Raw genomic sequence first — 60,948 nt, forward strand, 5'->3', positions numbered from 1 at the left:
TCGCAGCCGTAAAGTAGAACAGTAGGAACTGCCGTGCAGAACACTAGTCCATTAATTGGTAGATGGATAACTCGCCTTCGCCATAGGTGACGTAATTTGGAAAGAGCCAAACGATCATTTCGAATCCGTACAGAGCTTCTGTCACACTTCAACGCATCAGAGCTGATCAGACTTCCAAGATAAGTGAAGCTGTCCACGAGCTCGATTTCTTCACTCCCTATCTACAGTTCAGGTGCCGATGCAAGATAATTTTAAAGCAACAACTTGCATCTAGATGCGGACAAACGCATCCGAAATATCCTGACATTGTGGCTCAGTCCTAACAAAAGACACTGCATTTTATCAGGGTCTTCACCAAACAGGACTATAGCATCCGCATCTTCTAAGTCCATAAGTGGACCCTTTTGGAAGGAGGTCAATTTCTGAAAATTCAGACGACGAGAGCACTATCTCCATCAGCATGTCTATGACGAAGTTCAACAAAAATGGAAATAGTGGACAGTCTTGTCAGACATCACTAGAGGTTGCGAAATCAGACGACAGTTCGTCGTAAGCTCAGACGGAACTAGCCTTCACATTGTTTATGTACTTCTGAGGTACACCTTTCAATGACAGACACTGCCACAGAACATCTCGCTCAATAGGGCCAAATGCTTGGTTTCAGATCATGAACGGCCACCATTGTCGGACGCCAATAAGCATGCCCGTGTTCCCAAATCTGACGTATGGTGAATATATGTTTGCTGCAACCACCATCAGGTCTGAAGCCATTCAGATTTTCTCGTGTTTGCAGTTCACGAATATTTGTTAGCGCCCTATAATTATTGTGGCTAATGTTTTAGACTCTGTGTTAGCCGCTCTAATCCTTCTGTGGTTATCACAGCATGATCACCCCTTTTCATATATTGAGGCGATCAATGATTGCAGCTAGTCAGAAGGGATTACGTCCAACTCCCAGATTGAGCTAAAATATTAGCCAAAATAATCGCTAAAATTAGATCACCATCCCTAAATACCTGTGGAGCTAATCCTTCTGGACCAGCTGCTCTTCCTCGTTTCAGATAATCTATAGCCTTATGAACCTCAACCAGATTTGTGCGACCTGTTTGGAATGGTGGGTAATTGTAGAGTAGCTGAAATGAAGAAACTAGTGAATTAATAATGACTGCAATGGTCCTGAAATTAAGTTTCGTTCATCAGGGTTGCAGATGTGTGTTTCTGTGTGTGTGATGTCCATTGTGAGAAGTTAGGTTTCTATAAATAGAATGAGCATGGTGATTAACAGATCAAGTCTCCAATTTTGATTGTTTACGCTAATTTAATCAAGAGTGTCTTGCTGAAAACCTGGAACTTATCAAACTTATTCTTCTCTGAATTTGATTGAATAGGAATATTGTCACAAATCATCATCGTCCACAACAAAACTACACATTAATCACAGTAGACTAATAGTTGAACACTACAAGTCTTAAAGGAGAGCCTATGCAAATGCGGAGTTCTTCCCACCAAGACGCTAGAACCACATGCAGTAATTCTGAGGTAATGTGTGAGACTGAGCCACCATCCATGAGATACAAGTGCTTAATAACAGCTGCCTTCGGGTCCGTTGACAAGACATTATCAGCAACAACCTACTGTAGGAGAAAACAAACCAGATTCTAGTGAAGGAAGAAATCAAGAAAAGGCGCTGAAAGTAGACAGGACAAACATTGAGGAAAGCACCCAACTGCAACACAGTGCAAACCCACACCTGGAATCATCAAGGTCAAGGAAGAAGTGAAAGACCAAAGAACACATTAAGCCGGGAATCGGAGACAGATATGAAAATACCGAACAGCGATTGGATAGATTTAGAAAGGAAGGCCCAAAATAGAGTGAGTTGGAAAATGCTGGTTGGAGGCCTATGCTCACTGGAAGTAACACGCGTAAGCAAGTAAGTGTGAGACTGAATCCCATAATATTGAAAATTTCACCACATAAATTGGATGTACTTATCCGATTCGTACCCAAGGTCGTGTGAACAAACGTTCAGTTAACGATGATCCTCATTTCGTGAAAACATTGAGAATAACTCCATAAGGAATAAAAAAACTGTGAACAAACAAGAGTAACATTTTGGGAAATATTGGTCAATCAGTCTACCACACTCACGTAATTTTAATCTTAACAATCAGTTTATTTAAATTAAGTGGGGAACGAGAGTCATGCCTACGAAATCTACTCAAGTTCCTTCAAAGTGATGCTGATCTCCGAAATTACCCTCCTAGTGTACAATCCGGAATTATGGCTGATGCATTGCCTATAGGTATTGCAGCAGTCTTGAATGTGTAGGCAGATTAGTAATCTGTTTTTCACACAAAATGGCCGTTGCTGAACAAGGTTATTCTCAAGATCTGAGACAAGAATCAGCTGAGTTTTGGGCTGTTAAGCGACTTCATAAATATTTATTCGGAAAGAAATTACCATGACTACAGAACATCAGGCTTTGAAATTTATTGATCACCCTGAAAAATTCTTAGCACGTTCCTCAGATGACATGGTCCAACAATTGGAAATCGTCCCGAGTGAACTTGAACAAACGACTTATCACAGACGTGCTAGACATATTTTGCATTTTGGTTACATATCTCAACAGTTTTACAAGATAACTCTGTTAATACTGCAGGCTGTCTATTGGTGCAGCCTCCAACGGTTAGCTACCCGTTGGAGTAACTCATTGATACTTTGAATGTGTGCTCAGTGCTATACAAAAGTGTTTCGATGCCAATATGAAAAGAAGATTTTCTGTCCATTTCGCTAGAGGAATACATTATCCTTGGAAGTTGTTTACGGAATTCTTATGAAGAAAGGCATCCGCAACCACATTGTTTGCCCCAGAAAGATATCTAGATCTGAGGCGAACTGCGACTTACTACCTTGTTGTCGAGACTTTTCTAAAGAGCTAAGAGAAGAAATAAGACATCCGTAGGTGGGGAACAAAGTGTTAACGGGACTGTACGGCCCGGTAAATCGCTAGGAGTTGCTCGTCGAAATTGCTGTACCTCGATACAATGTCTTGCGACTGTCCTGAGAAGAATGCCAAAGGTTTCTAGTCATCGTTTACCTACTGACGTAGAACTCCTCTGATCGCCGAATCAGGTGCGTCCACTGAGATAACAATTGTTACTTTCGTATCGAGTTTTGCCAGTATGGTTGGCTAGGTGATACCGCCTCCCACTGTGGAAAATACTTCCTTTGCAGCGTGGTCTAAGTTGATCTTTAAATCTTCAACTGGCCGCCCTGTTGAGTTCCTTATGAGAGACTCACATTTATGTGGGAACTTTCGATAAAAATTAATCAGTCCGTCAAACATGCTCAACTTCATGTCTGTGGTTGGTTCTGAGTAATCTAGAATGACAGCATTTCGTCTCGTGGAGGGTAAATGATTTGAGCGTTTATGGTATTCCGGAAAAATCGGGGGATATGGTCCATGCTTCACATTCCAGAATGCATACAGCAGTGTCATGTTTTCAGAATACTTACTCAGTCTTGTTCACTGAAGGTACAAACGCCATACGTTTTAAACACCACCGAAAATATAAGACACATATGTGCGAATTTACCCAGTGCTCTATTATGCAAATCGTTCGAAATAACTGGTCAAAATTGTCGGACTTTATAGGGATGAAATAGCGTTTGCAATCACGACTCTATTGAATATGCGGGAACTGTTAATACCTTCCATTTGGAAAGAAATGAACTGATAGCTATTTCAGATATTTATTTATTATTTAGTAGTAGTCTTGTGAATCTCACAACATAAAGAGTTTGAAAATAAAACTATCTAGTCATTTGATGACTGACAGTAAAAATGTGAATAATAATTCTCCTTCAAGTAGTTGCAGGGGTTAAATCATACTCATTGCTTGCTCTGTTAAATACTTCAATCAAAAGGCCATTAGAAACCACTAGGATTGTTCTGAGAGTCGGAGACGTCTTGCTATATTTTTACCACCTTGGTTCGATCCTTTGCGATGGATGAGATCCAACTATGCGTTTTACCTCAATATTAAAATCGCCACCCATTAACATAGCTCTAGGTTGTGACGATGAGTATTTGAATACCTAATATAAATGTGTATCTATTACACGAACAGCATTTGGTGGTCTATAGTTGCAACGTATCATAAAATGCTGATCGCACAATTACCCACAGTGATGAATATATTGTCATCTAGAAGCCCGTAACACACTGGAAACAATATCAAATCGTACATATATTATACAGCCTTCACCTTTATCCGTATTTCACTCTTTACGGTACATTTTGTAAAAATCTACTGTGTTAAATCAGAACTATTATGTGTGTACCAGATTTCAGTAATTAGAATGCAGCATGGATTGGTCGGGTAAGCCAGAGATCTAGGATTAGATATCTTATTGTGGAGAGAGTATAAATTAAATAGGATAATGTAAAGATGTCAAGGGACAACGAAATCGGATAAATCACCAACTAACTTGGTGAGTGAAGAGTTGATCTGTTCAACGTTACTGCAATCAATTCATAAAATCTTTGAAACTGTTTAAATACCCGGTCGATAAATTGGCTTATAATCATCATTAAACAATTTTTTCTCATGATTGTCTTTATCCACTATAGATGATTTCGGTATGTTTCTCTATAACTTGATCATTTGGTAAGCATTCTAGGACCTCTTCAGTCACCCCACGTTGATTCTGTCAGTAAATTTGTGTAGCGGTATTGGTCCTAATCACATATTCCTCGGAGCTGGACATGAAAAAAATGGGAAAATAGATATTCAAAATATAACATGAGGGCAAGACCAACAAGGGTGAATGCTGGAACATTTAATAACATGGCATGTAGCGGCATTGAAGGCGAGGTCATTCTTATGTAACTTATCTCCTTTATTCATATTAAATATATTGTTCTATCTCCAGCCTAAATGCGTTCTTTAGAAACGCTCAACATCACATTGCTGATTGTTACGTTACGACGAGTCAGAATAGACGATGATGTGACTTCCACGTAAGATCTCATAGATAAGAATTTCACATCATCACATATCTACAATTTTGGGATTAGGTCTATTAATATAGCAGTACTAATGATGGATGCACCGGTCAATCATGAAGTGAGGTAACGTGTGCAAAAAGTAACGTCCACCATTAAAACAAACACGGATCCACTAAATGAAGGTTATGTACGTACAATGTTTTTTTATCATTGACCAGGTAGGAAACGTTCTATGACCACAGGATATGTGTCCATATAATAGTTTTCCACTTCGAGCAAGTTTTTAACACCAGACGCACTCATTCTTGATGGTGAAGATCAAGACCATGGGTTACATTGACCCACTTCCACCCTAGATGTAGAATTATCTGTGAAACCAATTGTTTCACAATGACAGAGTGAACATAGTATATCGAGTCAACACAAAGCGTCCAAACGGAAACCATTTAAGTTCCGCTCATCCTGGTTTATATTCACGACGTCTTAGACAGAACTAGGTCAAGACCACCATTTGCGTTGATACGGCGTTGCGGTTGAATTCTATCCCTGTAGTTTCACCAAGAAAGTTGATTTTTCGTGCCTATAGGTAACCGTCGTGCTATTCATAGAAAAACCCAGACTAGTAGTGAATAGGTCTTTATATAGATCTTCGCGCATTCACAGTGGAGCGTGGGATTATCTGTTCAGACAAACAACGCTTTACAGCATTGAATATGAGATAACTGGAAATATAATGCCTATAAAAATTAAGGAAGTGAATAAATACTTGAACTCTATTGTTTCGACATGTACCTAGTTGACTGAGGTCAACTATTAACCAATCAACCTAAGCTGTTACATATGCATCTGCCACGTTCAACTAAAAAAAACAACTATTGTATTAAACTTTTATGCGTAAACTGCGAGTTACCAACTCAAATATGTTATTCTAATAATAATTGCGATTACAGTTTTAAAAGAATTTAGTTTTTGAAGTTCCAGAGCAATGTGTAAACCATCCAAACGATGCATGATGGAACCAAAAGACAAAATCTTAGATTATGGAAAAACGAAAATACTTTCTACCTCGCTTTTTATCACCTTCATTTCCCACATAATTCCTACATTTCACTTTACTTGCACGTTTTGCATTAAAAATGATGCATTTGTTTAATAATTGAATTCATAAGTCGATTAAGCTAAAACAAAATGGAAAATCTGAAGGCACTCTTCGTTTGCTAAATCGCAAAAGGCACTGTTGAGTGGAATAGAAATGAAATGATAACTGTTAATTGGTTTACTCACTTCATACCTAAATATTCGACAATTTATTGTCAGAGTTAACCTCGCTTTCTCTCAGGCTATGGAATGTCCTGGTGTAGTCCTCCAGGGTTCAGTGCTAGGACGTCTTCCTTTCTTGATTTATATAGGCAACCTTCCACAATAGATATCGCCAGACTCATTATTTTTCGCTGATGATGTGAAACTTTGGATAGAGGTACGCATCCAAGCGGATATACTGGCATTTCAGGAGGACCTGACTCGACTTCAAAGTTGAGCAGACTTTTAACACTTCGAAGTGTAAAGTGGCCCATCTGAGACATTATACAGACTACAGTTACAACTTCGGTGACTCCCCTCTTGAGGTATCCCAAGTCGAAAAAGATTTAGGAGTGCTGGTGCCCTACGATTTGAAGTCTCACGCTGTGACAAAAATGCCTTTCAAGCAAACCTCACACTGGTGACATTGATGAGCATTTTTGGCCGGTTTGACGGAAGAACTTCCGACACATTCTCCAAGTTTCATTCGTCCCAATTTACAGTACGGAAAGAGTGTTTCCTCTCTCACTCAAAAGAAAAAGGACACTCTGGAATATATCCAACGGCGAGCCACGAAATCAGCTCTTGGACTGAAATTAAAGTCTTGTGTTGAGAGCCTTAAACAACTCGACCTTTACCCACTGAAGTACAGGCGTCCTAGAGGTGACTCTCTGATGGCTCACAATGTCCTCAACACCTCTAGACATTCCGTTAAACACATACTTACATTTAGCCCCGACACAATCCTAAGAGGTAACAACCAGAAAATGGAGAAACAACACAGCAGAACGGACTGTAAACACAACTTCTACTCCTGAAGAGAAGTAAAATTCTGGAATTTCCTGTCAGCTGAATTAGTCAAAACGACGTCCCAGGAGTCGTTTAAGAGACAACTCGACAGATGCTTAAGGAATAAGGACAGTGTAGCGGTAAATAAATCCCTAAAATAAATAGCTCTGTAAGTTTTCGACATTGGATGCTGACCACATGTTTTAGTGGACTCATCTAGCTGAAGGCGCTCGGTCAGGCATCCGTACCAGATCACGTGTGGTAACGCTGTGCTCAACATCTACCGCAATCGCTAGCCAGATTAGATCAGAGAATTCCGATATATTGGTAATCGCCAAATACACTCTCCCGATCTCCTCGACTCTGTCTTTTGATTTCTCTCGGTGGATACAAATCATATTAGAAGGTGCTTCTGGTAAAAGCGTTGTCAAACACTGAATACCTGCGTCATCTTCAATAGTATCTTATTACGATTTACTAACTTCCTTTTTCTCTTCTATCGTTAATATAGCTGGATTACTGCCTGTAGGTATTGGTGATCCACTACGATTATACACGGAAGCCCGTTAAGAGAAAGCTTTTTCTATTCCGTCCACAACCATCTGAACAACCATTTGAATCAATGGACATCACTAGACGTTGAACTATAGAGAAATAACAAGAAACGCGAGAAGAGAAACAATTGGTTTATATAGGCTTGTTGCAAGGATTTAGAATATTAGATCTGCAAATGTTCAAAGAACTAATTTGAAGTTGGTTCATGACATTGGCTGCATATCCAACACAGCGCCGAACACAAACTCTGACCTTGTCATGTTTGGATTCTCAGCTGCTGTGAGTGCTAAGTGCTGAATGGTAGTACAACCCGACTACGTATATTTAAAAGGTCTCTTGGTTGTGTGAATAGGTTTTCAGTTATATCTGTTGTCACGTCATCAAAAGTTTAAAATAGTTTGGTTTGACCAACATTTACATCCACCGTCTTAAAATGATTTGAGACGAAATATATATTGCGTTACGCTTCCAGAAACCATACATCTTCAGTTATCGGAACCAAGTTTTTAACTGGAGTTCCACCATGCATCTTTTCACGCAGAGTTCGAAAAATGGAATAAGCGTTTTGATCATTATCAGGTCACACTCATTCCCATCTTTTAGGTGGGTTCATAGTAGGTTGTTTCAAGAAAATCAGACTATCCCATCCTCCTGCGTCCATAAGCCTTCTCAGTACATCTGAAAACAAGTGTGTTATTGCACTGACTTATTCTATCCAGTCGAATTTTACTCCGGTTTACATCCGCCCCAATGAGTTCGATGCTTCACTTAGTTCAATTAGTCATTAATATATTTTGTTTTCGAAAAACCCTTCGTATATTTGCTCTTGCGATTAGTAACAAATAGAAGCGTCTGACGTATTCCAGTCAAACATGTGTATCTAACTAGTTATATTAAATAGGGTGGCGAAATTAACTCCAATAACTACCATTTCTCGACGGCTATTGGTAGTCGCAATTTGGTAAGCACAATCAGATAGCATGTAAATGCGTGTCCACACAGTAAGTTACTGACTAATTGGTTGGTTCGATTTATGCAAATTTAAATATTAAGCCTGACTTTAGGCGAATCATTTAAAAAGTATTCATGTATCATTCTGATGTATTTTGAAGCTTAGATAAATCCTTATCTATCATCTTATTCTTAATTGCGTCGTCCGATCCACGGTTTCCCGATAGCAAGTACCAAGTCCGTTAAATATTTCGTAAACACAAAAATCTGACTACGGATTAGTCCTATATGTCATGTAAATCTATCAGTCAAAAACAGAAAAGGTAGGAAATTGTTATATTAGTCAGTAGTCTAGATACGTTTATGTTGTCCTCAATTGTATTCTCGTTCAATGAACCTACACAATATCTGAGGTCGCCTGGGCTGTATTCTGAATACTAACCTAAGTCTAGCTGCATGGCTTGACATCGAAGCGAAACTTTCGCGAATACCTAACTATCTTGGCATTGATTGGGGTTTCTGCAACATAAAATTTCTTTTTTCATACAGCTCTTTCGCGCCTAAATGGAAATTTGAAGAACTCTGTTTATGATTTTGTTCACCGAAACGTTTTTCAAGTACCTGTTCTTTTGAACATTTATGTTTGATTAAGTTCTAGTTTGTTAAATAAAACAGGCAATTAATAACTTTTTCGGCCCAGAGGTTTGATGAATGAGACTGAAGCGGACACTGGAGACAGATTTTACTTCACCCACTGGTATTTAAGTAACTGCCGCATATCAATTGCAGCCCATAACACTGCACTTAGAATCGATTAACATAAGGATGAAATGCGATTCCATCAGCTGAGCTTTATAGTTATGGTCATTCCAAAAAGTGGTCCTCGTTAAGGAAATTACTTTGTTAAAAGTCTTCTAATTAAATTTATTCAGTAGTGCGAGAAATTGTAGGTCTGGTCTCTGATGGGACTGTTGACTACTGATCATCATTTTCATTTGCCTTCCTTAGAAACTACCCGAACGTTTTATCACTCATCATATCGAACACCTGTCTCTTTGCTTCTTTTAGATAGTGGATCTGCATATCACTATAAGTTGAGACACTGAAATTTCAATTGCTTTCCATGCCATGGTCAAGTTATTAAGTCTTGAGTAACTTTAGCTAAATTTCATACTTCCTATGTATTAAGGACATTTGAACTATTGATTTTTTCCTCAACATGCTGGGAATATTTTAGAATTGTCTTAGCAGTTGTCTGATTGCATAGTGAAAGCTTATGTCGGATTGTCGTATCTTCAATAACGGCTTTTAATGTTGGTGTCATTTATTCCTCCTATACAGTACTGATCACTTCTGAAATCACCTCCAGAGTTCACAATCACAGTCAACACATCTACGTCTGAAAACATCTATCGTGTTTAACTGTGTTAGCATTGTATAGGCTGTAGGACATGTACTTGTTTTCAAATAATTATAAACGTCTTTTAGTGATCACTGTTTGGAATGTCATTCAAATGAGCTGAACTTGGGTCAAAATTCCGGAATCACGTCACTTTAAATATCTTCTAGTTCATACACTTGGTCAGTAAGGACTCAACTTATTATGTATTTGGCTGAAAGCATATTGTGTTAGCGACACATCGCGATCTGCTACCGCTGGCATGGTTGTGTACAAGACTGCCGCTCCTTTTGGAGTACCTATCTGGACTCTGATCATGCCTTGGTGTGCGCCAATCTTACCTTACTTTTCAGTGGCCAACGAAGTGACCGCCACCAAAGGATTGATGTCAGCAAGTTGGTTGCAACTCCTGTTGCAAGTAAGTATCGAATCGAGCTAGCTTCTAGGCTAGTTACCATACCACCGAAAAGTATAGATGAGCGTTGGTTGCAATTGCATGACGCCATGAAAATGGCAGGTACAGTCAGTTGTGGGTTTGCGAAACGTCCCGCTTTTAAGCACTGAGTTTCTTCTGGTTCCTTACAACTCATTGAAGCCCGTCGGTCTACTCCGGGTGACCGTGAGTTTGACCATAATCGAAGGATGTTACGTAAGGAAATCGGGCAAAGCTTGCGTAAGGACCGAGAAGCCTGGTGGTCGATGCGTGCTAATGAGCTGGAAGCAGCAGCTGCATCTGGTAACTACCGGAAGATCTTCCAACTCATCCGAGTTACTGGCAGCAAGAAGTCTGGTATGAGTGAAACAATCTGCGAGGATGATGGGATGCCAATCACTAACATCCATCAACGTTTTGGACGATGGGCAGAACTTTTCGAAGGGCAGTTCAACTGACCTGCTGCTCCGGCAACATCGGTCAGACTGTCCTGCCCTCCATGGCCGGTAACGACTGATCCACCAAACGAGGCGGAAGTCCGCAAGGAACTCCAACTCTTGAAGCGCTACAAATCACCTGGCCCAGATGACTTACCTCCGGCCCTTCTTAAAGATGGTGGTGACTTTCTGACTAAGGGAGTGACGACGTTGTTTACAAAAGTCTGGGAACTAGAGAGTGTACCAACGTCATGGAATGAGTCGATTGTTGTCCCTATCTTTAAAAAGGGTTCACGTCATTCCTGTAACAACTATCGGGGGATAAGCCTACTTCCGATTGCGTCCAAGCTATTGGCTTCCGTCATACTTCATAGGTTGTTCAAAACCCGAGAAAGATTGACTCGCGAGGAGCAGACTGGGTTTCGTTCTGGTCGAGGATGTATTGATCATATCTTCACCCTCCGCCAAATGTTAGAACACCGCCATACTTATCAAAGGCCAACAATCGTAGTGTTTCTTGACATCAGGGCTGCCTTCAATTCTTTGGATAGGACTGTTCTCTGGGATTGTCTATTGAAGAAGGGTGTGCCTGAGAAGTTTATTAACATCCTGAAAGCCCTATATACAAACACCTCAGGCAGAGTGAGGGCATACAACTATCTTTCTCCATTGTTCTATTCGAGCAGTGGGGTTAGGCAGGGTTGCCCAATCTCTTCATTCCTATCCAACTTTGCCATCGATGACATTCTGGAAACAGCTCTGATGGATGTAAGTAATGGCGGTGTGAATCTGTTGCCTGGAGAAAGACTTCTCGACCTTGAGTATGCGGACGATATTGTCTTGCTGTGCGATAATGCCCAAGCCATGCAATCCGCACTTACTCAGTTGGCAATCAGTGTCCGTAGGTATGGTGTGTGCTTTGCACCTTCGAAATGCAAAGTACTTCTACAAGACTGGCAAGATCCTAATCCTGTACTCACCCTGGATGGTGAGCAGATAGAAATAGTCGAGAAGTTCGTGTATCTAGGTAGCTGCATAAGTGCTAGTGGGGGTGTGAGTGATGAGATCAATGCACGAATAGTGAAATCCAGAGCGGCTTATGCCAATCTGGGCCATCTTTGGCGCCTTCGTGATGTTAGTCTGGCTGTAAAAGGTCGGATTTACAACGCGTCGGTGAGAGCAGTTTTGCTCTATGCTTGTGAAACCTGGTCTCTCCGAGTTGAGGAAGTTAGACAACTCTCTGTGTTCGATCATCACTGTCTCCGAAGGATTGCTGACATCCAATGGCAACACCATGTTAGTAATGCAGAGGTTCGGCATCGTGTGTTCGGGCACAGAGATGATAATTCAATTGGTGTCACCATCTTGAAACACCGACTTCGGTGGCTTGGACATGTTCTACAAATGTCGTCCCAGAGAATTCCACGTCGTGCATTATTTGCCGACTCTGGGACTGGTTGGAAAAAGTGGAAAGGTGGTCAGTATATGACATGGTATCGTGTTATGAAAGAAAGCTGCATAGGGCTGGCTTATGTTGGTCCTTCACGACTCCCTGACTGGGGTCCGAGAGATGCTGCAACACAGTGGCTAGAGACGTTATCAGATATGGCTCAGAATAGAAGCCAGTGGCGATCATGCTGTAACCTTCTTTTACTTTCTTCGTAAAACGTGGTTGTATCTTCCTTAACTGAAAGATTTCTTCTGATTGTACCCTTCTGTTCCCATACTATTACTATTATTATTACACTACCTTACACCAATCTCTTCGTTATTGTTTTTTTAGTATTTTTCTTTACGTTCCCCACTTTTTTTCTTTTTCTTAAATTCTCATTGTTTTGTGTGGCGCATATATATTTGGCGCATTCCTGTACCAATATATATGTGTTCAAAATAAATAAATAATAAATAGCGACACTTCCAGCTTCGGACAGAAAAACACCGAGCACGAGATAATAGATTTTTAAAAGTTTAATATACTTAGTAACATAAAGTGCATTTTATGATGAACGATGTGGTGTAACTAATAAATCCAGTGCTAGTACTTTTGGTCACAAGTGTGCGAAATGTCTCGAAGATATATTTAGGAAATGTATTTGGCTATTTTATTTTTTCCATCTTGTTAGTGTGATGACTTGCTACGGTTCCTGTCGGGGTATTTAAAAACGGAGTGGCTTGTCAGTTTTCTGTGATAATGTTATAGCATTACTACAATTTCATTCAAATAACTCCTCTACGGTCTTGTAAAGGAATTAGTTTGTGCCTAGAAAACCAAAGCCGTTTTGTTTATTTTCACTTGTAAGCAAGTGCGGATGACCACGATCAACATTGTTACAATTCTGCACTCCTGTATTCTTGATTTGGTTATCTTTGAAATTCTTCATTCCTCGTTTTTTTCTCTCCTCAAACGTCACTTGTGTCAGTTGCTGATCTGCTTAATCTGAGTAGATTCTACTTCCTATTAAGAGAATCGTTTGGTCTTTCGCAAATTCGAAATAATCAAGTAATTCCCAAATCATGACAACAAGTTTTAACACACAAAGACTGAGTCTTGTCACAAGCTATTAGACTTTTCTTTAAGGCTGAAGAATTCTCACTCAGTCACCAATGATTATAATATTCAATAGAAAATTGTAATCGAACACAGTATTTGAATACTTCAACAAACTTTAACATCAAGTCAAAACGTACGCTTAGCTACCTTTAACACGAAACCAACAGTGGCAAAAGTAAAACTTTTTACCATTCATCTTTGTTGAATATAGTTATTTTGTGGGTTAGTAGTCTTCATAAACCACGTATGACTTATAAAGATCGCATTCGGAATGTAATTACGTCTTACGGCATTTGACAACAATGAATGAAGTTATGATGATCAATTGCCACATTAAGATACAAGTCATTTACATGATGTTTTACATCTGACATGCATTTTGAGACAGATCCAGAACAAATAATAATATTCCTATGTTTGCATAACTCCTTTATCAATCTACGTTACTTTATGAACAGATTTAGGGTTGGCATAATAATGTCTATTTTCAAGTTTTGATAAAGCGAAATTCATTTCGCCACATTATTTTATTGTATTCAGTTTACTGTTTAATTATTTGTTGGTTGCTCCTGTCATAAAACTATCTTCAATATTGAGATAAGATGCAGTTTCGATTTTGTTTCTTCATTTCCGTATTACTTGTCGTCTACTTCAACGGGTAATGTTATCAGGTGAAGGAATAAGTTTAGAAGAATCTATGGGGCAAGCAAAATGTGCCACCAGTCTACGAAGTTATTGATCCCGGAGCTGAGTCATGTTGGTATGTACAGACAATGTGGTTGAGGTTCGCACAATAACCTTAGTCAGTAGTTGGAGAGGTTGGTTAACCTGACTCAAAATCAACCACAATGACGTACATGGATCTATTTCATGTTTCTCTAAATCTTGACTTTCAACATTCCTTGTCTTTCCGAACTATATTCCCTTTATTTAGTCTTTCCTATTATCACCACTACTATATTATATTCAATTCATTTACTACTTATATTGTTATCTATATATGATCTTTCTAATGTGTTTATTCATTTTAATGCATGAACATTGGTACTATCAAGTACCAAATATATATGCGCCACACTTCGTCATTCGATTTGTGTGAGGGCTAGGATACTGCCCATACGCCCAGATCGAAACAGGTGGTTTTCTTAGGGGACCAATTTCCGAGCCTTCGACCTAAAAGTCTGATCCATAAGGCAGTGGAGCAACATCAGGAGATGCAGTCCCATGGTTCCTTGTGACCAACAATTGGTTCATACGTCATTCGTTTCATCAGGATCCTAGAGCCCATGTGCACCATTAGTTTGGAATAAGGGTTTTTCAACTTCCCCAGATGGACCCTCCGTGTCCACCAACCCGGTTAAGGCGCCGGACATCCGCTTATCGTCCTCCCAATTTCGTGAACAACAGTAATGCTGCGAGAAGACAGTGAGTAGGACTTTCTTGTCAATGGTTGTATACGCGTGGCCATGTGAGGGCTATTCGTGGAGAGCGATATCTCCCCACGAGGATATTTGAGGGCTTTGTTAATGTAGTTTGGCGACTTGAATTGATGCGCATTTGTTCCATGTTCTATGTTGATTATAATGGACTAACTGACTACCTGTCAAAGTAATCTTTTGTACAGAGCTACATTTCGGTAGGGACTTCTTTATCACTTAACATTGGACGAATCTACCTTTAGAATGCATCATCCCCATTACTTTGGATAATCTTGTCTTAAAAGTCAAACTCATAATCATTTTAATGCTTCTTAATGAACTTGACATTTTCATATTTAGTGTTGAAATGTCCCAGCCGAAGTTTTGTGTCCAATAAGAAAACGTGTTCTTTTCTAATTTCACGTTTAATATCTACCTTCATATTAAAACTGTAAATACACATAAGTGTTAATTGCATGTTACTGACACTTCTGAATTACTTTTTGTGTTTGAAAAAATAAACATCAAAAAGAAGATTCTCTTCACAGGATTGTTGTTATGTAGGTTTATAACAAAAGAGTTAAATGAGCTAATTTTTCAACATCTTCAAATAAATGTGTTTGTAAATATAAAGTGCTTGAAACATGTGCTATGCATGTTCAATCATTTTTCTTCAGTAGGTGGTAGCTGGATTTAAAGGTAAGTTTGGAAATGTTTTCTAAGGGGTGAAGGTAAAACAAGGCATTTAAAAAACCAATAGTATTTGTCAAATTATTATTAATAGCATAACTAGATTCAGGTTAGAATCCATCGTCTCATACTGTCGCTTTTGCCAATGGTACTTCAGATAAGCTCTGTGTGGGGAGTTTGTTTATGCTACAGAAGCCCTGTACTCACGGAATTACATCCCTCGATCATTTTTGTCATATTTCTTTTACCAATTTGATGATTTTTTTACCGCGAAATTTAGTACCTGAACACATTCTTCCCGACCATGGGCCGCAAATATCCTTCGGAAACGCCTCGTAGTGCCATGCGTGGCCAGTGTAATGGATCTAGTGTCTTGGTACAACGCACACATAAATCACCTTCCTTAGAGTGCAGTGCAGATTGGTTTAAACAAGAAATCAAATGTCAAATGGAACGAGGTGGTTTATTTGAGGATCCATTTATGCCTGCTACCGACTCAACTATCAAATCAGGATCTGGATCGAGTAAACAAAGTTACAGATGGCTAAGACCTGTTGTAAGTCATCTTTATGTTGATTTTATTATTCATTAACTGTATGTTTTCTATTATTAACTCTTGTCCTTCATATATTACGAAGTAACCTGATCGATGTTAGTATTTTTAATAAACTTATAGTGAATATCGATTAGACGGCTAATGAGACAGAACGAACAAAGTGTTATCTCCATAAATTCCAATTCTGTGGTTCGTGAATATGTGTTCGGACGTAACAATGTTAATTCTATTGGTGTTGTCACCTTGAAACACGAACTTCAGTCCCTTGAACTTTTGCTACGAATGTCATTCCAGCGACTTTCATATCGTTCACACACTACTGTTGCTGGGATGTGGTGGAAAAAGTAGAGAGGTGGTCTGTTAATGACATGATACTGTGGTATAAAAGAAAGTTGTATAGGACTGGTTTCTGTCGGTCCATCACGACTCCCTGGTTGGGATTTTACTTTGTTGCTTGAGATGTTACCAGACATACATCAGGACAAGAAACAATGAAAATCCTGCTGTAGTCTTCTTATTACTTACTGTACTTAAGCCTTTTACCCGTCTGGACGCACAGGCCACTGACCAGATATCTCCAAGAACAACTGTCTTGGTCGCTCCCGTTCCCAGTTCGCGCTTATCATAAATTTCTTTTCGTAAAAAGTTGGAAAGAACTCACTTAACTAAGAAGTTTGTGGTCGTAGTTTTAACGGAACTGTCAATCCCACCTTATGTTACTTTCGTTCATTTAGAACTGCCGCACAAAATTTTATAAATTGGACAATTAGTGCACAGTATTTCTAAAATTCATATTAATAGAAAGAGATTTCATAAAGCATTATGTAACTTTATAGTGTGTATCTGAGTTACATGTGCTTAAACGTTGACTGAAACATTTCTATTTAGCTTGTATACTCCAATAAGGTTCATTCAAAACTACAGTGGGATCCAGAATGCGAGTTTTGTCTTATTTGAGACTCGTCAGCTAGATAGACCTGCATTCCAGAGTTGATGTTCATTCTGAGATTCGAACCCAGTACCATTCGCTTCAAAAGCCATCGAGTTATCCACTTAGCTACTGATTCGCGATAGCCATTTTCTTTTTCAATGGGGTGAAGTTTAAATTCATTTTGTATTGTTTATTTGAGTCTTGCCATTGATGTTCAGGACTCCCAATGAAAGAGTGATCATTTACAGTTGTGAATAGTTTCACTGATTTCACACACTAAATATCGTTCAGAAATCAAAGAAAAAATCTAATTTTCATTTATTCTAGTTATTTTTATGGGTTCTTTTAGTATTCTTAAGTTGTTTCTTTTTAATATCAAAATCATGGGTAAGAAAACTTCTTTTGCGTATTAATAATGCATGTGTCTTTTTTTTAAAACAAAAAAATTATTGTTCATATGTGTTACATGTGCATGAATCATGCAATAGATGAACCTTGATTATTCACTATTCAGGAACTTAGCAGGTGCCCACGTTTTGTTGCAGATGGAGTTAGTCGCTTCGATATTAAACAAGGTGAACTTGGTAAGTTTACATTATTATAAATATGGTCGATTTTTTTATAAATCAATACCTTATTAATATATGCTTCTGAATAATTTCTAAAGAAATATTACTAGATCCTGCCAATATAGAAACATTAAAATTGACAATCAAATGGTTACCAATCAATTTTCGGTGATAAGATTAAATACTGTGGTACTGTGGGTTAATCAGATTCTGGCCAAGATGAACCTTCCTTTTCCAGGAAACATGGCACACCATTGGTTTAACATGTGGCTTAAACGAAAAAAAAAGTGATTTTAGAAACCTAATTACTTACTTACGCCTGTTACTCCTCGTGGAGGAGCATAGACCGCTCACCAACATTCTCCATCCAACCCTGTCCTGGGCAATCCTTTCCAGCTCCTTCCAGGTGTAATTCATCTTTTTCATATCTGCTTCTATTTCCCGACGTAATGTGTTCTTCGGCCTCCCTCTTTTCCGCTTCCCTTCAGGATTCCAAGTTAGGGTTTTCCTCGTGATGCAGTTTGACGATTTGCGTAATGTATGTTCTATCCATTTCCATCGTCTTTTCCTAGTTTCTTCTTCAGCTGAAAGCTGGTTTGTTCTCTCCCAGAGAAGGCTGTTGCTGATGGCATCCGGCCAATGGATATTGATTATCCTGCGTAGACAACTATTTATAAATACTTGTACATGTTTGATGATGGTTGTATTAGTTCTCCAAGTTTCAGCTCCGTACAGTAGAACTGCCTTGACGTTCGTACTGAAGATTCTGACTTTGATATTGGTTGAACGTTGTTTTGAGTTCCATATGTTCTTCAATTGTAGGAATGCGGCCCTTGCTTCAGACCCGGCCTATTCAGGAGTTCCTCGAAGTATTCTACCCATCTGTTCCGCTGCTGTTGAATTTCAGTGATTGGCTTGCCTTCTTTGTCCTTGACCGGTCTCTCCGGTTTACTGTATTTTCCTGCTAGTTTCTTCGTTGTATCGTCAAGCTATTTCATATTTCCTCTTGCAGCTTTTTCCGCTGTCGTTGCTAGTTCTTCCACGTACTTCTTCACTTGCTTGTTTGCTTCTATGTATTCAGCATGTGCTCGGACTTTCTCTGCTCGTGTTCGGCTGTTGTTAATTGCTGTCTTCTTGTTCTTCCTTTCTTTGATCTTGTCCAGTGTTTCTATAGAGATCCATTCCTTATGATGGTGCTTCTTGTGACCCAGAACCTCTTGACACGTTGAAGTTAATGCTTCTTTGATACTTTTTCAGTTGTCCTCCATAGTAGTTTCTTCTTCCTTCAGTAGATCCTGTAAGGCTTGGAACCTGTTGTTGAGAGCTATCTTGAATTCGTTGAGTTTGTCAGTATCTCGAAGGAAGGCTATATTGAACCTTTGTAGTGCTGTTTGTCCAGTTGTCCAGTTTTTCTTTAGCTTCAGTTTTAAATTGGCCACAACTAGGTGGTGATGTGAATCTATGTCAACTCCTCTCCTGGTTCTCACATCTTCCATTGTCCTTCGGAATTTTTGTTGATGCAGATATGATCTATCTGGTTCTCTGTAGTGTGGTCCGGTGAGATCCATGTAGCTTTGTGTATACGTTTGTGTGGAAATATTGTGCCTCCTATGACCAATTTATTGAATGCACACAGATTTGCAAATCTTTTTCCATTTTCGTTTCTCTCACTCATTCCATGTCGTCCCATGATATCTTCATATCTCTCATCAGATTGGTGAGGTCGTTTCTTGGGCACTTCTCTATGATTGACTGCAGCCGCTCGTAGAACTGATCTTTAATGTCGTCGTTGCTATCATTGGTGGGTGCATAACATTGGATAATATTCATTGTGATCCCCTCCTTTGTTTTGAATGATGTTTTGATGATTCTGAATCCATGAGATTCCCATCCTACAAGTGCATTTCGTGCTACTTTGGACAGGATTAGAGCAACTCCCTGAATGTGTGGAGCATTTTACTCTTCGTGACCGGAGTATTGTAGCATCTCTCCCGTATTTAACTTTTGTTGTCCAGCTTGGGTCAAATGGGTTTCTTTGATTCCCAGTACTGCCAAGTTGTATCTCCTCATTTCCGTTGCTATTTGACTGGTCTTCCCGGTCTCCCACATTGTTCGGACGTTCCATGTATCTATAAAAATTGTTGCTCTGGTTGTTAGAAGGGGCATCGGCCTCAAGGCTTCCGAAGGAACTCGGCTTTCAGCATGAAGCGTAATAATTCTTCTAAATGAAGACCTTCTAACTTTCAGGGCAGAGTTTAAATAGTTTGAAGTATTATTTCTGGCAAGCGTCTTTTTGACGAGTTAGTTTTCTACGGGGCGGGATCGCTAACCCCATGCCCAGATTGGTGAAATTCCGATTGTTTTACACCCACTAAAATTAACATTGTAGAAGTGGTTCAGTAGACAAATTGGTAACTTCTTAGTTGGTTAAAGAACGCAAAATATCACCTCACTATTATGAATAAGACAATAGTTTTGAAAACCCTAAACAAATTGAGTTAAATAGTTCCAATATTACCCTGGAGAAGCTCTAACCAATGTTTTCTTATGTCGTTAACATTCCTGTTGTACGAAACTGTTCAATCAAACTTCGACTGTATTCAATGTTCTTCTTAAAGAAAACTGTTGTGTTGTTACTTCATCATTAAACCATCACCCCTAAATTTCTCTGAAAAAATTAGTTTTATTTAATTGCCAGTCGTTTAACCTTAATTTTGTTTCAGTCATATCTTTTACCGGTTAGTTTGGTAATTACTCAATTGTATCCGATAGTTTATGGCGAAAACAATCAAACCAGGAGATTCACCGTTATCTACTGGTTCGTTCAGATTCAAATGACAGAGCATTAATATTAGTGCGATCATCAGTAATAATAGTAGTGTTCATCATGTGATATCATTGTGTATTATTGTTTTGTTTTTGTAGGAAACTGTTGGGTTATAGCTGCCTTGGCCTCATTATCAATGTATCCAGAATTATTTAATCAAGTAAATAAGAATTTACTTGAACTCAATCCTTTTTTATTGTGTGGGTTATCTTGTTTTTTAAATTTTATTTAACGTATTAATAGTCAAGATCCTCAAATACAACACGGAGGGCACCAACCTAATCACACTTGATGGAGAAGCTCTGAAAGATATAGAATCATTCACGTACCTGGACAGCATCATCAATAAATAAGAAGGATCCGATGTAGACGTAAAGGCGAGGATTGGCAAAGCAAGGGTCACATTCCTACAACAGAAGAACATATGGAACTCAAAACAACTGTTAACCAATATTAAAGTGAGGATCTTCAATACGAACGTCAAGACAGTCCTACTGTATGGAGCTGAAACTTGGAGAACTACTACAGCCATCATCAAAAAGGTGCAAGTATTTATAAACAGTGGTCTACGTAAGATACTCAATATCCGTTGGTCGGATACCATCAGCAACAACCTACTGTGGGAAAGGACAAACCAGGTTCCAGCTGACGAGGAAATTAAGAAAAGACGATGGAAGTGGATAGGACATACATTACGGAAATCACCAAGCCGTATCACCAGGCAAGCCCTAACTTGGAATCCTGAAGGGAAGCGGAAAAGAGGGAGGCCGAAGAACACACTACGTGGGAAATTGGAAACATATATGAAAAGGATCAATAGTAACTGAAAAGAACTGGAATAGATTGCCCTGTACGGGGTTGGACGGAAAATGCTGGTGAGCGGCCTATGCTCCTCCACGAGGGTTAACAAGCGTAAGTGAATAAGTAAGTAAATAATACTAGTCAAAGATACACTCAGTGAAACAGATTTCGATTTGCTTAACCACGGTTAATTTACCCAGCGAGAATAATTTTAATACTATATTGTATAATGTTATACAGTGGAGTTCAATCACTTGTTTTCGGCTTGTACACAAGTATCAAATGGACTGGTGGGAAACATATGAAATAGAGACATATCCAGTCATAGAGTAGTATTTAGGATTTGGTATTATAATATTGAAAGTCTAAGAGTTTTACTCTCCATGACGGTCACTATTCAAAGAACTATAATTATTGTTTGTTATTGTATTAGATCTTCCTAAAGCTATTTGTGCAGATATTGAAACTATTTCAAAACGTTATGTACATTTTACACTAGTACACCGATACATGCTTTATGCCTAGAAGCCAATTTCTAGATGTAAATAACTTCAATCTTTCATTTCTAAAGCAAGATGATCATAATAATTGTAATAGCATATATTCCTCTATTGAATAATTCCAGTCAAGGAGAAAACACAAAATCCCAAAATAGTTCTATATTTAAAATGATATCATTATCGTAATTATAATTTCAAGAGCCAATCAAATATGATGTTCAATCTTTCTTGATTTTTTGCAATACATACATCTCAAAATTTCCAAAATGCTTTAACTATATTCATTTCAATAATTTTTTTTTATATAATTACACACTAATAATCAACTTTCTTGAAATAATGAAATATCCATAATCAAATTATGCAAGTCTTTTGTTTTGATTATTTTTAAAGGTTCAGTCAAATAGTTACATTGAAAGTGATCAGTTTTATTAAATAGAAACATCTAAGTTATAATTATCCAATTGATTTGACAAAAAAATAATTGAAATGGCTAGACTGGTCGAATCAACAATTTATTGATAGGATTAATGGTTACCAAATACATTTTAAAAGATGTAGACACCCTGATCAGTTGACTTTTTTTCTAAATATACTTTAAAATCAGAAGGGAGTTTTGTAGAAATTTTAGTAATTTCATAGCTGAATTCATGAGTCAATTAGAGCTAGATCATCATGGAAAACCTGGAAGCACTGGACGGTCGTTTCGTCGTAGTATGGGACTCTTCAGTAGTGCGCATCCACGATCCCGCTCGTGAAAGTTCTGTTGTAAGATAATAATTCATTGGAGAAAATGGTGGACGGTGGCGCAATTTCGTGGATTGATTGAAGCTAGACATTAACACAGTTGGATTCCAGCTTAGTGATCTAGAGGTTAAGCGTTCTCGCGCGAGACCGATAGGTCCCGTGTTCGACTCATGATCTCAACCAATGAAAAAATTTCTTGACAATAATATAACAAAGGTACCAATAAATGCGCTAAACACACATACATAAAGGAAAATAAGAATATTGTCAAGAATGAGAAGTGAGAAAGTCATTCAATGAAAATAAAAGAATAGACATTTAGTAAACATTACAGCATACAGTTTCATTAAGAATAAAATTAACACTCATTCCATTCATTTGCAACGTCCATTTTATTATTTTTGTAAAATGGCAATAGAAACCTTAAAGCCGGATCATTATCGGGTCTTATTCTGAACTACATCGGATAAGACTGCATGACACTAGATTGTACCATCCAATTAGTTGTGACAATAAAACCAATCATAATCCAACTCAATTATCGTATAGTCGACTACTCCACATAACAAGCTAATCTTATCTGTCCTTTTTCCATCCAGTCTCAACATGCATATTAGATGTTAGACAGTTATTCACTACAAGTAATGGAAGATGGTTACTCATTCTGAATTGATTAAAGTTAAACATTTACACCATTAGATGCTAGTTCAGTGACCCAGAAACTACTCGTTTGCTCTGGAAATCAGTCTTGGATTCGACCCCTTGCGATGGGGTCAGGGTTGGACACTACTGAGCAATCCCATATCAGTTTTTGATTTGAAAATCCTTCAACCTCTAAAAATCTCCCTATACCAAAAATAATCCATAGTTTGGGAATTGCTATATGGCATAAATAAAATATATCCAAAAGCAATTGTAAATCATCAATTTCACACACGTAGCCAGACTTTATTATTCCTTAAATGTCCTCACTGAATCTAGGTAATCCTCTGAAAACGACAATAATGAAATGGTCAATGGATATTGTCAACTCAAACAGTATGCATTTTGAGGATTGTGACGTAGAAATACTCACTTAAAAATATACACATGATAACACCGTTTTTTATTCAGACAAAGCGATAGTCAGATAAATGACAAAAAGATGACGCTATTTGGTTGTTTTCCTAATTTCTGAGTTGTTTTAATCAATTATTGAGTTATTTGTTTATAAACTGTGGTTGTGATGTACAGATTTATACATCTGACTTAAAGTCTGTCAGACATGAACACGTCAGGATTTCGTACACGTACCTCAATTTATGAAACTAATTCACATATTCAATACCACAAATATTTTTACATTACATTAAATTGAATTATTCTTTTAAAACAATAAAAATGTTTATTTTTCCTCTCCATAAAATAAAAAATGCACTTGAAGGTTGTACCACCTGATCAATCATTTGAAAAATCATCAAAATATCCATATGTTGGAATGTTTTGGTTTCGATTCTGGCAATTCGGTGATTGGTACGATGTTGTTGTAGATGATCGTTTACCAACTCGTAATGGACATTTAGTATTTATGCATTCCGCAGATCCTAATGAATTTTGGTCAGCTTTATTAGAGAAAGCCTATGCTAAGTCAGTCATTATAATAATGACATTACTATTATATTGATTGTTCTTTATAATGATTAGTCCGGAAAGGTTTTTGCAGATTTCATTTTTTAAGTTTTATTTGAATGGTACTCAGTGGAAACATGTAGATAAAGGCTATCAAAAGATAGTAGTGTATGTCCTCCTACTTTTCTGAGTCCTTCACAATTCAGTTCAATCGATTAACTTACAAGTGACTATCTACTTGAGCTCAGTACAAAAAGCACATGTATGAAATTGATGTTATATTTATACCTATAAAACTATGAAGTTTTAAGATGCCATATAACTGGAAGCTGAATCGATTTGGCACTTCACACTAAATAAATAAGTTCAAGTAGGATGATCACGTTTTAGGTTTCGTATACATGTTTCATAGACTGCATAAACCCACTCATTCCACTGGGTTCTGAAATCTTGATAAATGACATTTGTATCCCATTTAAATATGTGGTTCGAATAGTATGTACTCCCTCGTATAGTTAGATTTGTAGACCAGACATAGGACTTTATAGGCTCGGATCGTCAGCACTATTTGCAAATGTGATGTGAAAAATAGAAGTTACTAACAGGAACGGAGATAACAAAAAGGGTAACAAATCGGTTTGTAAGGTAGTGAATTTCTATCGATTTAGGTGGTTAGAACATGCATTGTCTGCCTAACCACCGCTTACCTCAGTGAACAATGCTCGCCAGTTCACAAGTAGGTTGGAAGAAAGCTGGGGACAGCCGAATCAAAATTTGACATCATCCCGTAAAGTCATTTACTCTTGGTCTGAGCCGTGTAGATAGACTTAAACTACCTGGTTAAGGTCTGCTTGATAACCATTGTCAATGATTAGGTGATATAGGTAATAATCGTACTCAATGGCGCAGATACACTAACTCTTTATCTTCCCCTCAATCTGAACTTCCAGTTTCCTTTCATCCATACCTTTCCATATTCCCAATGATTAGTCTGTCTTCTCACTAATGCGGCTTTTTTATTTCCATTGCTTGTTGTTTTCATCTTGCCGTATTAATGTGGTATGGCAACTTGGGTGAAACATTTGTGCCAGGCTCTATGTTGATATTATCTATCTGACGAGGAAGAGATTCAAATAAGAAAACTCCATTTAATCTGTTACTAACTACCTTTTTCGATTGGCAAACTGTTTACGGATGAGTCCTCCAATTCTACTGACTATGATTTGGTAGATTTTACATTAATAAAGGATTCACATGATTTTATACTTATTCCTTAACTTTCTGATATGATACTGAGCTTTCGTTGCTTTTTATCCTGTTAAGACTTGTGTCGTCTTATGATGCGCTTCGTGGTGGGTGTACAGCAGAAGCAATGGAAGATTTCACTGGTGGTCTTACAGAACTTCTTGATTTAGGTGCGAAAGCTCCTACTAATATATTCGGCATTATGGAACATGCATTGAATCGTGCCTCTTTAATGGCTTGTAGTATTGATGCTGATCCACATGAGATTGAAGCGAATGGTCCGTTAGGATTAATTCTTGGTCATGCCTATTCTGTAACCGATATACGACAGGTAAATTTCTTTTGTAATAAATGTGTAATTGGTATTTCTCAATATATCTACATCCTTATTGATGCTTATCAATTTATGTACATAAAAATGTTTAGGTCAATGAAGGATCTTGAATTCACTACTAATTCATATTCATACCGGCGCATCGCAGTCATGATTTCCACAAACTTCTCAAGTTTCACGTTCAGAATACTCACTTGTATATTCCGAACATTCAGACGTGTTTACAACACGTCTGGCTATTCAGCCCGCGTATATCACCCATTTAATAACTTCATGAGAACTGGTAACGTTTTTGCCTCAAGCACAAGAAATTTGGCTACTTATATCGCTGCACATCAAGTTATGTGGAAAATGTTCAACCTGAGTTGAAGAAAGGAAGTATAATTAGTAATTTATTCTATCTTGGTAGTTAGGAAGTGATGGTGTGTTTTGCAATATATAGACGAAAGAAAGAGTTACAAAAAACACTGACAATTGAATATGTGTTACTGTTTAATATGCTGTTTTGTTAAATGAAACTATGATTCATATTGAAAAGTTATAAAATCTTTAAGAAACATTTAGTAATAAGTAAACATAATCTTCTGGTTTATGTATGTTGATCTATCAGACATCTAATAATTTTTAAATGTTTTTATCATTAAGTTCCAGTTTTTTATAGTTTCATTTGTGCTCATTTGTTGCGTAAACTCCAACTTGTTTGGTTGAACCTATTAATTGATATTACTGAACGTACCTCTTTAATGACTGACATAATTTGAATAGATTTTGTATGGTTAAAGTTGTACGCTGCTATTTTGAACGGACAATCATCAATGTTGGATTAATACTTTAGGGACTGTACACTTCCTAACGTTTGGATTATTTATACATATTTAGTTTATCAAATAATGATTATGGTAATAAAACACCTGACCAGTTTCTTCATAGAGTTTTAGACATATCAACTGTGTGCGTGTTGTCCCGACCGTTGCTGCTACCTTGACGTGGTAGTCAGACTGCCTATCGCGATGAACCAATCGGGCTATAATGGCTGGAACAATCGTTCCCCAAGGTCCTACAATGTCGGACAGATCTGTTGAAGAGCGGTAAGACTAAAAGCAGCAAACCCAAGGTTCGAGGGTAAAGTCGTACTGCTGACTGTACAGAGGTGTGACGGCAGTAAGGCGTTTCCCTTAGACAGCCAGCGTAACAGCAATGCTGCCTCCCCACAGGAAAGAGTGGGGTTACGAAGGGTCGACCCTAGGAATGCACCCCTCGCCTTATCCCACGAGTGTCCGTCTCCGGAGGCAAGATTTGGACAATTACGGAGCTAACACACAAATTACCCACAAGAAGGTCGTGTGTGATGGGCCTCAAGCAGTTATCCCTTGGACACTGAGGATACGCTCCCAGGTCACTAAGACCAATTCCAGTTCGATTCCCTTTTCAGATACTTCTAGGAAGACCCTTCCACGGTGTAGACAACCGGGAACTGATAACCTCACTCATACATGTAACAGCACTCAAGACCACTGTATTGTCTGTGTGTATTGTATTCTTTATTATCTATAACTTGTTAACCAATCAAATTGAAAACAAGAATATATTGAGTTACAATTTGTATCCCGGGACAGAAATTAGAGCAATTGTATACGAACTTAAATCCAAGCGTTGTATGTAATATAACCAATACTGAAAAATCCAAATATATGTACAACGTCATAATTTCATCATTTTTGTCAAAGTCTAAGTCCTTGGATTACTTCAGAAAGAACTAATCGAATTACATAAATCATTTTCTTACCGTGTAATCTCTAAAGCTAAATCCTTAAGGTTTGTTCCTTCCTATATCATTGTGTGTGTGTGTGTGTGTAAGTTAGGCTACATGCGAAATGAACGAAGGTAACTGGCTCGAATTTTCCTACTACATCTCTTCTATTTTACCGTAGAAGACCTATTTCTATTTCATTATTACTATAAATGGATGAATATTTTGAAACTTGGCCTACTTTTACGGTGTATATTCTTATGTACCCCGTGTATATTTCGATTTTATTTTTTTGCTAAAGCTGAGCTTAAAATGCTTGTTACCTATCAAAATTCAGTCATGTACTGTTTTCATTTTGTTTCTTAAAGCTAGACTGATTTTCCCTTGAACTACATAGGTGGGTGGTAATGCATACGCACATTTATGTACGCTTGCATGCTTACACATAGAAATATATATATATGTGTGTGTGTTTATGAGTGTTTATTGCCAGATTTAAAAGATGGTTTCATTTAATTGTATCGAAATATGTATTGTAATAATTAACCTTTTATTGCGCACACTATTCGACAATTACCTTACATTGAATAATTAATTACCTGACCAATTCAAAGTTTTGTTATGAACATATTGGTTAGATATGTTGCGTGAAGTATTTGAAAATGTGAACAAATGAAATAATACATTGTATATAACTAAATGACTTCATATCAGATATATTATCCTGACTTTCATATTAATAAAGCTAAATCATTAATCGAATTGGTGTATTAGCTGTTTGAACATAAGATTTCCAAACATTTCGTCTTGGTTTCGAACCCCGTTTGATTTACTTAGGTTAAGGCTGACGGACAGGTGTCATCATATGCATATAAAATATCTCTCAAAACCAGTTTTATGTACAGTGTTGTACTTTTTCTTCCATATACACTTTCATTTGTATTTATATTCATTCACTGCTTATTTATTCTTCATTTGCATGTCTTTCTAAATATTTACAACACAATATCATATCATGTCATCGTTCCTACCTTACTACATGTTTATTGATAGCTAGTTTTTTGTTTATCAGTTTATATTGTTTCTGTTGTGATGTTTGCTTAGATTAAATGTATTTAGCAAATTTTATTTCACTTCTCCAATACTTATTTATACTTTTCCTCACTCACTCTCTTCCTAATAGCTTATATATGAAAATTTAGAGTCTTCCAAATGATCTTAAGTATTTTATGCGGAATTGGATGGGGCTTAGAAATGAAATTCGAGACATGCGTTTCATCGTATTTGGGACTTGTCAGCTGAATGTACATGCAGTCACCCAAACGCTCTGATACGGCCGAAGGTGCGGAGAGTCATCTCTCCCTCTCGAAATGCTCTCACATGGCCACGCGTATATAGCCTCTGCCAGGGAAGTCCTACTCACTGCCTTCTCGTGGTGGGAGTGTTGTTTACCGAAATTGAGAGGACGAAAAGCACTTTAACTGGGTTGGTGGACATGGAGAGTCCACCTAGGGGAGTTGGAAAACCCTGATTCCAAACCATTGGTGCACATGGGCCCCACGATCCTGGTGGAACAAATGGCGTATGAACCAATTATTGGTCACCAGCAACCATAGGACTGCATCTCTTGATGTTGTTCCACTACCTTGTGGATCAGACCTTTAGGTCGAAGGCTCGGGGTGTGGCCCCCTGAGAAAACTATCCGTGTCGGTCTGGGCACCCGTGCAATATCACAGCCCACACACAAATCAAGTGGCTTGTGTGGTGCATATGTATTCGGTGCCCCTTTGTACCAATATTTATGTGTTGAAATAAATAAATAGATAACTCCAGACACCATTGTGTCATCCCCATAGTTGCTGAGTCCAGTTAGCCACTGGTCCGCTAGCTGCTATAAGATGCAGGTACATATAGCTGATGAGCCTCAAATGGGGGAAAAACGTGCATCCTTGATTCCACTACTAGCTAATATTCAACTCTACTTAATATGCTTGTGACCTAATGGCAATATCAAAATAATCCACTCAGAATCCACATATCCAAAAATATGATCAACTGCAGTCCTAAACAGCAATGGTAGGGTTAAACGACCAATAAAAATGGACCTTAGATGTGATAATATATGTTATTTTAGTTGATTAGAAATATATAATTTATCTAATAAAACTACAAACTGAGGTCATGTGAATGCTAGTTTATAAAATATTTTGATTTGCATCAACCTAAACACTCCTTCAAAATATTTCCTTTCTGTTGCAAATGAACGTTTGTTCCGTCTTTATCTCCATTATGCCGAAACACACCTTAAAAGTTATACCATTTAATTTCTTTAACTTTCCAAACAATTTTCTCAACTTAAAATTTGTAGATAGAATACTTCATGTTAACAATTTTAATAATTCCGTTCATCACTAAGCATCTGAACATTAAATTGGCGTTTGGAAAGCACAGTCGGTCAGTCGCAATGCCGAACCTGTTACTTATGTACTTCGATCCAAGTTGTTGTACCCCGCTAGCACAGCGAGATGAAATTATGGAACCAAAATCCTAGATTAGTAGAAGTATTAATAATATTAGTGGTAATAGAAAAGATCAGGCATCGAAGATAAGATTCTGGAAAAGATAAGTTAGCGAAATACAAACAAAAAGAAATGTGAGGAATTTAGATGCTTAGAATTTGGAGCGAAGACAATGAATGGATGCATCTGAGCCACTACAAACGATTTGAGTCATGTCACTCAAAGTCTGTAACCACTGATTACGATAATCACTCTGACTCCCAATCATATAATCTACACCTATTATTTTGGAAAGCACAGAAGACAGTAAATGTTCAATGTTTTTATCAACATAGAAAGTCGATGACGGTCTTAAACTTGTATCATCCTTACAAATTACTATTTACTTTAAAATTCCTTCTTATTCACATGACTATTACTATTACTATAGAAAATTCCTCGTGTTTGGACAAATATAATTACTATTATTATAACACCACAACTATTTAATCCACACATAAAGATATGCTCTAATTAAATCAGTCTATCATTGGAAAAAAACTAAACACTGTTTATTGCGTTTCGTAGTTGATTATGATATCAAATCCATGTGTACACTTTAGATTGACTTTCATTTATTTGCATTGCATATATATGATCTGAAACAAATTATATTAATGGTAATTTAGTGTTTTATCTTGACTAAAAATAATAATATAATATGTTTATGTTGCTTAATAAATTTAAAATATTTACAATATCATTTTTATTGAGTAAGAATGTTGAGATGTTCCAAAGTATTCTTCGGAAATGTTCATAGAGAAACTAGGAAACTTTGGAATGCATTCCATCAAATCAACGTTGAATAGAAGCTTCTCAGAAACATCTAGAAAGTGAACAGTCGAGTTTCTGATTGGTTATTTATCTGTCCTGCTACTATATTTAATATGATCCCAGAGGCCTAAGGTTGTTTATAATATTATAAATATCTTAGCTTTTCTGTACAATAACTAGTCTTGGAGTAAGCTATTCTTTCCTCAATTCGCGCGTTTTTTCTTGTGTTCAAGTTGCCGTGTAGATTAACCTCAGGGTTATTAGAAAACGTATTAAAAAGAAGGAAACTGATAAAAACAAATATATTTTTATGTCTGAAAAAGTGTTGTTTTTATTTTCTTATTTTTTTCATCATTTTTAAAATAGTTAGGTAGTTTACTAAGAAAACAAAATAATTGATTTTATTGTTCCCAAGTTCTCTAGTAAAATATTATCCTAGAGAGTAAACATGATCAACTCTAGCACAATTGAACTGTTTTATCATGATCATAAAGTTTTTTTAGAGTCATTACCATAACTGTCTTATTCACGTTGTAAGCGAAATAGTGTATGTCGAAAATTCATCTGGGTATTTTTAAACATTACTTCATATGGATCGTACGATCTTCAAGAATAAACAGTATATTTTCGTACTTTTATCATCATCTACCATAATAATACGACTAGTTAATTTGTTCGATTATTATCTGTATACAAATTTTGTGATATGTCTGGTACTTGAACGGTTGACATTGATTTTGTAATCGCTTCCTATGCCACCGAACAGGTTAGAAGATTGTAAATAAACTTTATGTTTAAGAAACAATGATATTTATTGGCCAACGTGTGATCTTGATATTCTAAAAGCTTCTAAAATTAGTTTAAAAAAGTCAGTAATTGTCCTATCAGAAAATGACACATAATCCATCATTCTTCTAGAATTCTCTGGGATGTTTCTGTTAAACATTGGTTGAATAATGTATTTTCCTCAAAGGACACTTTCGGTCAAAGTTTTGCTAAAGAACTTATTTCTGTCTAAATGAACGCCCAATACCACAAGATCCAGTACATATAATGTTACAATGTACAAAAAATGTGATAGTATAGTTGTAGACAATTTTTTGGCACAGTACTATTCACTATTGTTTTTATTTAATGAAACATTGAGTAAGAAATTATTGAAACAGACGAAATTCAATGTCAATAAAATTATGTTTTACCGACTCATTTTATTCTGAAAAACATTGCTTGTTGATTCACATGACTGTTTTAAAAGACTTCAGGAAAACTATTACTGAATGAAAAACATTTTAAGCTTAATATTGTTATTGATCAGATTGTGTATAGAGGTTTGTTTTTCTTAAACGAAAGATTCAATGTTTGATGTATCATGGTTACCTGATGTACATCTTTTCTTATTTCGTTAACCGATAGGTGGTTGGTTCACTTATGCTTTTGTTATTAGAAGAAAAAAACAACTTTTTATGTTCCAAATTATTAATTATATTGACGTTGGTTATTGAGATCTTTGTATTCCAACCCTTTCAATATACGTTAGAAATAATCTGATTGTAATAGAGAGTAATTATTAGTAAGTATTTTGTAAAACTTCTTTAAATAAAACTTTGTAACAAGTGTTCTATTGGATCTTGCCAAAACTAGTAACCTTGAAACTTTTATGACATCCGACTGACGAGTTAGTATGTATTTACTATGTTAAATTAGGAACCTACCATTAAAGATTATAATGAATTGTGAATATATACAATGTGTTTTTATTGTTTATTCATTTGTCAGTGTCTATGATTAGTTTTGCGAATCACGTATTCATCTATATGGAGATTTATCAGTCTCTTTCAAGACCCCTTATAACGCTGTAATGACAAACAATGCGAGATAACCTCAAAAGATTAAGCATCGATGTTATAGGACAATGATTTGAGCACTATATTTGTATACATTATTAAGTGAATGAGTGAATATATTATCTCTCATTGTATTCATAGAGGGTCAGTTTCACTTTGTTCTCACCAACCTGTAGCTTATTAAACACACTATAGAGGTATTGTTTTGAATATGACACATTGACTAATAGTCAGTTGTAATTAGGGGAATTGTTCATTTGGTCAAGGTCACCGCTCATATATTCCTACCTGAATCAGTTTAGTAGTATAAATATAGATGACTTATGTGCATATTCATTTACTCGCTGACATTACAACTTTTTACAAACTCTTACCCTCCTACTTTGCCTAATTAGTTGAGTATTGTGACTAAATTAGACTGCAGATTTTAACGCATTTGACAATACACTTCAAATTCTACACATATCTTGACAGGTCTGCTACTGGAATGCTTAATACTGGCTTCCTATTACTTCTGACTACTACACTTCAACTCGAACAATAGAGAAAAGGCATGAAATAGGACCAATAGTTTTACTTATGTATAGGAAATCGTGTATATTTGTAGAGTTCCATGTGACCTTCGTTTTGTAGAAATTGTCTTGATTTTCCCGATGTTTCTGAGGAGCTTTTATTTAGTGCTGGTTGGGTAAAGTATTTCTTGGCTTTTTCCGCGTTTCTAGGGACGATGAAAAGGTATTTTTGGACTCCTAAAAATTTCTGACTGTCGCTTTCTCGAATTTCATTAGTATGAAATTATTGTATAGACTGATCGATTGTCCTTGTGAAATAATTTACAGTCATTACTCGATATATTTCCCTTGATTCTTCCAACTTTATCATCCATATATCGAAATATAATCTAATTTTGTTAAGCATCTCTTGGATCGGTTTTATTTCTGGTATTACTATCTCAGGGTTTGGCATGTTAACATGCCAGTAGGAACTTATATAAAATAATAGTAAAATAGAAAAATCTGTCGAAAAGTACACAGTCTTTAACATTTTGTACTGAATCAAAACGTTACTACAGCGATGAGACTAACATTTATCGTGAGCTACACATTCATTGAATTTACCCGCCTGTTTAAATATTTCACTTAATTAACCTATCTCGTTTAACTTATGTTACTTAGAATTACAATTTCCCATATATTTCGCAAAAATTATACGGCAACTCATTGAAAACCTACCAAAGAGATGTCATGTATCCATGTAATCTAAGAAACGTGGTAATGAAAGTCTCTGTTCTCCCACCATTTTAACAGTGAAATGGTCCTGATTATTCATTCCAGTCAGTAATGGCATGATTTATTCTAAGTGTTCACCTTGAACAAATAAGATCAAACAGACTAATCCTTTATGAAATCTATTTCATATAGAGTTTACATCCTTAAGAAGTATATATTTTGTGTAATTTCCATGTCATTCCCGCTGTATAATAATAGCGGAATAAGTTGTTTTTTCATTGACCTTGAAAAACACCGACATCGTTAGTAAACTTTTCAAAATAAACTAGAAGAAATCACCTCGATCGTGTTTTATTTATCTATATGATGAAGGTTGGAAACATTCGATAACATAATAAGCAAAGATGGATAGTGGCTAGCAGTGGGATCCAGGACGCGCGTTTTTTCCTATTTTGGACTCGTCAGCTGGATGTCCCAAATAGGACAAAACGCGCGCCCTGGATTCCGCTGCTATCTACTATCCATCTTTGCTTATAATGCTTGTAAATTAAGGCAATACACACAGTATGCACATATTCTAATAAGAGACTGATCAATTACAGTCCTAAACATCAATGAGAAGATTCAAGTAAAACAATACCAAGTGAATTCGATAACATAGTTGAGAATCAGTTGCAATATCTCAAATGCATCCAATATTTTTGTCTTCTTTGAGATTCTAACATTATTATCTATAACCTAATCTTTCACACTACCATCAGTATTGTTACTTCTAATACGGCTCCGACATTTCTCTTGATAATTTCATCTAACTATATTGATATGATATGACAACTTGAAATGATGCATCTATATCTTATTTTCTTTTACTCTTTTTATGATTCATATAATAGGTTCGCTATAAATACTTCTATTTATAATTTCTTACAGTAGAAATCAGTTATTTAAGAATCAATTCTTATTATCATTCATTTTCTTAATTAATTATATTCTTTTTATATGTTTTTTGAGGCCATTATTAAAACATATGATTTCATTCAATGTACCACATTGTTCTATAGTACTATTATTTATTGTAAAGTACATACTACTTAGAATCAATCTCTGTATTCATTCTATTTAACTTTACAATAAAGAATTGTTCAGATTTATTGAATTTGTAAAAGAAATTTTACTGTATTAATGAGTTTAAATAAACTCTTAAGGTTAAAATTCACTTATATTGTGCTGTTTCATGTAAGATTTCATATACTATTTCCGTTATAATTATTATTATCGTTATGATTAACTATAACACTACTTGTGTGGTGTGGATTACTTATATCCACGTAAGTAGTATGTAACATTGGTCAAACGTAGAATATATTTCAGTAGAAGATCGATAAGAAAAGGACGGAAACGAAACGCAGTTGGTTAGAAAATGCGTGGACTGATATTTCCAAAAAGAACAGTCAAGTTTGAGATGATGGATTGATATTTTACAAATTAACTATTTACTATATGGTTCTCAGATTTTAGTGAGATAGATGCTCTGTAATTTCATGTCAAATATATTCGATTGTTCTCACTAGTGTTTTTGTTCACTACACTTGTGCTAATCATTAATTAGCAGTATTATATTATGACAAAAGTATGATATCATTAAGTTGAAAGAATTCTCATGAATTAGGAATTGTGTCAAATTACAGAAAACTATAGTTTAAGCATTAATTCTGTTAGTTAATATTTACGAAATTTTATATATAAAATGTTGAATACTTTTTGATAGTCTGAATCAAATTGCCCTGTGTATTGGTTAATGACTGAAAATGGATAGTCCAAGCAAGACTAAATATAAACAACTACCTCATATAATAACATTGATTTCATTTACTAACTTGTCTATATTGTGTTAGTAAACTTTTAATTTGTATTTGGTTCTTGATTAAATTGCCAGATAATTGAGTAGTAGTGTATCTATCGTGTGATCAAGTACCGTGGTATAATTTGTAGTGTTAGTAATGCGTACAGCTTTTCCTCGTTATCACATCTCTAAAAGATTACTCTGTTCATAATTTGACCTCAGGACTAGGATTTGCTGTATAAGAACTGTGTCCAAGTTTCTAATTGCTGTATTGCCTTTATTTACGACTCACTATCAGAAGATTGAAAGCCACTTGGGTAATCTGACAAGAGATAAAAATCTAGTTTAACCTATAATGTGAAGACAAACATTTTTTATTTTCAATGTTTTTGTTTTTCATTGAAAAACTCGTACCAAGGAAGTGTACATCAGTTCACTTCAGTCGCCTTACTCGACTAATATCGGTCAAGCCTAAGAGCTGATGATGAGCAGTCATCTGGTCAGGTTACGTCACACGTTTTAAGGGTTATTTTTATATGTTTTCTTAGATATATGTTCCTAGAGGTAGTTCATTTCTATAATTGACTTTCCAAGAATTATGTCTATCCATTAAACTGGCTTTTTCATTGATCACTTATCCATTAAAAAAACTACTAATGTATACAAGTTTCGCATTTTGAAGAGAAACATACACTTACAGTATTGGACTGATAGCTCTAATACACAAAGCACTAAACCAAAATCAAATAACTAATAGCTAATGGAGGTTTATGCTCTATTCACTTCATAAAACTAAGAAAATCAGCTTAAACTGTTTTGTTTCATAGTGCGTTGTTTCATGAATTTATTTAATCTACAATCGTGACTGTGTATTTTTTAAAACAACCTTTAATCGTTGCTTCATTGTTATTCTACTTTTATTAACAGAACTAATTAATTTCAGGTGTTTGTTCGAACCTTAAAGTATAAATGTATATTTGTACTTAGCTCCTTTAATATTAGCGTTGATAACTCACTAACTACTGTGTCATATACATCTATGTGAATCGAATTAGTTTGCATGTTAGTGTCATATAAACGATGTGTATATGAATTAGATTAGATGAGTTATACCACGATCATAAGTAATTATCTACTCTTTAATGAGAAAATGCTCATCACTTTATTATTTCATTTTTAACAAACATAATTAAAATGTCAAGTTTCCTCCGACATGATTGAACTTTATTAATTCTTAATGAATTTTCATTTAAGGTTCATACTAATTATCAATCTCAAAGTATTCGTCTAATCCGTCTACGTAATCCATGGGGTAACGATCGTGAATGGTCAGGTCCTTGGAGTGATCAATCTAGAGAATGGAGAAATATTCCACCTGATGAACGAAAACGAATCGGTCTCACTTTTGATGAAGATGGTGAATTTTGGTAAATATTCTTGTTTTTACTAATGAAATATTTGGATAATATTTTGTTAATAGCATGGAAGAATCCATTTTTAATCTCGATAGAATTATTTAATGGATAGGATACATGTTCATGAATTTAAAATGCATCTGCCTCATTGTTGAATATGTATGAGGTTTCTAGTATTTTCCTTATCATTCAGTAAGTGAATGCTGCATATAAAATCATGATTTTCGCTGAAGGTTTCATTTTTATACACTAACGTTCACTTTATGTACTTTTTTCATTCGGCAAGTTGGTATATGTTGCAATAGCCTGCTCATAAATGATTGAATAAAATGTAGTCCTCAATGTAAATTACACTCTTATATCCAGTATAAAAAAAAGTTTTAAATGTCGCACTTCTACTGAACATTAAAAAAGTATGATCATTGTCACATTTATTTAATCTTAAATCAAACTTTTTCACAAAGATCTCCCTTAAAGAAAATATGATTCGATTAAAATGTTGTTTGTATACATCAAATAACAATTATTTGCCACTTTTTCATGATGAACATTCAAATAATACCCGGGTTATCCTTTAACAGCTGAACACCGATATGTATCGAATATAAATACAGCCCAAACAGATCAAGATTGCTGGTAAAGTATACTCTACTTACAATCTCTAATAACACTTAATTAACCCTAAGTAATAAAGCTAATGTTTAACCATTCAGAATGCACCTGATATGAGTGAATAGTTTACTAAATAAAGACCGATTAAATGTTAGGATTAGAATGAGGAGTTTGATTTATGAGTTCTACATAGGGTTAGGAGTAGTAATTGTTAGGTATAAAATCAAAGAATACTTTGTAGCCATATTAATGAATACTTGTGTAACTAGTTCTATAACTTCAGATATGAAGAACCCTTAAACAACCTTTAAAACTTTATAAGCCATGTTAGAATGTTTATGCATTTTAATTTTATGTTTTCCATGTCAACCTAATCCCTTCACATATCATCGTTTTAAGAGTTCATCAGTTTCATTCCTATTCTTTGGTCTTTCCATTTCTATCAATTTATTAACAAAATATAAATAGACTTTACTAAGTATCTTACAAGGCTTTTACTAATAAGATACAAGCTCTCAGTCATCGCATTTTGAATTTTGTGCAGTAACGTAATCGTCATCTGGATTTTGATTCGTTTGTCGGGAGGATATAATTTTATCAAATTGATTACAATGGTGTATTTTAACAGCCATACTATCTCTTTTTAGAAAAGGGTACTTGCAGTCTGTTATTTGCGATTTTTTGCATTTTAATATCAAAACTTTTATTTCATGTTCCACTTCTAGAACAAAACAAAAGATTTCTATCAAAAATAAGTACAGTTTTACTTGTAATGTTCTAGGAGTTTGTTACAATTCTTTAATATTATCATTTCAATTAACATTCCTAGACAAATAAATCTCTTTCAAAATAGTGAGCTTTTATAATTCGTATTTTAATGATATAAGTCAAAACTTGATTGTTCTGAAATTTCAAGTTTAACGTCGAAATGTTTGAGTTCAATTACCTGTGTAAGTCATAACACAGTAATTTATCGTATGTCTCCCTCAATCACAGATATGCATAGTCAAGTTATGAATAAATTATATTCTATATTATGTTCGTCTATTGTGTAAACGTACCATCAGGTAATCGTAAGCAGCTTATTATCGGTCCTATCAACCGTCCAATAATCTGCAATTATTCTACTGATATGATATTCAAAGATTAGGCTTATCAGTCAAGTCTTAATTGATTGTTGGAGAGTGAGTGACCCACAACCTAATTTCTTCCAATCACCGATGACATCTTACCATGATCTGGCTAATGGTCTTGTATATGATCTCGAATCATTCGTGAACCTAAGTCAATTATATAGTCTCTTGAGTAGCCACCACTTGATCACATTGTATCATTGCATTCATCTTTCAATTAGCATTCTATCCACCGATCTTAATAATCGAAATATTGTCGAATCGAAGCACAGAAAATCTCTTCTATAACAAATACTAAGAATGCGGCATATAAGTGTTTCCATTGAAACATTTACATTTGTATTTTTTCCCCACATAATATGTATAACAACCAAAATTGATTGGTGAGTGACAACAACGAGTTAATCTAAATCTTCATTAACAATGATAAAAACATATGCAGTAGTAGCTCAGTGAATGACGTAAGGTGTTTGTTTTTTGAAGTGGAGTACTGGGTTTGAGTCCTAACATGAACATTAACACTAATTCAGGTATATCCAGCTGACATGTCACTAATAGTATGAAATGATGTTTCTAAATTCCACCCTTAGCCGAAATCCATTTATTTTTTTTAAAAACACCCAAATATACTGCTGTATTACACGGTTTATAGAACAATTTTCAATAGTTCACTATAGACTAGATGAAATTGTAATATCATATCTAGATAGTTAAGAGATGTTTCCTAATTGCTTCTTATTTTAAAAAAGCTAATGCTTTTGATAGAAAAAGATGTTTGTTTTACAAAGGTGTTAACTAGTCATTTGTATTTTTGAGAACGGAGGCAAAAGTTATCTGCTGTAACATGGTTCAGAATCGATTACAGTGGCGTAGTTGTATACACTCTCTGTATTCCCTTAAACCCTGAGATTTATTTATTTATTTGAACACAGATTAAAATTAATTTATACCTCTCTTTCTACGAACTAATTGTTTCTCCCTCTATCATATTCTTATATGCAATCTTTTTTACATACTACTACCACTGAAGTAACTTCTGTGAATTTGTTGTTCATCTTGTTGTGATAATGATGTGTGGCAACTTGGACCGATGCATATATGTGCCTCGTCTTACGTTTTAGCTGACTGACTATCTGTTGTGTTCACAGTAACAATATTTCAAATATGGTTGTAGATATGTGATGATAAACGTGTTTTTTCCATAAAAAAAATGAAAGTAATGTTGTCTTATTTCTCTTTAAGGATGTCTTTCGATGATTTTGTACGTTATTTCTCACGTCTTGAGTTATGTCACCTTGGACCAGAATCCATAGCTTACAGTCCAGGTCCTGTCAACCGTCGTTGTAATAAACGTCAATGGGAAATGATATGTGAAGAAGGTGAATGGTTGCGTAATTCAACTGCTGGAGGTTGTTCAAATTTTCCCAGTAAGTATGTAATAAATACTTGTAATAATCAAATACTTGCATTTTAATCGATATTATGTGTTTGATCACATAAAGATCCTCGTTATATTTAGAAACACAGATATAAGAATGAAGAATATTCACTTGCTCTTGTGGAGCAGGTTACATGGGCCACACAAGGCGACTGCTTTCTAAATGCATCTCCGAATATTACCCTACGTGACTTTTGAAAAGCGAATGTAAATCAGTCAATATTTCATTGTTTAAACATGTTGTGAACTGTGGTCACATGGACCCACCTGACAAGTCCTTCTAAATCATCTATACAGTGAGGAGATTTGATTGGGAAGGAGTACAAATTAATAACTTGTGCATTGCAGAGACATTAACAATCTAAAATATACAGTGTTAATTTGAATAAGTTTAATGTTTGCAAACAATCTCGTGTTCACATGTCATAATTTTCATCGATGTGTTTGCCTTAAATCTAGTCAAATTTTGGATTATTAATTTGAATATACAACTGAAGTGCAGTGAACGACAACTCATGTGGAGATAACCGATTTATCGTTTAATGCAAAATTACAGAGTGCTTTCGTAAAATATACAAACCATATATTAGATACATAATTTGTACATCTTCCATCAGTTGTCCTTTAAATGCTTCATGATTGTTTCAATTCTGTTGTTAATACAGTTGATTCCTGTTTCCCCTTCCGTTTTCTTCAATTGAATCTTCTCAATCTTCTGCTAGTATGCATTCCACTTCTGATTGCCGTTACACGCTATTTATATCTGTCCACATAGGAAGAGCACACCACGGTAGAACCTGGAGACCAGGATTGATGTAACAATATTCTTCGTTTTTATGTTCGTATTTGTAAATATTGAAATTTAGCACCTCAGTTTTCTTATTTCACCATGAAGCTTGATATAATTAAATTATTCATTTGAAAGCCATTGTTATATTCTATTGGATGATGAGAAGTCAAAATTATACATATACTGTCATAAATTTTGATAATCGTATGACATATTCCTTTACTATTGTACGCTAAATAACGATGAACAATATATTTTTGTTGGAATATTTATACTACTGTCAATAGTATGAGTTTTGTGTAAAAACATATTTTACTCTGCTGGTAACTTTAATTGAACGTTATATTCATCACGTTGCTTTTGTAGATACATTTTACATGAATCCACAATTTCATGTTGAGGTTGTTGCTCCAGACGAGTCAGATACAGATGGTAATGGCACTCTTGTAGTTGGTTTGATGCAGAAGGGATTAAGAGAAAAACACATTGAACCTCATGTGATTGGTTATTCTGTATTTCGGGTAAGAATTTATCCAATTACTGATGTAAGAGTCATGTTCCAAAACTAATCATTGTTGTAGCTTTAGAAATAATTTATTACGATCAAATAATTACACAGTAGCTATATAGGCTTGTGTTATTAGAAGGATAGGAATCCGACTAGAGGTATCATCAAAGTCTTCGTTGTTCAATAATTACGTTGTATCGAACAATGTCAGTCACTATTTTCTGTGCATTTATTAAGTGAATACTTCATACTAGTATGTGATTTTCGGTAAATATTTCGTCTGAATCCCTAACGTCCACCATATTCAACATGTTGGTTGTGCTAAACTGACATCCCCATAGCATACGATTACTAATAGCTCTATCCGCTTGAGATGAAATAGACAAAATTGCACTCCGACACAGTATTCACACATTTGTCGAGAGTGATGGGCTAGATACAAGGCAATCATTCAACACTAAAAATATCAATTTTGATCACTGTATTCAGAAGTATCACTTGTTTTTGTGGCTTTATATTTTGGATTATTTCTCTGCAAAAACGCAAGTCAGGCTAGTGGACATGCTGTTAAAAGGATTTTATTTCCGTCATTGAAAAAGAGTTTTGCAAAGACTGTTTCATTCTAAATATCCCATACTCGTTAATTTAACACAGCAACATAGCTTTATTTATTGAGAGTTGCCTAACTTTTAAAGCCAAAATCAAACTAAGGGATTTATCTATAAAACGACACTAATATTTGTCATAGTATAAGTCATGCATTTCATAAACCACTATTTGTGGTGTTATCCACGTTGCTTACATGTTTTAATAAACATTCGTAAAGGTAGTGCTCCCGGGAACAGTTATATAAGGATTATTTTTTGAAAAATATGAGATAAGCTAAGTACCTGAACCACTGTGTTAATGTATGAGTGTCAGCCAACAAAATGAAATGTTATCTCTGCATACCAAGTAACAGATGAAAAGATGTCCAGTGAACACCAATAGACGAAGATAAACTAAAAGAATAAAACTACAATTATGAATGAATTGAATGTCACAGAATCAAGAAGACATGTCAAAAATGATCAACCATGACATAATTTATTGGATATTAGTAAGACGTATGATTGAATGCACAAAAGTAACTGGATTAATAGAAAATGTTTGAAAAGTGCAAGTACAATAAACACTAGTAGTTTCTTAAACAGTCTGCAAACATGCATTTTGACTATCATGCCAGTCTTTATGTGGTTTTATTAGAAAGCACTTGGATACTGGCTAAACAGTTCATTTGTATTTGAATATCCTTCGATTGGATGAATTTATAAAATACAATTGTCTTTAAAATGAACATAATAAACTTTGAAATTCCAGATTCCACGATTGCATACAATAACTGCAAATTCTTAATATAATTGATTCATCAAATATTGTTATAATTTCTCTTATCGCTTGGTAATCTTGGACACTAATTTACTCGACTAGTCCCCAAATCAGAACACGTTTGAATAGAAACGTAATTATATTATAAATAACAATGACAGATGGAAGTAGAAATCACAATAAGATACGCGTTTGTATATTTAGATTTTTTACATAAAAAGTTTCCAGACACTTCTCTAATTCTCTGTTAGCTATGATTGGTTAAGAAATAGCCAGTCAGTGTGCCCCATCACAATTCTTCAAGGAACATGCTCTAATCCAGTCTTTATCGCGCTAACAAGTACATTTTTATGTACGCAGCTTTAAGAAAAAGGTGTGTTTTGACCGCTAGCATTACTACCTCTCTGTTTACGCCAAAAGAGATAATCAGGGGAAGAAGGAGCAGTCTTTGATATAAATAATTCTTGTAAACAACTACCAACTTGATTTTGTACAGTTATTTCTTATGATTCTTCTTTACCCTCTGATCTGTCTATTTATCACTTTTATAGATGCCTCCATCTGCTCCAAACAATCGACTGTTAGATCGAAGGTTTTTTATGACTAATTCATCTGTAGCTCGATCACCGGTATTTATTAATATGCGTGAAGTTTGTGGTAGGCATAAATTAAAACCAGGCCATTATGTGATTATCCCGTGTACATTTAATCCAAATGAAGAAGCTAAATTTATGCTGCGTATATTCTCTGAACAAGCATGTGGTTCAAAGTAAGACAAAATTTTTTTTACTATATTAGGTTCTTATGAAGTTCTTTAATTGCCCCCAAATGCTACGATACTGCCAAGGGTGGGGAGAGTCATCTTTCCCTCTCGAAATGCGCTCACATGGCCACGCGTATACAGCCACTGTCAAGGAAGTCTTACTCACCACCCTTTCGTGGCACTACTGTTGTTTACCAAATCTTGAGGATGAAAAACAAATCTCCTATGTTTTAACTGGGTTGGTGAGCACGAACAGTCTACTTATGGGGAGTTGAAAAGCCCCGACTCCAAAGCAATGGCGCATAAGAGCCCCAGGATCCTGAAGGAACGAATGGCGTATGAACCTATTGTTGGTCACCGGCTGCCATGGGACTGCATCTCCTAGCGTTGCTCTATTACCTTATGGATTAGACCTGCGGATCAAAGGCTCGGGATGTAGCCCTCTAAGAAAACTGTCGGGAGCATCACAGCCCTCACGCACATCAATGACAACTACTACTGCCCTCATTGTTAATGTGTGACGCATATGTATTCGGTGCCCCTTTGTACCGATGTTTGTACGTTCAAATAAATAAAATCTTGAATTTCATAGCCAATATCACTGATTGATCATAGTCTGTCAAACATTGAAAACGTAGAAGCACTAAACAGTTTGAGACTCCTCAATAGTGGTTGTTCTAATTATTTTCGTTTCTATATTGTTCAAACTGACGACGTTTATAGTACCAAGATGAATGATTGTTTCAGTCTCTCCATAAAAAGAGAGGCTATCTAGACTCGGTCGCTAAATTGGTAACGCTATAGCATATGAAGCGAACGGCACTGAGCTCAAGTCCCGGAGTGAACATCAACTCTGGGATTCAGGTATGTCCAGCTGACGAGTCTCAATTAGGGCGAGACGTACGTCCTGGATTTCACTGCAAGCCAACATCCATATTTGCTTGTAACGCTAGTGACTCAAGGCAATCCACATAGGATGCACATATGCCAAGAAAGGACTGATCAACTGCAATCCAAAACATCAATGGGAAGATTCAAACAAACAATACAAAGATGAATTTTAAAAAAATATTTTATGGTAGTTATGACAAAAGTTTATTATACAAATAGCACTTTTCTCTATGAGTCTAAGTTAATTTGTTTTCTTCAGCCACAGTTAACGTTCGAAATTTTCTCAGTCTTATTACTTCTTTTTAACATGAGTGTAACATACTGATTACTATTGTGAGTTATAAAACTTACCCATTTCATAAATCAACAATATTATTAGTTGAATTCATGAGTTAATCTAAACTAGACTATCATTGAAAACCTGGAAGCACTTGATGACCGTTTCATCCTATTATGCGACTCCTCGGCAGTGCGCATCGATGGTCCCGCACGTGGGATTCAAACCCAGGGCTTTCGGTTCCAAACTAGGACGGAACGGTCGTCCACTGCTTCCAGGTTTTCATTGGTGGTCTAGCTTAGATCAACTCATGAATTCAACTATTAAAATTACCACAATCTCCTCAAATTCCTATTCTGATAACAATCAACAATTGTCATAAATCTCGTTAGATTTCAGAGGTATGTTAATTCTTAGGTAAGTGACTTTTACTTAAAAGTATTCAATGAAAAATATGGTGCGTGAAATTTATGTATACAGTTTCTGTTTTAAATTTTCTTAAGCTCAGTGCCTTCATTTGAGAGAATAATTATTTAAATACTTGTGGATGCTGTTTTTATCTGTTAATCTGTAGGAAATATGTTAGTTAAGTTACGACTACACTTCAGTTTGTCAACTGAAGTTACTAAAAAGAATCAATTATGTTACTATTAGTTTTATCCCGAATAGTTTATTGGTAACGTTTTAAACTGGAAAGCTGAATGACGCGATTTAGAACTACACAATGAACACCTGTCTTGCTGACAAGTCTCAACTAGCACTAACCAATCATTAATAAACTGTATTATTTTTTGTTGTTATGCATACAGTTTTCCCTATGGGAAGATGTTGCAGTTTTTCAATTATGATCGTTTAATCATTAAGTTTAGATCATATTTGTATAGATAGCATTCTCAGCACTAACTCCAGATAGAAATTGGAAACTTTTCAGAATATCTTTGATCTGTAATGACGATATTTTTAGTGTTTTTCACATATATACACAGTTTATGACGAGTTTTGTTTCAACACTAGTCATGAAATAATTGTGCAAACAAATATCTTTCGATTCCTGAATTCGTCTCAAGATGTACAAGATATATCATTCACCGTACTGCATTTTTCTGCAACTATTTTTCTTTGTTGTTTTCAAGTGTTTGGCAAAGGGAGAGTGTTGTCTAAAACTGTGAAAATATGAAAGAGAATATCCTTATATAGGTGAATACTGAATATATATATATCTACTCAGCCTGGTTAAAAGCTGATGATTCCTCATTGTTGATTGGGATAAACTTCAGAATTGAGAAATAAACTTGTATAACTTAATTCTCAATCAGATTTTCTAAACTGTTTTTATATAGTTTTATTTTGTACCGCTGAACAATTTTTCTGTCTCTAGATGCTTCAGATCACAAATTGACATTTGTTGATTTTGCTATTGTTGTTAGAATCATTATCCTCTGAGTAGCTGTTATGGGAATCCTCAGGAATGAACACATACATACTTGATTGTATGACTAGAATCATCTATAAATCAAACTTCTCTTTGCAGACCCCTGAACTAAACTGTTATAATCTCTTTCTTCTTACGGTTATGACCCAGCTATTCCTATTGCTTAGTATTCTTGGACACCGATTCACTCGACAAGACCCCAAATCAGAACACGGTTGAACAGGAAAGAGATTATATTCCAAATAACAAGGTTAGATGGAGGCAAGATGCAAGCCAGAAGCACAATAGGGAAAACGTCAGTATATTTATATTTTTTACATAAGAAGATTCCAGAGTATTCTCCAACTATCGACTAGTGCTGATTGGATAAGAATTAGCCAATCAGCGTGCACCAAAGCAATCATGCATTGAGCATGCTTTAATCTAGTCTATGTCCCGCTAACATAAACCATGTACCATACTTCGAATTTTCATTAAGTTAACTTCAAATTAGTTAGTGATTGGTGTGTATTATAGAAGGCTAAAAATTGTTGCTTGGTTTCTCTGTTGAATTAGAGATCGCCAACAGTTGTCGTCCACGCCTAATGTTCCTAGTATCTTTCTTCCATTGTGGGGCATAGATTATCTTGCATTTTGCTGTAGAATTGATTTTTTTAAATATATTCAATCACCCCAAAATATGTATCTGAATGATATACAACAATAATAATACTGTGTCATTTTTATCTATTCAAATTTTAGTGAGTTAGACGACGATACTCGGATCACTTTTATGGATGGAGTAAGTGTTATAGTATATCATTACAACATAATTCATCTATGTATTTGTCTTTAAGCTGATAATATGCGTGTATTTGTTTGTAATTAATGGGACTTGGTGCAGTAGTACTGTTTTATGCACCTCTTATGTGGACAGATATAAGTAGTATGTATGCACAAAATGTACGATTTTTATATTTTACAAAGGTACTGTGGGATTTTGCACAGAACAATAAATTGGTTTACCTTGCCTGAGTTTTCGTTCATTACCTTTGGTGTCTTTGCCTCCGGCGAGGCGGAGAGAGGTCAGTTCTGCGGGGCCGGTGGGGGAGTAGTTAGTTGGAATGATCTGGAAAGGAAACGTTGAGTGTAGTGGTCTGGCGAGGCGATGTTGAATGTAGCAGTCGCCTTTTACTAGAGAAGACGGGATGTGCCTGGTGGACATCGGATGTAGGCTGCCCAGTGGGTCGCTGTTGGTGTAAAGGAGGTGTTGGACGTCCCGGATGCTGGGCGGACATCGAATTTAAATGATCCGATCGGTAGACAGAGCTACGGAGGTCGATGCCCCGGTGAACTCGACATTTCGGTGGGGAGCAACGCACAGACTGACGAATGATAAGGCGGCATGGCGGTCATAACAATTGCAAGAGCGACTTTTTAAAGCGGGAATGAGTGTGATATGCTCCTCGTATGTGGACAGATATAAATAGTGTATAGCAGGAATAGGATGTGGAATACTTACTAGCAGAAGAGTGAAACAAAGAGAACACGAAGCAAAGCAAAATACAATCGGAATAACAACAGAATTAGAAAGATGATGGATTATGCAAAGGACAACTGAAGGAAGATGTACAAATGTTGCGTTTAACGTCTAGTTGTCATATTTTACAAAGGCACTTCGTGATTTTACTTGACTTTTCGTTCACTATAGTACTACTCGGTCGATCAAATCAAAGTATTCATGGTATGTAGGTAGGATACAAAATCCGGCGTTTAGCGACTGGACAACAGTCGAACTTCTTAACTAACTATTTATCCCTAGTTAAATGCTTAAATATACATATATATATATATATATATATATATATATATATATATATATATATATATATATATATATATATATATATATATATATATATATATATATATAATATTACTCGATTAATAGTTCTCAGAAGCAACCTATAATTTAATCTTCACTAGGATATAACAGAAAGTAAGGACCATTACTGATTTGGCGATATAAAGGAAACGCCATTACCATGAGGTATGGATTTTCTAGGTTTGGATTCCAGCAGAACCACGGATGGGAACTGTTGTTGAATAGTTCAAGACTAAGATGAAACAACTGTCCAGTGAAAGATAATGATGTAGATTAAGTCAGTTCAAAATGCAGACAATTTCATAATTGAACAACTGTCCACGAAAAATTAAATAAATATTCAATCTAAAGTTAGCCTATCCAATTGAACTGATTGTTTATTTAATTTAGTTTCACTAAGTTGGTTTGACTGACTGATTCATATGACGAATATCTGTGTGATTCAACCACTCAGTATACAAATGTATACATACATATATTAATAGATTACCTCAACGTGGATTTGAACAATCTACAAATAATTTATAACATTCACCTTAGAAAACTAAACTAAAACGCAGCTTCAAGGAAGGAACATAGAAAGAGAAGTAATGAACAGAAGCTAACAACTAAAACTATTTGATGATGATTGGATGCTGATCAATAATTTTGCATGTCACATATACTCTTATTGTATAACTATTCAGTAACTAAATTATGTATATTCATATTCCTCTCATTATAAGCTTTATTTTGATCTATAGACTATTATGATACGACTTACTATTGTTAAATTATACTCTGTTTATTAATTACAGTCTCCCACGATCACAGCCACTTTTTGGCTTGATCTTGTAAAAATGTTATTTCCTATTTTATGGTGTGATGTGGTCTGGTTGGCTTTTTTATAAACCAGATATGTTTGGAATAAGTGATTCATATAGTGGGAGCTGGTATTAGTGTTCTGGACTCAACTGGCAGGGCTAGGAGGAATAAAGACCAATAAGGACGCTAGGTTGCTCATACCAGTCGAATGTCATTGGTTTAGCACAGTGTTAAGTTTATATAGGTTGTATTTCGATTGGCGGATAAGTCGTGTGATAATTAGCCGGGCTTATAAGTCACAACACTTTCAACCTTAGTTAGTTTGTAATGTAGCAGACCTATCACCCAGTTTTCTGGATCGTACTTTAGACTTTCAGTGCAGCTAGGTTTATCCATTCAATTTGTTAGCGTACTTTAAGTGGAACAATCGCTCAGTAGTTAAGGTATTCAAATTGCAACCACTAGATAATAGGTTCAAATCTCACTCCACTTATTTCAATATGCGGTGGTGAGTAGTATCACTGGTCATCACACCTAGGGTAAATACGCTTTTTATGATAAATTGACGAGAAAAAAATGAAAATTATCATAAATCGTTAATTAACAATAATGGCTATTAGTATTTCACTTAACTGAGAATTGAACAGTTTAATGATCTAATTAAAATGATGTTAGATAATCCATTGTTTCTTTCGTGTGATTGAAGTTGTACTTTAGTCGTTTAAGTGTATGATCTTTAAGTCCATTGGTTCACTAATTTAACTCAGAATTCATTCTACTTGTTCTAGTTTATTTTTTAGTTTAGAACTGATTTACGTCGTGATGAAACATATCTATGTTCCTACATTACTTATGATTATATAGTTGGTCGTTTAAAACCTGTATACTAATTTGATACTTTAAAATCTTTTCTAGAAATCACTCGATATCCATCGAATGCAAATGATAGATAGTATATGTGAGCATATACAGTATATATGATCAAGCTAAATGATAACGTATTTCGGTGCCCTGTATATACAACCATACAAAGCATGGAAGTTGGTTACAATAGCTCAGATGTATTCACTCACTTCTTTCCTTTATGTCCAGAGGTTCAAAATGATCTTTTACTCTCTTATTCTACGAATTCATTCTTTCTCCTCAATCCATATTATTTATGACTAATCTTTTTTTTCTACTGCCGTTACTGATACTGTTACTACTTCTACTTCGGAATTTGTCTTGATAATTTCATTTCGCTTTGCTGTAATGCTTTGACAACTTTAAACGATTCACATATGTACCAAGCACTATAGTGCGCATGACTAACTGTATAAAACACAATCCGTTCTTAGCTATTAACCCCCCAAGTAACTATCAAGTTGTATCTCTGTCTACTTTCAATTACATCCATATAGCATTTAAGAACGTTCGAATGTCATTGGATTTTTTTCTTGTTGTAAAGACTAGTCTTACTATTTAATCAATTTTTACTTTAACTACTAGATTTGTTCATATTATTTCTTTGTGTTCGATTTGTTGATATTTACATCTGTTCTCTTCTATTTTGTTTTTTATTATATATTGATAGCCTGATCACCCAATTAGAACAGCTGATGATAATTTAATAGAGAAATTGCAAGTTGTCTTCAATAAAATAGCTGGTCCAACTGGAGCAATCACATATACTCAGTTACAAGATATATTAAATGAAGCATTTACAAAAGGTAATCTCCAGTAGAGTTAGTTTATTTATTAAAAATCTCTTACTATTCATATATATGCTATATATACTAAAGTTTCTGGGATATGAACTGTTGATATTTATACTTACTATTATCAATTACTTGAGACGCTTATCAATTAATCTTTCAGATTTTGGAAGTTTATGTTAACAATGAAACCATAAATAAAACAAAACCGGTTACTTATTCGAATATAGTAGTTCGTGTCTAAGAGCTAACACATTTTCGTACAGTTTGGAAATCAAGAGACTTGTATTTTAATCATAATATTATAGAGTTAACCCATAGAATTTGAACAATTATGTCACGTCCACTGCAATCCTTTCTTGTTCGTATCCTATGTGTATTATCGTTAAATCTCACTCTATATATGCGTATGACGTAAAACTAGTTGTAACTGTATGTGAATATTGTGATGGCTACTCACTAATATCACGTGACAAAAACAGCAATCGAAATCCGTCTCATCACCAATAACTTTGTGTCAAAGATAAGTTCTTATTGATTCTAGATTCAGTAGCTTCTCTCCCTATAAAACATAGTAATCGATCTGAACAACACGAATATTATATTTTAAACATATTGAGTTTATGTACCGACATACTCGACCATAAAATACGAAGTAATTATACATGATCAAGCCAAAAAGTGGTTGTGATCAGGGAAGTTACTGTGAATAATAAAGTGACAAAGGATTAGTTAATGGGTTAACCGGAAACTCATAATAAAAGGAATATACATATAGTAACCTAGTTACTTAATAATTATACAATAAAAATATATATATTCATGCGATCAGAAACATATCTGAGTTATTCAGAATAGTATGACGAAGGTTATCTGCAGTGTTTTCAATATACAGTGTGTTGCACCTAGTGTTTTCAGACAATTGTTTCATCCATTTAGTGAACAAATGCTACGTAATTGAGTTTAATTTTTACAAACTATTTCAAATGCCTGTCTGTTATCAACTGTCAGTATAGCACAAATCAACATAATGAAAAAAATATTTATGAAACTTAAGGTTTGAAATTAAGCCTTTCATGATAATTATTTTCTATTATACACCACTTACATAAAACAAATAGAACATTAGTTAAAAGTTCTGGATGAAACATTGCAACCACTGAAGGTGTTGCAGATGACTTCAAACGAACAAGTTATGTAGATGATACCAACTGTATTGACACAATTTACAAGTGGGGAATAAATGTTGTACAACTTATTCACAATACAATGTATATATATCAAAACACATATGAGCCGAAATCTAAATAACTTAATATAGTGACTGTAATTACAGCACTATGGGACACTATTTCAAATAAATGCCTTCAGTCGAAAAAGACTATTTCAGAGTTTTCTTCCGATTAGCTTCAAAAAGGTAACACTAAACTTTTTATCTATCTAGTCGATACATTTACTGTGAAAATTGTTTTATCTCAAAATATCATGAATAGCAAATGGTTTTATCAGTTTTATATGAATATGTAAATTTTAAGGGATTCATTATAGATAACATAAGTTCTGTCGCCAGAAGTTCAAAATTGATTATCTTAAAAGATAACTGAAAACTATTGAGTAGCGGCTAATCATTAAAAGATGAAATTTTAAACCAAGCTTATTATTCATTTATCAATTAAAAAATGTCAATAAACTCTATGGCCGTATCGTGTATCTAATCACTATTCTAATACAACTCTTGAATCGGTTTCCTAAGCTCTTCTGATAACCTCAGGCTAGATCTACATGGCAACTTGAACATAAGAGGAAAAGGCAGTATCGAATCACCTAGACTGGTGGCCACATTGCAACATGATCGATAGCATTCGATCTGCACTAATAAGGACTAGACAAGCATGACATTGATCACCACCCAGTGATCAATCAATTGTGATTACATCTCAGTCCTGCAGGAGGTTAGTCACGGCTCGGATAGCTCAGTGGTAACGTCTCTGACTGTGAAGCTGGGTGACACGAGATCGAATCCGCCAGGGAGCACCAGTTCCCTCAAGATTACAGGTACACCTTGCTGATGAGTGCCAAGCAGCAAGAAACCCGGGTCCAGGGTTTCCTGTTGACTACCTCCAACCACCATCTAAATTCTCAGAAGTTCCTGAAACCATACTAAATATAGTAGCAGGTTAGGTAACCATTCAATCAGGAACGTGGATCGCAACTCCTCCCCTTCTATATGTTTTTGAGAAGCTTCTGTTCAACTCTGAATGGATATAATGTTTCCTAGCGTTTTCAGAGCCTCTGAAATTTTCGGAGGCATTCTTTGGATCTCTTCAGTAGTATCAACGTTGAATTATCACATACATCAGATAATACGTGACAAGAAAAAAAAACAAATTAATGATGGACAAAGATCATCTTTTATTGTTGGTTATAGTATACATTAAAAATGAATACTGAGCCGTCGTCCAATGGTGTTAATGTCTAACTTCAACCGATCCACGAAGTTGCGCCATCGCACACCATTGTCTTCAGTGAGCTGATATCTCACAACAGACGTGGTTGAACTCCACTGGTAACGGCTTCTCACTAGAACTCCAGGAGTATCTCTTGAAGTCAGTCACTAGTGAGTAGATTATTATTATAAGAAGGGTTTTGTGGAGATTTTAGAAATTTCACAGAATGAAATCATGAGTCAGTTGAAGCTAGACCACCATGGAAAACCTGGAAGCACTGGACGGTCGTTTCGTTCTACTGTGGTTGTCCAGTGCTTCCAGGTTTTCCATGGTGGTCTAGCTTCAAATGACTCATGATTTCATTCTGTGAAATTTCTAAAATATCCACAAACCCCTTCTGATAAAAATGAATACTTTCTAACCCAACTCGGAAAAAGTTCACAATTGAATAGTTTAACTGATTCAATTTTTTTTAATTTATTTCTGTTGGTTTTTTTCTTACTTAGATTTTCCATTCGATGGATTTAGTCGAGAAACTGCTAGAAGTATGATGGCCTTAATGGATGTATCCTTTTATTTTTAATTTTGTCTATGAAAATTCAATTTTAGACTAGCAGTTTTGCAATAAACGTTGGAGATTAGTAATAATAAAATTTATTAAAAGGTGGTTGTGCAATATTGCGAAATGACTGAAGTTAGACAATATAAACCAGTAGATGTGCTCTCCATAAAACTTAGAGTTTCTGGATTCGGTCTCCGTTAAGGTTGTAGATGTACACTACTGAAGAACCCCATTATCAGAATGAAACAGCTATTCAGTGTATTCAGGTTCTTAATGATTATCAATGTGATATGCAAACTAAGAAAACCAACAATTTTCACAATTAGAAAATGACATTAACTGGAAGAATAACTGAAAGAAAGGCCTAGACGCATTATACAGCTAGCCACTTCATCGTTTTTTTAAACACAGCTTAGCAGTGTATGGAAATGCTTTCATGACATGAGTCAAATTCCGAAACACATTATTTTTGATATACTTTCTTACACGTAGATGAATTCAATTGCTTTTTTCTGTTATTTACAATAACATATCCAGATAAATTTGATACCAATGATCTGAGTGTTCTTGCTCCCTTAGATATGATCACATTTTACTTGACTTGAATGATAAGTTAAATGTTGATTCAAAATACAACTCAAGGTACTATCCAAAATGTTATGTCAATTGTTAAAATTAACGTCTACACTGTTAAACAGATAATTTAATCCTTTTCACTCATGCTCATCTCATTTATCATTCTTTTCAAATAATTTGAGACATTTGGCAACCGGTTTCATTTTTAAAAAGAATGAAAACGTTTCAGCGTAAAAATTTTCTTCTCGACAACATCATTGTCTAAAGCTGTACAATTGTATTCATAAGTTATATACATATATTGTATATAGTAACACCCTCTGTTATAAAATCATTGAAGATAGTCAAATTTATTAAAGTATCGGGTGTGAAAGTCAATGAAAATGAAGTGGTATCGCATGATCTAATCAAGATTACCAAGAAATTCCAAGTATTGAATATACTAATTTATTGAAGGCAAAGTGTTATTGAAAGTTATTAAGTATTGAATAAACTGAGTGCTGCATTATTTATCAAAGTAATCAAGAACTAATGTCATAGTTTTGAAAGTAACAAGAAGTGATAATTTATGCAATAAAAGCAAACAATAACTGTCTACCTTAAAAAAAAAAGAATATTGAAAGTAAAATGATAATTTATACGAATATTCGTCAAGATTAGAACGAATAGTTTGACAGTAATTGAGCGCCGAGTATAGAGCACTTACGATTTGTAAAATTCCGAGGCGTGCTGGAACCATAGAAAAATAAGGCTTCCAACATGACTCTTTTCTTACACAGAGGTCGGATTTGAAATGGTGCATTTCTATAGCCTCAGCTGTACAACAATTTTTTATCCAAACCTTTTTTATGCCAGTTTTTCTTACTTTGCATATCATTTACAACAATGATTCTCCGGTTGGAATGTGACCAGAGCTGATCGTGTATTCAAGGATTGCTCTTGGTAAGCAAATATCTGAATGGTACTCTGTGTGGCTATGTGAAGGAGAATGCAAATCGATCAATACTTCAATCCATTAACACATGGTCAACTCTGGCCACATCCCACCACGGAAATCGTACTTTCTCCGTTTGTAGACTATTGGATACTGCTCCTCATGCTTCACTAGTCCGACTTACATTCCTCATCTACCCTCTGATATTATTGTTTTAAATTCCTGTTACCCAACACCATTCTTACTCTATTTATTTGTAACTACTTCTAGTGTGCGATTTGTGGAGAATGATAGCTTTAGAGTTTGATTCTACACTTCATTAATTAAGGCAATCCAGTTTATATTACTCCTACAATTTCGGCATTTGATTTTGTTAATCTCGTTGTGCTAATATGATGTAACATTTTGAATCGATGCATATGTGCCAAGTTCTACATTGCTCAGGACTGTAATCCAGCTAAATAGATTGGATTTAATTTTTATTGGATTATCATTGGCTTTGTAGTAGTTATAAAATGAGCGTACATTTTAATTCCTAGTTATATGACTAATCAAATTGTTTATATTATCCTTGACCATGTTCCATAATAACATGTAATGATACATAGGCTGATTTAAGCGGTGGTTTGGGCTTTGATGAATTCAAAAAGCTATGGATGGAACTACGCATTTGGAAGGTACTTTCATCTTATAAATTGTTTAAAAAATTTACCATGCCTTATAGTACGTTTCTAAAAGTATAATTTGATGTAATATTTTCGCCTGTGTCAACTACTCCATTTTAACGTGAATGACGACCACCGTCAAGAATATTGTTAGTGTTTTGGGAATTTTGAATTGATTCATCCGTGTAATTTTATTCTATTATAGAGAATAATCATATTTTTATTCCTATAGTAACTGTATGATCTAGAACAAGACGAATAGAGTGAAGATTTATTTATTTCAACGCATAAATATTGGTACAAGAGGGCACCAAATATATATGCGCCACACCATATTTGTGTGTGTGGGCTGTGATACTTCCCGGGTGCCCAGACCGAAGCAGGTGGTTTTCTTAGGGGGCCACACCCCGAGCCTTTGACCTAAAGGTCTGATCCACAAGGCAGTGGAGCATCGTGAGGAGATGCATTCCCATGGTAGCCGGTGACCGAAAATTGGTTCATACGCCATTTGTTCCCGCAGGATACTGGAGCCCATGTGTACCATTGGTTTGGGATCCGGTTAAAGCGCCGGACATAGAGTGAAATGAGAATTCTCATATTATCCTTGTAATAAATTCATTAATGCGCTATCATTTTTGGTTTCGTCATTAATACATATACCCATACAACCGAGTTCCCTTTCAAATCCAAATGCATTCACATAATATCTTTGTTCTTGTACCACAACAAACAACTGTCATTTTGGCTTGATTTTTGCAATCTTCCCATCCTAGGAACAGTATTTGGAAACGAACGTACTAAACAGAAGTTAATATCATCTGGATAACTACTTCCAGTCATATCTGTTAATTGTCCATGATGAGGTTCACCAGTGAAATAAATGACACTTCCAAACACAGTACTACTTTGAACGACTAAAATATTAACGTCCTTGAGTAGATAGACACATCAGGTCCTCTCTAGTATTATGCAACACTACTCTCTCAATAACTGAATTTCCACTGTATACAGATATCTAGGTAGTATCGATCATTATACTTGCTGAAGTCTTTTAATTGTGGTTTGAACGCGAAGACTAAACTAGAATTCATAATATAATAAAGATAAACATGTTTATTTTGAATCCGAATAGAGAAAGCCGACTTGGTTTTTAATGATACCAAACATTTGTTGGAATTGATTAACCATTGAATGTTGAAAGTAATCGTAACTTATCATAAAATCACAAGAGAGTTAAGCAATTCAATCCGAATGAATACGTTGGACAACTGTTATACACTACTATTTCCATCGCGGTCATGAAAGTGGTAGCTAATCATCAAATCTTGTTTGAATTTTTAATTCAGAAGTAGACTTGTAGTGACTCTCTTTTTCTCAAACCTAAAATATTCCTTCCTTAAGATTAGATTTATGCATGAAACTGATGATGAATATTTCTAACTTTTTATTTGCATTTCCTCTAAACCCAACAATTCATTATTTCAGACTATTTTCAAAAAATTCGATGAAGGTCATACTGGTAGCTTAGAAGCTTTCGAATTAAGAAATGTAATGAGGACCATCGGTGAGTGAAAGAAGTCCTTTTATCTCATTTGCCAGGTACATATTCGTGTACTTGACCTTGAGTCAGATTAAGTGTGAATCCTCGGTCGCTTAAAGTGAAGTAGATTAAACCGGCTTCGAACCTGTCACTTAATGTCTAGAAGTCGAATGTCTTAACTGTTAAGCCACTACTTCACAGGTGGGGAAATACTATTTGCTACCACGTAAACCAAATTTCTCATAAACATAATTGATAATAGAAGAAAGCAATACATGACAAAGATTAAAAGCCTAACATGATCTATGAAGTAATGTAGTCGGACGATACATATTGTTGACTCTGTGAAAAGCAAACCCATTCAAATATCCAGTTTCCAACAAGGCGATGTAATCTGAAATCCATTCTTAAAAATGAAAACCTCTAAAAATCAGGACTGGATTCTAAGACCATCTGAAGTGAAGAATCCGAACAATTGGGAACTTCCACTTTATCATGAGGTCGAAAATTCTACCAAAAAACATCGAAGTATGTCAGTTTACACTAAGAGTCAAACATATATAAACCACTCAGGATTTTCAAAGTACAATGAAATCATAACTCCTGACTTAAGGAAATGATATTAATGTGTATGTGTACCTTATTTTCTATGTTTAGTCTAAAACATGTTAGCTGCAAAGTACTAGCCGTAACCACACAATAATTGAGACAAAAAAGCTAACTGTACATAATTATACAGTGGTAATCGTGGACGGGCGATTTAAAATAGTAGTGACTAATAATTACCAGGATTAATCGATCTTTTACCAAGCATTTCTAATCCTTGGTTGTAATATTTATCCAGCTGTGTTTTGTCCAAATTTTTTGGAGGCATTGTCTTGATCAATAGTGTACTCTAGGTATTCTATACAGATCGTGTGTACAGTACTGTATTCGTATTTTCGACCTTTACAATCAGTTAGTTATTACCTACTTATGTTTCAAACTTATAATACAATCACCTCATCTTTTTATTTGTAACGTGAATGCATCGAACATAATCCTTGTAGTCCCATATAGTCCGGCATCTTATTGTTTCTATTAGACAATAATACATTTCATAACCATCCAGTGAGTGAGTGATCTTATGTACTCTTTGGACCTAGTAGTAATGCATTTTAATTCCTATTATGCCGTTACACTCGATAGTTATCATTCTGTCTATTAATCGCGTGTTCATGCTTCTAAAAAAAATCAAACAAGTTTAAAGCATTGTACAGAAACAAAATAGTCCAGGAGTGTGACAAAAATTAATCGGTTAATTCACGAAAATATGGATTTACAGCATGAAACGTTGACAATTAATTTAGTTGATACAAGCTATTTCTTCTACTTACCAAGTAATCCTCTAATTCCTATATTTTAAGTATCACAAAACTAACAAATTTCTTTTCAATAATACGGTTATGATCGTATACGAAAATCTTTTTTCCGTATTAGGTTTTCATGTCAGTAATATGATTTTCAAGGCTATTGCTTGTCGATATGCAAATGAAAAAGGTCAAATTTTATTTGATGATTACATTTTGTTATTGATCCGACTATCCACTGTTTTCGAAACATTCAAAGCACAAGAGCGCACTCGAGATGGCCGAGCTGTCTTTGGAGCTGACGATGTAAGTTTGAATTAGATAGTCTGTTCAAAATTTTAAGTTGTTGTATGTTATTTGGTTGGGGATAGTCGGGAGGGAACCATGGATCTGGGTTTCTTACTAGTTGGGACTTACCAGCAAGATATTAACTACACTCTAGAGGAAACTAACGCTTCTCGTGGTAATCCAACCCGCACTCCCAGGTCCTAGTCTGTGACATCACCACTGAGATATCTAAAATTGATTAGTCAGCTATCTTAATATCCCGACATAGCGCATGCGTTACCGAGTCACTCAGATTAGTGGCCACATTGCAATTTGGTCAGCACTAAAAGACCAGGCTAACGTGACATCGGTCATTACATAGTGAACAATCAATTGTAAGCAATTGCATACTATACTGACAGTGTACGGAAATTCAGAATTCGGAAAACGAAGCCATTTGGAATATAATTCAAGCGTACAGCCCAAGTTATACGACCAGTAACAAAAGAATGAACAAATGTCTCATGTTGATGATGGTCATCAGCTGTTGCATTGGATACCAGTAGATATTCAGTATATGGATATACACAAGATAAACTTTGAATGACAGTACCAATGAATCATTGTAAGTTTGAGTTGAGTTAGACAGGAGGCCATAAGTAAAATTCGATACGGATCAGAGGGTGATCATTGCAGTACTTGAAATATCTGGCGCTATGCGGATATGATATAAGCAATCATCGCAATAACTGTGATCTTTATGTGGAGAATAAGCATTCAGCTCTACGATGCAACTGTACTAGCTCAACAAACAAGACTGTGGCGACAACTTGATTTTTAAGTGTTGCTAGTAAGCAGCTTCCAACCTTTATTCTTAATCTTCAGTCGTTTCATATGATGTACACTCTGTGTTACATAAAGTTAACATCAAATCCACTTCACAACTGTTTTCAACCAGATTTTCCTACTTATTCCTCCGGCAATATTCCACAGAATTTTCCAGAATAGATTTCAAGTGTGATGCATCAAATTTTTTTTCTAATATATAGACTCAGTAGATCAGTGCTTAGCACAATTCATCGGACTACATACCAAACGGACTATTAATGCAGTTAGAAATTATCTTTGAATAAGATCGATGATTTTCACTAAAACCTGGTTTGTTATTTACTATGGACTATCCGTTGCGAAAAAGAGCCGTCTCAGTAATAGAATGTGCTGCTAGCGTCTTCAAATCATGTTGGCAACCTATCGCTTCACATTACTATCCATTTCCTATTTTGGTAATGTATGAATTGTAGTTTCCAATTCGCTCATTCTTATTTTAAACCACTGCTTAGTATATTATACATGCATTCTACATTCGTTTTGTTTTTTCCAGTTTATTCGCTCAGTTATATATATTTAGAGACCCAAATTAAACCGCCATCATAATAATATTTGTGAATACAGGCATGTATGATACATATACACACAACAGAAGAAACCGGCTACTTATATGTGTATACAACTCTTACAGAGATGCCGACCGTGATAATTGGATTATTTTGCTATTTGCTTTTTTTGTTTTGATTTTGCATGCTCAAAAGAAAACTTACAATATATTTATTTATTTTATTTTATTTTATTTGAACACATATATTGGTACAGGAGTGCGCCAAATATATATGCGCCACACAATTTCAGTTCATTAATTGCGTGTGGGCTGCGATACTGCCCGGGTGCCCAGACCGAAGCAGGTGGTTTTCTTAGGGGGCCACACCCCGAGCCTTTGACCTAAAGGTCTAACCCACAAGGCAGTGGAGCATCGTGAGGAGATGCAGTCCCATGGAAGCCGGTGACTGAAAATTTGTTCATACGCCATTTGTTCCCGCAGGATACTGGTGCCCATGTGCACCATAGATTTGGAATCCGGTTAAAGCGCCGGACATTCGCTTTTCGTCCTCTCATTTTCGTAAACAACA

General features: G+C 35.4%; 2 protein-coding genes across 6 annotated transcripts; one reads left to right on the forward strand and one right to left on the reverse strand.

Annotated features, from left to right (window-relative positions):
- Positions 1 to 7,361: 7,361 nt before the first annotated feature.
- CAPN9_2 (calpain 2, (m II) large subunit) lies at positions 7,362 to 60,601 on the forward strand. 5 transcript variants are annotated; one of them, XM_051209692.1, is made up of 18 exons: positions 7,362 to 7,939; positions 15,820 to 16,095; positions 17,541 to 17,610; positions 20,521 to 20,582; positions 23,894 to 24,096; positions 25,402 to 25,654; positions 36,910 to 37,082; positions 37,136 to 37,262; positions 40,058 to 40,242; positions 41,410 to 41,564; positions 43,471 to 43,688; positions 47,024 to 47,063; positions 50,524 to 50,659; positions 53,598 to 53,656; positions 55,772 to 55,840; positions 57,314 to 57,392; positions 58,848 to 59,023; positions 60,366 to 60,601. In XM_051209692.1, the coding sequence occupies exons 8-18, from the start codon at positions 37,228 to 37,230 to the stop codon at positions 60,390 to 60,392; spliced, it is 1,179 nt and encodes a 392-aa protein (XP_051073099.1). In that variant the 5' UTR covers positions 7,362 to 7,939; positions 15,820 to 16,095; positions 17,541 to 17,610; positions 20,521 to 20,582; positions 23,894 to 24,096; positions 25,402 to 25,654; positions 36,910 to 37,082; positions 37,136 to 37,227; the 3' UTR covers positions 60,393 to 60,601. The 5 variants fall into 5 exon arrangements, with proteins under 5 accessions (XP_051073099.1, XP_051073098.1, XP_051073100.1 ...); XM_051209691.1 differs by lacking the exon at positions 37,136 to 37,262 and having other exon boundaries at positions 7,362 to 7,564; positions 7,617 to 7,991; XM_051209695.1 differs by lacking the exon at positions 37,136 to 37,262 and having other exon boundaries at positions 7,903 to 7,939.
- Positions 18,590 to 19,252, reverse strand: MS3_00002138 (uncharacterized protein). Its single transcript, XM_035731539.2, has one exon. It carries the CDS (start codon positions 19,161 to 19,163, stop codon positions 18,849 to 18,851), a length of 315 nt encoding a protein of 104 aa, XP_035586052.2. The 5' UTR covers positions 19,164 to 19,252; the 3' UTR covers positions 18,590 to 18,848.
- Positions 60,602 to 60,948: the final 347 nt, after the last annotated feature.

Source organism: Schistosoma haematobium, chromosome 1, assembly GCF_000699445.3.
Source record: "Schistosoma haematobium chromosome 1, whole genome shotgun sequence".
Taxonomy (NCBI): domain Eukaryota; kingdom Metazoa; phylum Platyhelminthes; class Trematoda; order Strigeidida; family Schistosomatidae; genus Schistosoma; species Schistosoma haematobium.

What these genes read in the sequence shown, in the direction of transcription:
- CAPN9_2 (XM_051209691.1), top strand. Translation starts at nt 15,844, where the DNA reads ATGGGCCGCAAATATCCTTCGGAAACGCCTCGTAGTGCCATGCGTGGC. An exon ending in ATCCAGAATTATTTAATCAA is followed by an intron (nt 20,583 to 23,893) that starts GTAAATAAGAAT and finishes ATGCACTTGAAG; the next exon opens with GTTGTACCACCTGATCAATC. An exon ending in TGGAACTACGCATTTGGAAG is followed by an intron (nt 55,841 to 57,313) that starts GTACTTTCATCT and finishes TCATTATTTCAG; the next exon opens with ACTATTTTCAAAAAATTCGA.
- MS3_00002138 (XM_035731539.2), bottom strand. Translation starts at nt 19,163, where the DNA reads ATGGATCTCACCGGACCACACTACAGAGAACCAGATAGATCATATCTG.